Genomic DNA, 61,308 nt, shown 5'->3' with positions numbered 1-61,308 from the left:
GCTTCCCTAGATGATGACTGTAAGGGCTGGCACAGAAGCAAGAATCATAGTTTGAAAAATGCTGCCATGTCTGGGGCACCTCTCAGTGGCATTTGATCAGTAATTGTGCTGGTGATGAGAAAGGTGACTTCCTCTGCACAAGAATTTCCTCTCTCAATGATGGCTTGGGGCCTAGGCTAGCTGTTTGCCAGATGATGGATGGCCGTGAAGGCTGACCAAAAATAGGAATGGAGCCATGCCTGTGCCTGGTCAGGTGTTACTCATTGAACAAGGGAATTGAATAGACCGTCTGAACGCTATCCCACTCAGACATCTGGTGTATTAACTCCTGGACATACTTCAAGAAAGATATTGAAGAGCTGGAGTACATCTGGAAGGCAGGATGGTTATGGTCCTTTGTATCTTTGCAAGGGGTCATGCTTGCTTGGCTGAAAAAACAGAATGTTTAGTCCAAGGTAAAGTCAGGGATGTTGTAGAAGTTCTACTAAAAGGCTAGAAGTACATATATTCTAACTTGCCTTTTTTTAAATGGGAGCAGAGAAATGCTGGAAAACATTCAAACTAACTTCTTGTCTTAAATTCAGAGAAACACATTCATTTATTAAGGGTGAGAACAGCAAGACTTTCCTAGTAAAGTTTCCTTGTTAATTAATTCTTAAGGAGCTTAAGCTTCAGAAGTGGCTTCAGTGTGTAATTCTGAGGACATAATATGAGAGCATGAATGAAGCTAGATAGTTCTTTTCCCTACCCTCAAAGATTCTGAACTTTTTGTTCACTACTTAAAGGTTAAGGTGAAAATAAATGATTTCCAGAAGCCCAGATGTTGAAAAAAGCATTGATTCTCTACTTAATAATTCATTGCCACAAATGAAATGTTTGTATTAGAATGCATAAAAATCAATTTACTTCTTAGTAAAAACCAGTAAAATTTGAAAATATTTGGGATTGCCCTCTATAGCTGAAATTAGTCACCCAGGATTAACTACATTGCAATAACACCATCAAATGACGAAGCATATCAAATGCAAAAGTATATAAAAGGGAGGAACTAATTCACCTAGGACAGCCCAATAAAATACTGTTTCACAATTAAATGACTTAAGCATTACTATACAGATATGTAATGGTTTTAAAACAGTAAATGAGGCATGTTAAGAATTAATCAATTTATTTGATTTTTATTTCAGAACTTTCCTTTAACATAGTTAAGGCGACAATGGAAGCATTAGTTATACATTATTAAAGATAAGATCATCACAATTTTGTGCAATTCTACATTTTGCCCTTCGTAATGCTCATGTGGAATGAAACCAAGATTGCTTAATTGCATTTTTGTAAACAATATTGGACCTAGCAAAGTTATTCTAGAGATACAATAGCGAAGCATTAAAAATACTACAACCAGAAGAAAGGTAAGAGGAACAATATTACTTTCTAGAATATCTAAAATACAGGTACCTGATTATAACATTTTTAAAAATCTGCATTAGTTATCTTAACCATAATGGCTTATAGAAAGAGTAGTTTAACTACCGGAAACTTGATGCCATGAAAGTCAAAACTCTTGAAAGGTTCACATCTGTAAAACCAGTATAAGGCTACAAATACAATTTACAGCTTGAACACAAAACTGTGTCAAACAGTAATATTCCCAGCCATGATACAATACAAAGGCTCTCATGCAGCATATGCTTCTTGGCTCCCAGTAAGGTTTATGTGTCTAATACAGAAGATGCTGAGTAAACTGCCCAAGTGCAACGGAGTTTCCATTATATGAAAGATACAACTGCTTGAATTTTAAACTTCGGGGATAGCATGATCCATTAAGTTTTTCATAACACTTGATGCCATCCTGTAAGAGTGATGTTTATATATTACATATACATTTCAAAGCACCAAAAGACTTTTAACTTAATTCCTAATACCTACTGAGTCACAAGGTAAGGACTAGCTTTACTGTAGAAGCTAAGAAATTAAAACCTCAAGCTTTGGTCAAGCTTCCTTCGGTGGAATTAGTGAACGATTTGTTAAGAAATTTATATTTGTCTCTCATATCCTTGGCATTACATAATAAGCCTGTCTGGTTAGCAGCTGAAGAGTTTCACTTCCTTGATTATCTTTCACTGCAACATTGGACACATAACAGAACTAATGTCTGACTCTGTGTGACCCTGTGGACCACAGCACACCAATACTGTCCCCGGGGTTTTCTTGGCAAAGATACTGGATTCGTTTTGCCATTTCCTTCTCTAGTGGATTAAGGCAATCAGATGTTAAGTGACTTGACCAGGGTCCCACAGCTAGTAAGTATCTGAGGCTCGATTTGAACTAATTCCAGGCCCAGCACTCAATCCATTGAACCATGTAGCTGCCTTGCCCAGTCCTGAGTACTTTTCTTTGCAATTCTAAGAAATGCAATAAAAATGTGACCCTACTTGACATAGTCCTAAAAACAATATAAGAGGTTTTTTTCTTCCACAAGACCTAAATGATTCAGTGATCCAAGCTGTTTGTACATACCTATTGTAAAAAGGGGGGATGGGGGAGTAGATCCAATCTTGGCCATTAACAGCCAACAGTCAGTAAAACTGCTGCCAATACAGCAGTTAGTAAAACTTTTCTAAAGTATTTTTTTTCATAGAACTTGTCTTCAAAAGCAGTTGTTAATATTCCTGATATAACTATCATTTTTTAAAATAAAAAGTGATCCCAAAATTAAGTTACAAATTACAAAGACAGAACTGTCAGGGAAAAATAGGGCAACCAATGCTTTGAAGCTATTCTTAGATGCTGAATGGGCTCCGATCCCACATAATCTCCCCTTTGTTTCTCCCCACTACTGACCACCCCACCCCTTCCCATGGCCCTATAACACAATTTCTTGAGTAGAGTTCAGCTCTTCTAGCATTTCACTTATCCTCAAAGTCACAAGAAGTGAAGGATCTACACCATACATTAGAGCCAATGTTCTTTATCACCAAGTAAGTCCAGGATACATGAGCAAAAGGTCACACTGCCCAGGAGCAGCAGAAATAAGCAAAGCCTCCTTTTAATATCTTCCTTTGCTCCCCCCTTTTTTTCTACCTGATTGTCCACAAGGGCTAAAAGGAAGACAGCTCTTTCCTCCAGTTAGCATTTTATTCCCTCCCAGCAAACCTCAAACCAAATCTAGCTTTTAATTGCTTAGCTCATCAATGGCATATATATATATAATATGGCCACAGGCTATCATTATCTAATGGGGGATTGGGATGAAGAGAAGGATCACATAAGAGGGAAAGGAAGGCAACAAGAACAAAGAATTCTTATACAGATAACCCCATCTTCAATAATTTCTTAAAGAGAATAATGGGAGGTTTTAACAGCTACAGAAGCTAGGATCAATTCTGACCCTTAAAATGCATGAAATTATAACATATTGCTTGAATTAATTTATAAGAACTATAAGAAAATTTTAAAGTTGAAGAATGCGCTACTTGCCTTTTGATTATGTGTTCAAAGATGAAAGCAGGCATGATTGTAATGGTAACTACAGACCCAGATGTTGAAAGTATGTCTGCAACTTGAGAGTCCTATTAAAATAACACAAAAGGAAATAAATTGAATTGAGGATCCACTGAATGGAAATCATAATTGGCTACAAAGTTCTCTTCCTTCTCTTCATGGGAATGACATGTCCCTTAAAAATCTGAGGCTCCAATGTCAATTTTCATCACCATTCCCCGGCATCTGGCAGAGGGTCTTACATGTATGTGCTTAATAATGTTTGTTAAACTGAATTAATTTTGATTATAAAGTATCTGATCCTTTGCATTTGATTCTTATACAATAAGATCACAACTTGGTTGCATTTGACAAAACTATTAAGATCATTATTACCAAAGCCCCTCTTCTAAGGCATTTAGACATTTTAGCATACACTGAAGACTAGAAACTTCAGAGTTTCTAAATTTAAAATTAGCTTTTCAAAATTAACTATCACTGTTAATAATCATTCAACAATCATTGCTTATATAAATTTCCTATCTAACATGAAAAGTAAAAATTATAAAACCAATTGCCTGATACAGGGCTTCTGACCAAAATAAAGCAAAAAACATATGATAGCTAAACTACATTGGCCTGTTCTCCAGAACCAATAACAGCTATTCATTCAGAAGTACATAAAATTTTTTTGAAATCTATAAAATAAAAACTAGTAAAGAAAAGGCATATCACATTACCTTCAGGCCAATTACATTCTGACCGTTGATTTCACAAATGTTGTGCTCAGTAAGAAGACCATTTCTTGCTGCAGAACTGTCTTTCACTATAGAGGTTATCTTTCCATTTTTAAAAATGAATCCAACATGTCTGGTACTATCCTTATGCATGGTAATAGTTCGTTCAAATGGTCTGGGAAAACATTTTCAGGGGAAAAGTCTTATTAGTATATATTTAATCTTGAGACAAATTTCTGGGCTACAGCACTGCCTAATAATTACCATCTAAAATGAACCATCAACTTTTAATATCTAAATGTGTTCAACTTAACAGCTACATTTCACAGTTTCACTAAGAATGCTGGCTCTAACAAAGTCATTTAAAAAGCACACCACTGTAATGCATTTTTGAAACTAAAGGTGGGAAAATCTGAGAGAAGCAGGTACTTTGCCAATAAGCTTTTCTCCCTCAGAATCCATTCTATGCTCTGAACAAAAGTACTGACCCTTTTAATAAAGTGATCCTATTTAGAACTTTAGCAGTTCTTGAAAAAATGAGTACTAGAGGGTAGCTACTACTTAAAAAGGGGGAAGGAAACACTAAGTGCCTACTATGTGCCAGGCACTGTGCTAAATACTCTACAAATATTTCATTTGATCCTTACATCAACCCTGGGAGGGAGATGCTATTCACATTTCACAGCTGAGGAAACTCAGGCAGACAGCAGTCGAAGGACTTGGCCAGGGTCACAGCTACCAAGTTGTCTATAGCTGGATTTTAATTTAGCTATTCCTGACTCCCAGCCCAGCATCTACTGTGTCAGCTAGCTGCCTCTATATTCTTTCTAACTAATTCTTAAGCGGAGATGAGAATTATTCCTCAAAAGTATTTTAAAGTAGTGTTAACTTTAATGTCCTGGATGCTTTCTCTCTTCCAACCTCCTCAGAAAAGTTTTTATAGCAACAAAATCTCTCAGCAAAGTAAGGTATATACCTAGAATGGCGGCAATAAGGCAAGCGAGCTTCTGTTACTTTTTGAAGGCCCTTCCTTAAAAAGATCGCAGCTGCCCAGCACTGCAGGTAAAGGGTGAACATTTCTCTTCATCTGCTCAGAAAAGACATCTCGGGATATATGGTCTCCCACCAAAGGCAACAGTTGTTTAAAATGTCGATTCAAGTGACTTCTAGGGAGGGACAGTTCCCAGAGCATCTTTTACAAGTTGCCCTAATATCACAGCCTGCTTAAGATCACTGGACTCAATGCCAGAAAACCTGAATCTGAACCCTACGTGCAGGCACTGACTAACGAAAACTCTCATAGCAAAGTTAAACATAAATGGGATACTAAAAAATAATTTAAAATATGACTGAAAATTTATGTGACAGCACAATCAGATTAATTCAGAAATCACTAATTTAAAATCTGGGAAAATTTACATGCAGCCTGGATTCACCAGCCTGCCTTAGATAAAACAAAAGAAGCACAAAATGATGGCTGCAGAATTTAGAGCTGGGAGGGGCCTCAGGAAACCAAGTAGATAAATCACCTCATTCTGCGGCCTAGGAAATGGCAGTTCAGAAAGGTTAAACGACTCAAACTCAACACAACCCAAACTGAACCCACCCCTCTTCTAAACTTCTCTACGTCAAAGGCACCACCATTTTTCCAGACTCCCAGGCTGGTAATGTGGGCACTACCCACACTTTCACTCCTCACTTTCTCATCCCACGTTTCCAGTTAGCTGCCAAAGCTTGCTATTTCTACCTTCACATCACTCTCTCATCTAATCCTTCCCTCTAATCACACAGCCACCAGCTTAGTTCAGGCCCTTATCACGCATCACCCAGAGTGCATCACCGTTCCCACTTGGTCTCCCTGCCTCAAAATTCTTCCTCCATTTTAATCTATCCTATACACTTGCTGCCACTGATTTTACTGAAGTGCATAACACACCACCCTCCTACTCAGTAAATTCCAATGGCTTCTATTGCCTCTAGAATACAATATAAACTTTTTTTTTTTAGCCTCAACCTATCTTTCTAGACTCATCCTGCATTCTGCAATCCAGCCAACTGGCTTCTGGTTCCTTACATACATGTAGTCTTTTTGCACTAGATGAATCTGATGCCTGGAATACACTCCCTCCTCACCTCCGGCTCAGATAATCCTCTTCAAGATGATGCACAAGCACCATCTTCTCCAGGAAGGCTTTCCTGATTCCCTAAACTCCTAGTGAGTGCCCTCCTGACACCACTTGGTGTTTATCCTTATTATATTAATTTTGTCCCCACAGTCTCTCAAATTAGAAGGGAGGCTCCTTCTAAGTGGGTATTGTTTCATTCATTGTATATCTTGTGTCCCCAGCACCCACTGGCATCTAGTAAATCCTTAATTAATATTTACTGATTAAGGTTGTAAAGCCACTAGTCAAATTGAGGTCACATGACCTCATACCCAAGGCTCTCTTTCACCACAGCCTGTAACTGGATCATTTCTTCTTTTCTTTTTTTTTTTTTATTTTGCAGGGGGGAAGGCAAGGCAATTGGAGTTAAGTGACTTGCCCAAGGTCACACAGCTAGTATGTCATGTGTCTGAGGCCAAATTTGAACTCAGGTCCTCCTGACTCCAGGGCCAGTGCTCTAATCACTGTGCCACCTAGCTGCCCCTAAAGGCAACTCATTTTTTTTTGGAGGGGGGAAGGCAGGGCAATTGGAGTTGACTTGTCCAAGGTCACACGGTTAGTAAATGTGTCAAGTGTCTGAGGCCAAATTTGAACTCAGGTCCTCCTGACTCCAGGGCCAGTGCTCTAATCACTGTGCCACCTAGCTGCCCTGAATCTTTTCTTGGTACAAATCAGAAGCACATAAGTAACAAGAGGAATGAAGAAAACTACATTACATCCTATAGAGAGTACAAGATAGGGGGGGCCATGGCTAGATAGCAGTTCTAAAAAAAGAACTGGGGTTTTTTGTGGACTTCAAGAACAGTAAGTGTGACATGGCAGCCAAAAAAAGCTATTAAGACCTTAGTGTAATAAGGGAGGTATAGCTTCCAGGAACAGGGAAGCCACAGTCCCATTGTATTAGTTCTCATCTATACAGATGTAGAGTTTGTGATGTCAGTTTAAGAAGGGCGCTGAGAAGCTGGAAAATAAAGAGGTAAGCAAAAATCATGAAGGGCCTCAGAGAGTCCATGTCATGAGAATCAGTCAGAAGAACTGAGCATGGTGAGCCTGACCCTAAAGCTTCGAATCATGAGAAATGGGTAGAAGTTGCCAAAAGGCAAATTTAAACCAAATGTCAAAACTCCTTTCAGATGGGTTGGGCCACTTGGCTGCTGAGGTCCCTTTCCCCAACTCTTAAATTCTCTGATTCTGTGGAATCTGAGACTTGAGGAACTAACTTTAGGCCACCGGAGGCAGAATAAAAACTAAAACTACTCTGAAGTAGAAACTGTCAGAGAGATAGTTATGATTCTCAGCTAGAAAAACCATTAGTATGTGGGGTTTCAGTTGGGTTAGGACAGGCAAAGGGATTTGCATCTGCCAGGAATCTCACTCAACACCTTTCCGGGCCTTAGGTTCCCCATCTATACAATGAACAATAATGTTTCTATACCTTATGTAACAGGGTTGTTGTGAGGCTCAAATTAAATAATGTATGTAAAAGCAATTTACAAATTATAAGGGATTATCTAATGTCAGTTAAGAATTACTATTAAAGTTCAATAGAGTAACAGACTTTGAATCTAAGGGTCAGAGCATACATAAACATCAAGATAAGTCTAAACTTCTCTCTCTCTGCCTTCCCTTCCAACACCCTACTCTTCACCCACACTTTTACTTCCAATCCCTTGATCCCTCAGTTCTCACTTAGGCCACTCTCTTCTCTTGTTCTCCCCATACCCTTGGTGAACAAATTCAATTCTACACTATCCTCCTCTCTTGAATCTCTTGCCCCCTTAACATACTATTGAGTATACCCAGGGCAAGCCTCATTCATTGCCTTCACTCCTACACATGTACTGCTGAATAACGTAGAGAAAAATCACACAATCATTCTGCTTGGATGTTATACAACCTCGACTGGGCTCTCACTGCTGTTAAGCAATCCTACTAAACCTCTCACTCTCCACAGAAGCTCTTTCCAAACCTTTTCATCCCTCCTCTAGCCTCCCAAGGCTCCCCCTCCCTGCCTTCTCAGCAGAGCACCTTGCCTCATATTTTACAGAAAAAAAAATTGAGGCCATTCACTATGAATTCCCTCTTCTCCTCTCTTCCTTATCGCCTATCATTCAGTGTCTTCTGCTACTGTTTCCTCCTTCACCTATTTCATATGACAAAGTGGCCTTAGTCCTTACCAAGGCTAATCTCTCTTCTTGTTCAAGAGACTCCATTCCATTCCAACTCCTCCCACAAACTGCCCCTCCATCATCCCCACTCTTTTACTTATTTTCAATCTCTCCCTCTCTATTGGCTTATTTCCTACCATTGACAAACATGCCCATGTCTCTCCCATCCAAAAAAACCCCATCACTTGATCCTTCCATCCCTGTTAACTATCCTCCTACTTCTCTTCTGTCCTTTGCACCTAAACTCCTCAAAAAGGTTGTCTACGGTGCCTCCACTTTCTTTCCTCTCACTCTCTTCTTAACTTCTTACAAGCTGGCTTATCTTATTATTCCACACAAAGTGCTCTCTCCAAAATTCCTGATGATCTCTTAGCTGTCAAATCCAATGACCTTTTCTCAGTCCTCATTCTCCTCAACCTCTCTGAAGCCTTTTGACTCTACTGATCACTTTCTCCTCCCTGATACTCTTCTCTCTAGGTTTTTGGGACATCACCCTCTCCTGGTTCTCATCCTGACTGCTCCTTCTGTTTCTGCTGGATCTTTCCTCTTCCAGATCACACCAAGTGTAGGTGTCTCTCAGGGTTCTGTCCTGGGCTCTCCTCTTCTCCCTCTCTACTATTTGTATTGGTCATCTCATCAGCTACCAAGGATTCAATCACCATCTCGATGCTGTTGAGTCTCAAATGTACTATCCTGCTCCAACCCCTCTGCTGCCCTCCCATCTCGCATCTCCAGCTGCTTTTCAGCTATCTTGAACTGGATGTCCTATAGGCAACTTCAACTCAACATGTCCAGAATTAGCCTCATTATATTTCACACCAAACCCTCCCCTCTTTCCAAACTTCCCTATTACTGTAAAGGCGTCACTGTCCTCCCTGTCACTAGGCTCACAACCTAGGTGTGTTAACCCTGACTCCTCACTGTCTCTCATCCTTCCTCTCCCATATCCAATCTGTTGCCAAGACTTGTTGATTTTATCTTTGCAGCATCTCTCAAATACATCCCCTTCTCTCTGACATTGCCACTACCCTGGAATGGGCCCTTACCACCTCACACCTCATTACAATACCCTGTTGGTTGGTGTGCCTGCCACAAGCTTTTCCCTACTCCATCCATCTTCCATTAAGCCACCAACCAAAGTGATTTTCCTAAAAGACAGGTCCAAACATGTCACATTCTCCCCTATACCCCCCCTTCCCGGCCCCTGCCAACTCCAGTGGCTACCACCTCAAGGATCAAATATAAAATCTTCTGTTTGGCATTCAAAGCCATTCACAAACCAACACACACACTTTTCCAACTTTCTTACACCTTACACGCTCCTCCCACTCCCCAAATTCCACATACTCTTCCATCTGCAGTTCTGGTCATTTTCACTGGCTGTCCCCCAAGCCTAGAATGCTCTCTCCTCTATTCTACATCCTGGCTTACTTCGATTCCCAGCTAAAATCCTACCATCTACAGGAAACCTTCCCCAATTCCTCCCAATTCCATTGCCTTTTATTTTAATTATCTCCTATTTATCTTGTATATTTTTGTTTGCATGTTGTCTTCCCCCATTAGATTGTAAGTTCCTTGAGGGCTGGGACTGTCTTTTGCCTCTTTTTGTAGCCCTAGTGTTTAGCACAGTGGCTGGCACACAGCAGGTGCTTAATAAATGCCTACTGACTAGCTGACTAAAAACAGATTCCATAATGACCCCTGCAAGTAAAAGTTATCCAGTTCTGAGTTATGTATATCTCACAGTAAAAAACTCTACTTCTCAAAAAGAAAAATCCAGAATGACCATAACTTCCAACTAGTTCCTATTAACAATTTTATTACAGTCACATCTTTAAATCATCTCTAGGTCCAAAGTAGAATGGCACTGTAAGAGGCACTAAGTTCCAATCCGACCTCAGACCTTTAGGAGCTGTGTGACCCGGGCAAATCTCCTTCTGCTTCAGTATCCTCAGCTGTTAAATGGGCGCAATACCAACACCTGCCTCACAGGACTGTTGTGAGAATCCAATGTGGTAACTGACGCAAGCACTCAGCACAGTCCCTGGCGCTAAATACTCATCTCTTCCTTCTCCCTCCCCTTCCTTCCTTATTACATTGTACAAAATTGCTATATGTCACAGACTGAAAACGGATTTTGTTCCACCTGCCATTTTTTTATTTAGTAGCAGCACAGACTTAGCAGAACAATACCACTAAGAGAAAAAGCAACATGAAATGAAAAACTTGTAGGAAATCCTGCAAAGAAATTCACTAAACTGTCTAGAGCCGACAATGACATTAATTGTTGAAAGGAAGTCACGCTCACAAAATCCTGAAGGGATAAGGGAAAGGATTTAGCATTTAAATATAGATTTCTAACTTATGATTTCTACTCTCTTACCTGTCCCGAATAGTCATGGTAATCTTCTCTCCAAAAGCCTGTTTGAGAACTTTATGTGCTTTATCAGAGCTCCACCCTGCACAATTTTCACCATTAATTTGAAGAACTTGGTCCCCAAATCTCAGACCAACCAGAGACGCTGGAGAATTGGCCTGGACTAGCTGAACAAATACACCCTAAATGCATGAAAAAGAAAGAAATGCTAGAAATACTTTATAAACAATTATTAAGCAACATGGCAAATTATTCTCAGAAAAGAAAAAAAAACAACTTGTAAGTAACTGAAGGATACAAAACCAGCAAGTAGAATTCTGAGAACTAGGTCATAAGACTCGTCCTCAAAACATGACTTGATCATGCTCTGAACTTCTATCTATAGATCCCAACTAGGGGGAAGAGAATATAAATTCAAATTTTTATGAGGCTGAAAGGTTGTATTTTGCAGACCAAACAGGTATTAACAATTTGTGTGTTCATTTTCTTTATCTGAAAAGGAAAAAAAAAAATTCAACTTGAATTTGGCAATTTCCTTTGCAATTTAGGGCTTAGCCTCCTACATCTGAGGTATGTAGCTAGTCATCTCCCGACTTCTCGAAATATACCTAATCAAGTAAGATTAGGGTTATAAAGGATTCAAAAATGAACTAAAGTCTCTTTCCCAGTTCTTGCCCAGAGAATGTAATCCATTCTTTCTTACCAAGATCAAATAAGTATGAGTGTCTTAATTATAGTAACAATAAAAGCCTACAAAAGAGAAGGGAGCGCGCGCGTGTGTTGTGATTCCCAAGAATCAGTGCTGCCATGGTTCATCAGTGAACCTGAGGTTAGTTATAAGTGATGACTTTTTTTTTCAGCCAAGAAAGTCAGGAAGGCAGTCTACTAAGGTATAGAGGGGTCGTAAAAGAAGAACACATACCAATGAAATCCCAGATCCTCAAAACTGAATAGTTGTTGATATTTATGTAGCCCTTTAAGGCCTACACCATCAAGGAGTATACAGTTTTATCTCCATTTTATCTGAGAAAACCAACACTCAAAGAAATTAAGGACTTTGCCCAAGATTACCTATTGAGGTAGCCACTGACCCAGGATTCAAACCCAGGTATTCTGACTCCCAAGTCTACTGTTTTTCTCCTATTCCAGAAGTTGCTTTACCACCCTAGAAGGTCTGGTTCAAATTCCACCTCTGTTCCATATAAGCTTAAGATTATAAATTCCAGAAAAAGTACATTCCTGCTCTGGTATAGCATTTTCTTACCTCAAGATTCCTTATATCACTAAAATCACAGGTCCAGTCCCTATATCTAGCTCTACCATAGCCTGCAACCAGAATTTGTGATGCATGGCCAGAAATAAACACAACACCAAATAATGCTAAATGTGTTGTTTGAATATGAACATTTTAGTTTTAGCATAATTTTAAAATGGCTTTCAGAATGGTTAGACCAATTCACAGCTCCACCAAACAGTGCATTAACGTGCCCACGTCTTCCCATAACCGTTCCAAAACTGACTATTCCCATGTTTTATCATTTTTGTCCATTTGTTTGGTATGAGGTGAAACTTCAGGGATGTTTTGATTTACATTTGTTTGTTTATTTGAAGCATTTTTTTCACATAGGTGTTAATTATTTGCATTTCATCTGGGAAAGCTGAGGCTGGTTGGCTTCCCTAATTCAGGGGTTCCAAGTTACAGTACAGCAGATTGCATGTCAACCCTAAATTTGGCACCAATATGATGAGCCTTCAGGAGCAGAGGGTCACCAGGCTGCCTAAGAAGGGATAAAGTGGCCCAAACTGTAAAACCAGAATCAATACTGGGATCAGGACAGTGAGTGGCTGCTGCACTTCCATCCTGGGAAGGGAAGGGGAATGGGAAAAGGGAAGGGAAAGGAAAACTTTCTATATTCTTTGGTGACAACTCTTGGGGACTGGCTTCTAGTATTTGCTATTTCTTTTAGTTACCTCTATATATCTTGGAAAGTAAAACTTCATCACAATTATTTGATACAAAGATTACCCCTCCCCCCCACTTTCCCTATTATTCTAGGTTGAGTTAACTTTGTTCATGCAAAACTTGTTCAATTTCAGTTTCCTTTCTCCTTCCTTCCATATTATGGCTCTCATGGAGATCTAACTCCCTCCTGATGACACAGACTCCCTGGCTACTTTTTCCAGCACTGGCTACTCTTTCACTCACTTCCCTTTACTCACTGGTCAAGGTGAGAGGAAGGTTAGAAGATTCCTTCCCCTCGTTACCATTTCCAGGTTCTCCCCTGCCCCATCACTCAGTAACCTATCTTTCTTTGAGGTTCACTCAGTCCATATCTACCACTCAATCAAAATTTGGGTACCAATTGTCTATGGACCTTCAGGACACTCCCCTTCCTTTCTCAACAACTTCAGTATAGGGTTCTCAATCTTTCTCTTCTCTCTGCTGTCATACTAGGGGCACCCTCAAACACTCTGCCCTCTCAGTTCCTCAACTTACTCATTTGCCATGACCTACTATACTCAGCCACAAAAATGGACATACCATCACCCACAAATCGACTACCTTCCTTGTTCACAAACTCTGAAATTCCTCCATCTGATCATAATCTATTGGCATTTGACCTTTCCCTTTACCTTCTAATAGCAAACCCTGTTTATCAATTCCCTGACCTCCAACCCTCAAGCCCTCATTTCTCTTCTAGGCCATTACCCCTGAACAAGGCACACTCTCCCTTGAACTAGGTGCACTCTCCTCCTTTCCCCAGATGGATTCCTTGGTGAACCAGTTCAACTCCATACTATCCTGTTCTCTGTCATTGATTGTGACCTGCCAAGGCTCAGACTTGGATCACTACCAGCATCTATTGCTTTTGTTTTACATACAGGCTACTGAACAAAGGTGGAGAAAATCATGCAACAGTGTTGACTGCGTCCTTTACTAACTTATATTATATAACCTCAAATGGGCCCTCGTTGTAACTAGACAATCCTTTTACATCTTCCTAATTAACTAACACACTTACGACAGCGACTCTTCAAAACCTTTTCATCCCTCCTCAACCTCCCATTACCCTCTCAGCTGAGAACCTTATTTCAAATTTTACAGAAAACTGAGTCAATTTGCCAAGAGCTCTCTCTTGTCCCCTCTGCCTTATCTCACACCACTCAGATGCCTTCTGCCACCATCTCCTCCTTCACCTGTGTCACCTAAGGTGGCCCTTTTTCTTACAAAGACAACCCAAAAGCCTTCTACATGCACAAGTGATTCCATTCCGTCCCATTTTCTCCAGAAGATTGACACCCCTCTCCCCCCCACAACATCCATACTCTCTCTTATCTTCAATCTCTGTCTATTGACTGCTTCCCTACTGAATATCTGTGTGTGCTCCAGTCTCAAAAAACCTCACTTGATCCATCCATCCATCCCAGATAACTATCATCTTAAAGGCAGCCATCTACAGTAGGTACCTCTGCTTCCTTTTCTCTTACTCTTCTTAACTTCAGTCCGGCTTCTGTCCTTATTTAACCAAAAGATGCCTCTCCAAAGTTATCTCTGCACCTTTGACACTGTCAATCTCACCTCCTCCCTGATACCCTCCTTTTTTTAGGCTTTCAGAACAACACCCACTCCTTCTCCTCCTACCTATATTACTGTTTCTCTTCATTATCATTTGCTAGATCTTCATCCAAATCATGCCCCCTAACCATGAGTGTCTCAGCAGGGCTCTGTCCTGGGACCACTTCTCTTCTCCCTCTATACAATTTCACTTAACGATTTCATCAGCTCCAACAGATTCAATTCTCTATGCCAATGATTCTCAAATCTACTTAACCAACTCTAACCTCTCTGCTGACCCTCTATTCTTACATCTCCAACTGCCTATTAAACATCTCAAACTGGATTTCCCACAGAAATCTTAAATTTAACATATCCAAAACTGAACCATTATTTTTCCTCCAAACCTCCCCGCTTCCAAACTTCACTATTCTGTCAAGAGGACCACCATCCTCCCAGTACCCCATGCTCACAACCTGAGTGTCATCTCTGATACTACTTTGTTGGGCTCCCTGCTTTCTTACCTTGTGGAAACAGCCATAACTACTCTAGCTCTGACACATAATACTTCTTTTGGGATTTTGAGAGTTTTTCATTGCTGGCTTTGTATCCCTAGCATCCAGCACAGAGCCCAATAAATAATAAGTGTTTAATAAATGCCTGGGCAGCTAGATGGTACAGTGGTTAGAGTGCCAGACCTGGAGTCAGGAAGACCTGAGGTCAAATCCAGCCTCAGACATTTCCTAGCTGTATGACCCTGGGCAAGTCGCTTAACCCTATTTGCCTCGGTTTCCTCATCTGCAAAATGAGATAGAGAAGGAAATGGCAAACCACTTCAGTATCTTACCAAGAAAATCTCAAAAGGGGTCACAAAGAGTCAGACATGACTGAAAACAACTAAACAAGCAAAATTAGGCAATAAATGCTTGGTTAGTTGTTGTCCTCTGTTCTCAAAGAGTTTCAAAATGACATCCCTATGTCGCAGTCAAGCTACAATGTGTCTGATTATGGCTGATAAGACCAATATAGGCTCAAAAGACTCTACCATAGGTCAGGCACAAAGAGTCCATATAACATTCAGAGTAGAGATGTCTCTAAATCTATGCATCTCACGTTTCTTTTGAGCTATTGCAATTCTCCCTTGCTTATGCACCTTCTTACATATGAGCACGCCATGTTAGGTGATTCTGTGCCAGTTTCCCATGTCTCACCATCAATTCCAAAGTTCTTCAGAGAGACCTTGAGAGTGTCCTTGTATTGCTTCTTCTGACTTCTGTGTGCGCACCTGCCTCGTGTGAGTTCTCCATAAAATAGTCTTTTAGGCAAACATACATTTGACATTCAAACAACATAGCCAGCCCATCAGGGCTGACAGGTTACTATGACCAAAAATATCATCCCCTAGTTACCAGCCTACTGAATGATACTTACCTAGGAAGGTTCTCAGAAATTAAACAGTATGTCACTGGGACTATAGTCAAAGCCTGTGTTCACTAGCCCAAACTTTAAGAGAAGCACAGGTAACCTCCATGTCAAAATGAGGGAGAAAAATAAGTATGGAAGATTTTACACTTTAAAGAAGAAAAAAAAATTAAACACTCACATTGTCTATTGACTTAAGTCGAAGGCCAATTTTTCCCTGTTGATCTTTACACAAAATGACTTCCCGGATTCCTTGTTTAATTTCTGCTCTTCGAATTCCAGCATCATTACCAGTTATAGGAGCCACCATATAATTCACAGCAGAAGGCCTGGCCACCAGTTGCTGCTAAAAGCATCTAATGTTACTGTATTTAGAAAAACTTTTTTATACATATTTAAAAGAAAAATTCATAGTCATCTGCATACACTCTTAAAGACAGCATTTTTAGACTATACCTTTCTCATAGTGGAACCTTGTTCCCATAATTATCCCCTCCACCTCTAACATTTTAATATCTCTCTCATAGCTATTTCCGTTGTACTTTTTGTATTTTACATATGTAGCCAATCTACCTCCAATATCTCTTGGTAGAACTAATGGGTTACACAAACCAGATGCACAAGTTAAAAAAAATAAAAAGGCTTGTGAACAAGAAAAGCTGCTGATGCTTCAATTTTTTCCAATATTCTCTGCATATTTCTATTTATTATTAGACTCTAAAAGCCCATAATCATATGTAAAAAAGAAGTGCACTCTTGGCCTATCCCAAAATAACCTGCTACACCTACGGCAAACCATAGTCCTAGCTATTTTTTTTTCACAGAAGGGTAATAAAATCACTCTGCGTAAAAAAAGTGATTATAAAAAAGACTGATTCTATAATGAAAGCAGCAGCGCAGCTACTCATTTTGTTCAATTCAACAAACGTTTATTAAGCACCTCTGAGCAAAACACCATGGGAGACATTAAGAGATACACAAAATTTAAACAAGGCACAATCTCCACCCTGATGTAACTTACATTCTATGGGGGAGATAAGTAAAACATAAATACGCAATATTATGAAAGATTGTGTTATATAATAAACGCAAAACAGACATGATGAAAAATGCTACGTGAAGTCGGCAGAAAGAAAGATCAGGTCATATTGGCAAGTAATCAGTGAAGGCTTCATGTAGGAAATACCATCTGAGTTGGCCTTAGAGAAAACGGAAGTCATAGTGTGGATAAAGAGTAGTGTTTGGTATAGGATGAGAAAGGGGAGAAGTGGAAAGCCAACAGAATATGATCAAATAAGGGAATTTCAGAATTCTTGAACAGGGAAGTGATATATTTGTCAGTGACGGCAAGATCAAAAGTACAAGATTTAAGGTGAAGACAAGTTTGTTGCCTGCTTGATGGAAAGAATTTGCATTTTTCTTAGCTCTTAGAAATCTGCATAAGATACTAGGAGATTAAATAAATATTTCAAACATCTGACCCATAAGTTAAATGAATAATTCTAGTCTAGCTATGTTCACTGATACTTTAATTAAGCAGCGCTCTTCTGGTACTGATTTGTCTGATAGCCTAATAAGGAGGGAATTATAAATTCCACTTGGGCAAGATCATGTGGTCATTAGTCTCCTAAACATTGAAATATGTGGAGAGGGTTAGGGGGAAATGTAGAAAGAATTATACAAAATGAAGCAATATTATATATAACTTAAGATACAGTATTTTATATAAATAAAATTAATTTCCCAAAATAGTTCCAATGTACTTTTCCTCCACATACCATAAAAAACACAGACATTTTACACTGGTGATAAGCAAATACTAAATTGTAATAAATTACAATTGGAACGTAGTATAGATATTAGTGCACCGGCTAAATTGTGAACAAAAGGACATAGATCCAGTCCTAGATCTCAAAACTTCCTTTGGACCTGAGGTCCAAGTTCAGCTCTAATGATACCATAGATTCTAAAACTATCAAAGTGTATACATTCATTACATAAAGGTACAGTTATATATTAACAATATGTTAAGTACGATTTATGAAATTCTAAACTACTTCCACTTTACATACCCCCTGAGATGTTCCAGGAACCAGAGCCATGTTGGTATGTATTTCTTCTTCATTTAAACTTAGGCCCATGTACTGAGAGAGCTCAGGATATAGTTTAGGATACAGACCTAAGAAAAAGAAACTAGGTAACTTAAAGTAGAAAATTACAGGAATAGAAAGAGAAGTTACAGTTTATGTTGAAATCAATACTATTAGCTTCTACCTTACTCAACAGTGTTCAGCTATAAACAAGATAAACAAAGCAGTCATTTGTTAAGGCAGCTTCCCTATGCTTCCTACCAAATAGTGTCAGAGACAGGAGATTTTAATAAAAGTTAACTCGAATTTGGGGAAAAAAGCAACACAAAAGATAAAGGGATGAGATGTGTGCTATAGGAAATGAAAGAAATAGCACCACTGCTCCAGATTTAAGAGCAGAGTTTTTCCTTGATATTTACCAAAGTCTCTCACAACCTTACTTCCTATGATTAACAGCTTTTGCAATTACTTTAAATAAATCAATCTATTGGTCGAGATTTGTACTTCCACTCCTTGTGAGTAACTCACTGGTATAGAAACTCCCCCCCACCAATGCAGATCTGCAACTCCATGTTCAGTGGACCAACAACTTCAAAAAACTCTAATATATACACAGATTGCTTATTTTTATATTACAATGAAGTTCAACAAGGTAGGTTAAACTGAGTCTGCATTCTGCTCAACATGTTTTAATCAATGATTTTTAAAAACTTTATTTTTCCATCAACAAAAATCTGCCTTCTCATCCTTCAATCCCACCCCCCAAAAAAAACCACACACCAAGAATTAAAGAAAAACAAACCCAATTATATATAGTAAATAAAAAATTTCCACATTAGCCATGTCCTCCCAAAAATGTCTTATTCTGTGCTCTGAGTTCTTTACCTCTCCATCAGAAGTTAGCATGTTTAATCATTACTCCTCTGGAATCATGGTCATTCATGGTACTGAGTTCTTAATTCTTTGAAAACTGTTTGCAATTACCATATTGCTACCATTACATAAATTGTTCTCTTGGCTTCATTTACTTCACTAGGTATCCGATCACCCAAATACAAGTCTTCCCAAGTCTCACTAAAATTATCCCCTTTACCATTTCTTACAATACAATAATATTTCAACAATTTATCTATTAAAACTTGTTCACCCATTCCCCAACATACAGGCGCTCCCCTCAGATTCTCAGTCTTTGCTATCTCAAAACAGCTATAAATATTTTTATACAACATTAGAGTTTTGTTTGTTTAGGATTAATCCTTCCCTTATGCCTTCTTCTCATTCCTCCCCCCCCCCGCCTCTTTCCTATTTCCCTACTGAATGAAATGTATCTCTGCATCCAACTCCAAGTACGTGTGTTCTTCCTTTCCTTAACAGATTTGAAAGAGCGTGGGGTTTAAAGTGTAAGGTGTTCCCTCATTCTCTCCTCCTTACGTATTTCTCTCTCCCTCTTTCCATTCTTTTTAAAAGATCATCAAGACATAGACGGCAGCTGAAAAGCAGGGACTAGCGTGAGCTCCCCACCGAGTCCCTCCAAAAACCTATAAAAATAGTTCTGAACCAATTCTAGAACTGCAGAACCCACAAAATAGCAGAGGGAATCAGGGCTCCAGCCCAGGACAGCCTGGATGGTCTCTGGGTAAGGTCTATCCCGCACGGAGCTAGGAGCCGAGCAGAGTCCGGCGTGGGCGGCGCAGACCAACCAGACCAGGAGCCGTGCGGAGGTTGCCCTAGCACCCTGAATCAGTGAGCTGCAGCAGTTACCAGACTTCTCAACCCACAAACACCAAAGACAACAGAGAAGGTTAGTGGGAACCACTGCGGGAGTGGAAGGAGTTCGCGGTTCGGCTACCACCCCAGGGGCAGCGGCAGCTGAGGTGGGGCAGCTACAGAAGTACAGCTGCAGTTGCTTCTGGCCCCAGGTCCACCTGGTGGGAGGAATTAAGTGGAGGATCAGAGCAGGAGTGCAGAGCCTGCTGAAGATCTAAGTCCAGTACAGGTTGGGGGTTCTTGGGGAAGGAGCAGTGCTGGTGTGGCAGAGCTGGCACATCCCCCCAAGCGTGTAACATAGAACTCTTTAGTCTACCAGCAGTCATACCCTGCTGAAAAACTCAAGGGTCAAGTTAGTTGGTTGGGAATATGGCCAGGCAGCAAAAACGCACTCAGAGTCAGTCTCAGACTTTGGAATCTTACTTTGGTGACAAAGAAGACCAAAACATACAGGCAGAAGAAGTCAACAAAGTCAAAGAACCTACAACAAAAGCCTCTAAGAAAAACATGAACTGGTCTCAGGCCATGGAAGAGCTCAAAAAGGATGTGGAAAAGCAAGTTAGAGAAGTAGAGGAAAAATTGGGAAGAGAAATGAGAAGGATGCAAGAAAACCATGAAAAACAAGTCAATGACTTGCTAAAGGAGACCCAAAAAAATAATGAAAAATATACTGAAGAAAACAACACCTTAAAAAATAGACTAACTCAAGTGGCAAAAGAGCTCCAAAAAGCCAATGAGGAGAAGAATGCCTTGAAAGGCAGAATTAGCCAAATGGAAAAGGAGGTCCAAAAGACCACAAAAGACCAAGGAAAAAGGAAGAAAATACTACCTTAAAAATTAGATTGGAGCAAGTGGAAGCTAGTGACTTGATGAGAAATCAAGATATTATAAAACAGAACCAAAGGAATGAAAAAATGGAAGACAATGTGAAATATCTCATTGGAAAAACCACTGACCTGGAAAATAGATCCAGGAGAGATCACTTAAAAATTAGTGAACTACCTGAAAGCCATGATCAAAAAAAGAGCCTAGATATCATCTTTCAAGAAATTATCAAGGAGAACTGCCCTGAGATTCTAGAGCCAGAGGGTAAAATAGAATTTGAAAGAATCCATCGATCGCCTCCTCAAATAGATCCCAAAAAGAAATCTCCTAGGAATATTGTCGCCAAATTCCAGAGCTCCCAGATCAAGGAGAAAATACTGCAAGCAGCCAAAAAGAAACAATTTGAGTATTGTGGAAACACAATCAGAATAACCCAAGATCTAGCAGCTTCTATATTAAGAGATCAAAGGGCATAGTATACGATATTCCGGAGGTCGATGGAGCTAGGATTAAAATCAAGAATCACCTACCCAGCAAAACTGAGTATCATGCTCCAAGGCAAAATATGGATTTTCAAGAAAATAGAGGACTTTGAAGCTTTCTCAGTGAAAAGACCAGAGCTGAATAGAAAATTTGACTTTCAAAGACAAGAATCAAGAGAAGCATGAAAAGGTAATCAAGAAAAAGAACAAGAAAAAGATATTGCAAGGGACTTACTAAAGTTGAACTGTTTTGTTTACATTCCTACATGGAAAGATGATGTGCATGATTCATGCGACTTCAGTATTAGGGTAGCTGAAGGGAATATGCATATATATATATATATATACATATATATATATATATATATATGTTTATGTATATATATGTATATGTGAGTGTGTATGTATGTATATATATAGAGAGAGAGCAAGAGAGAGAGAGGGCGGGCACAGAGTGAGTTGAAGATGAAGGGGAGATAAAAGAAATAAAATCAAATTAAGGGATGAGAGAGGAATATATTGAGAGAGGGAGATAGGGAGAGACAGAATGGGGTAAATTATCTCGCATAAAAGTGGCAAGAAAAAGCAGTTCTGTAGGAAGGGAAGAGAAGGTAGGTGAGGGGGAATGAGTGAATCTTGCTCTCATCAGATTTGACCTGAGGAGGGAATACCATACATACTCGGGTATCTTACTCCACAGGAAAAAAGGAGTAAGAAGAAGATAAAAAAGGGGGGGATGATAGAAGGGAGGGCAGATGCGGGTGGAGGTAATCAAAAACAAACACTTTTGAAAGGGGACAGGGTCAAGGGAGAAAATTCGATAAAGGGGAATAGGTTAGGAAGGAGCAAAATATAGTGAGTCTTTCACAACATGAGTATTGTGGAAGGGTTATACATAATGATACACATGTGACCTATGTTAAGTTGCTTGACTTCTTAGGGAGGGTGGGTGGGAAGGGAAGTGGGGAGAGAATTTGGAACTCAAAGTTTTTAAAAAACAGATGTTCAAAAACAAAAAAAAAGTTTTTGCATGCAACTAGAAAATAAGATACACAGGCAATGGGGCATAGAAATTTATCTTGCCCTACAAGAAAGAAAGGGAAAAGGGGATGGGAGGGGAGTGGGGTGACAGAAGGGAGGGATGACTGGGGAACAGGGCAAACAGAATACATGCCATCTTGGAGTGGGGGGGAGGGTAGAAATGGGGAGAAAATTTGTAATTCAAACTCTTGTGAAAATCAATGCTGAAAACTAAATATATTAAATAAATAAATAAATAAAATTAAAAATTAAAAAAAAAAAAAAGATCATCAAGACATAACAGAACTACTCCCAGGCCTTGTCTACTTAGATTACCTCTGACTACTGGTGATGCTAGCACTCAGAGGGAACATATGTATCATCTCCTTATATTAGCATGAAACTATCCTTGTTTAGTCAAATATCATTGTTTGTTCCTGTTTATCTATTTACCTTTCTCTTAATTCCTGTTTTGGATCTTCAGAAGTTTTTATACAGTTTGGTCTTTACGTCAAGAATGCTTAGAAGTCCTCTATTTCATTAAAAATCCATTCTTTTATACTCAGATGCTGGGTAAGTTATTTTGGCTATAAGACCTTGTCCATTGCCTTCTGGAACATCATATACCAAGTTCTCCCCTCTTTATAGTGGTGGCTGCTAAATCATGTGAGATCTTGACCATGGCTCCTTGGTATTTTAATTCTTTCCTTCTGGCTGTCTGTAGCATTTTTCTTTGACCTGGAAGCTCTGGATTTTGGCTATGATGTGTGAGGGAGCTTTTATTTGGGGATTTCTTCCAAGAGGTTACCAGTGGATTCTTTCTGTTTCCACTATGACCTCTGGTTCTAAGAGATATGAACCAGTTTTCTTGCATATTGCTTGGGCCAGGTTTTGTACTTCTTGTGCCAAACTGTTAATTCACTTTCTAATTCTTTCTTGCACAGCTCTAATTTCATTTTTTCCCTCAAACACCTTCATTTCATTTATAAAAATATCTTTAAATTAAAAAAAAATACCTTGCTTTATCTGTACTAGGAATTCTAGTTTAGCTTTTGTCCAAGTTGTGTTTTTTCCCTAAGGCACTGTTACTATTGTAGATATATTGGAGTTAGCTTCTGTGTTTGTATCTTGAGCATCTCTTCAACCATAGTAGCTCATTATAGTAGGGTTTTTTGTTTGTTTGTCCATTCTTCCCACCTACTTCCCTGCCTCTGGACTTCAAGTTAGGGCTAGGCTCTGCTACGCTTCTGGAAGGAAGGTCTAGGCAAGTTCTATTGCTATTTTCTTGAGGTATTTAGCGTTGTGGTATTCTAGGATCTCAGGAACACTCTAGGAACCTACAAACATTTAATGTTCCCAAAATGATCTGATCCAAGGCAAAGTTTACTTGCTGCATCCCTTGTTCTGAACTCTTCCAAGTTCTTAACCTGGGTTTTGGTTTGGGCAATAGTAGAATGATGATATATTCAGCCCCTTTAAGCCAGCTTGGAAGCTCTGCTGGTTCAAAGTGACTTAAATATAGGTTTCTCTTAGGTCTGGAATGCCAGGCCTGACTACTCTTCTACAGGATGGACCAGATGTTGAAACGGAGATCCTACTCTGCTACCGGAGGTGTGAGCCAAACCACTACTACTTGCTTCTGAATTTCCTTCTTCTTTACACCACCCAGAACCTCCCTACCCTTGACCACTTTTGTGCACAGATCCTCCTATCTCAGGCCACTCTGGATCTGTGACCCAGAACTAAGTAGGTGACAAAGCTGTCAATTGGCACCCATCCCTGTCACAGGCCCTAATATGGGTCTGGGACCTTCCCTTACTCCAGCGTACAATCTTTCCTCGGGTCCTAGAATGCTCTACATATGCTGTGCTCCTGCCCAATCCAGTCTCCAGTAACAGAAGACCTCCCTGTCTGTCTCTCTAGACAAAAGACTCACTGAGATTTCTTTTGGATTTCCCCATCAGGATTCAGCCTAATGCATTTAGTCTGTTTGGAGGAGTTTTGTGGACAGAATTACACTGCTTCCTGCTACTCCGCTATCATAGGTGCCACATACACATCACCAAATTTTTGGATAACATAAAGTAGAAGCAACAGCTAATACAACAGATGAGAGTTTTCAAATCCAAAATTATCTCAACAGTCTCAAACAATAAGCCAAATAAAGGAAGTTGCAACTTAATAGGGATAAATGCAAAATCCTAGATTTTATCTATCAGATATAGATGTACGTACAGAAAGAATATAAAACTGGGGCTGTGTAACTAATACGTATCCATGACATGGCATGAAATCCCAGGTTTCCTGATTTCAAGGCTGGCCATAGGCCAGTGTATTGTGCTTAGCAACGTTCCTGCTACCTCCACCCCCACTTAAGTCTTGAAGTCAGCAACACTGGGATTTCATGTCATGACACTTGACACATAATAGCTACACACCCTCACATATATTTTATGATACCTAGGTGATCACAGGAAAGCCAATTAGCCTCTCAGTGCCTCAAGCAAAAAGACTATAACTGATGAGTTGAAAAGCTGCATTGATGGCAATATGTTCAATACTGGAAGCTACCTACATTGATGAAATCATAGGTTTGGACAAAAAAATACATATAAGATAGAGGAGATATGGGTAGAAATTCATTTTAAAAAGTTAGGATTTTAGTGACTTGCAAATTCAGTATAAGGCAGCAATGTTTATGACATGGCTAGCAAATAAGCTAATGCAATCAGTTTGATATTACAAAAGAGACAATGATAAGCTGGAATATGTCTATGGGAAAGTGAACAGGATGGTGAGAAGACTGGAAACCATGCCACATAAAGAAAAAAGCAATTTCAGATGAGAACTAAGAGAGCTGGAAGATATGAATGATAAACCTCTATCAATAATACATATGAGATATAATGAAGAATAATAGAGGTACTACAGGAACAGAGAAGAGCAAATGCTGACCATAGTTTCAAAAAGAGGGGAAAGAATTCAGTCTAACTACAGGCCAGGAAGCTTGACTTTAATTACTGAAATTCTGAAACAGAAAACATTAAAGAATATCCGGAAAATGAGGCAGTAATTACAAAGAGCAAGCTTGGATTCATCAAGTACAGATCATGCAAGATTAAATTTATTTCTTTTGACAAAGTCAAAATACTCAACTGAGTATCTGAATATTAAACTGGTAGACTGGAAAATGTTATAGGTATAGTCCTATGATTTAAGCAAGGTACTGGAAAGCATGTAATGCTTTATTCTTGCAAAAATTATGTAAAGTGTTGAACTAGATCGGTGATATCAAACTCGAACAGAAATATCCCTGGTAGGCCATATATTGACTTAGAAAACCCCAAACTAACATTATCCAGGTTGTACTGTATTTTTACTTTCGTTAAACATTTCCCAATTACATTTTAATATGGTTCCAGACGCACTCGGAGTTCTGTATGTACAAGTTTCATACATCTGGATTAGAGGATACAATGAGACAGATTGAGAACTGATTAAATAGCTGAATTTAAAAATTAGTTACAATGATTTGATGTCAGTTTGGCAGGAAGTGTGCAGTAGTTGTACTCCAAAAGGCTTTGAGCTTTGTCATGTGTTATTTCACAATTTTATTAATGACTTAGAAAAAAGCAGAGAAAATTCTCATCAAATTTGCAGATGACAAAAGCTGGGACAGACAGCCAACACTGCATGACAAATTAAGGATCCAAAAAGATGACAGGTTAGAATAGAGGGCTAAATCTAATAAGATGATATTTAATAGGAATGCATGGGTTAACACAATCAACATCACAACAACAGAATGGAGGAGGTATGAGTAGGCATCAGTTTTTTTAAAGACTATAAGCTCAACGAGTCAGCAGCCTGTAGAGCAGGAAAAAAAGCCAATGTGACCTTCAGGTGAGAGTTTCCAAGAAAAAGGTGATAGTTTGTTCCACCATACTACTCTGCCATGATCAAACCAAAACTGGAGTTCATGTTCAGGCACTACATTTTAAGAAGGAAACTAAGAAGGTCTAGAGAAGAGCAACCAGAATGGTGAAGGGCCTTGAGACCATCTTAAATAATGAGGATTATTTAAGGAAATAGGGAATGTTTAATCTGAAGAAGAGAGGGCTCAGGGGATCTGAAGAACTGCTGTGAGGAAGAGGGATTAGATTTGTTCTTTCTGGGCCCAGAAGATAGAACAAGAAACAGTGACTAGAACATGCAAAGAGGCAAATTTAAGCCTGATGTTAGGAAAAATTTTCTAAAAAACAACTTTCAAAAGAAGAATGGATTTTTCTGGGAGGTAATGCATTCCTTATCACTGGAGGACTACAAGCAAAGATTGAAAGACTACCATGTGTCAAGGTATGTTGTGGGAGCAGGAGGGCGGAGGGCGGAGGGGGTATGTGGACTAGGTGACCTATACCTAGGGTAGGACTTATGTTCTTATACCTCTAGAATTCTGCAACATAACTGTAATGTCATGTGGAAGAGGGATAAGATTTTGTTTTAGGTGGGCCCAGATTATCTCCAATTTATCATGTATACATTTTGTTTTATACAGAATTGTTTACATGTCACCTTCTCCATTAGACTGTGAGCTCCTTGAGAGCAAGAATCATCTTTTGCCTTTCTCTGTATGCCCAGCATGCTCCCTGGCACATAGTTTAACACATGTTTAACAAATAAATGTGTATTGACCAAGTGACTGACAGGACTATCACAGATGAATGAGAGTTGCATATTTTGGTTCAATTTAAGGAAAAGCAATTAGAGCTGTCCAAAAATGGGATATGCTGCCTCAGAATATACTAACGTTTCCCATCACCAGATGACATAGGATACAGACTACAGCCAGGAATGGCATACTGGGGGATTCATGCTTCCATAGGCTGGGATGCCACCAAGATGATATGCTATGATCTAATTTTCATTAAGTCATAATTCGTATTCATGATTCAACAAAAAAGCATCACCATTAAATGAGATCGAAGTACTTTGTTCCCTTGTGAAATTTCAGTATTTCTTCTTATCATCACCAATATTTCATGGGCTGACATTTTATTTCCAACAAACTTCCTGCAAATTAAGAAATTAAAAACCTGAAATATTTTTATGTTTCTATAGTTCAATAGTTCTGTAAACGAGAGAACAGAGACAAAGCACTTTCCATACAACATCCCTGGAAAGTAGAAAGTTCAAGTAATATTATCACCCTTTTGCAGATGAGAAAACTGGTAAGAGATTTTCCTATGGTCACAAAGCTAGTAAATCTCAGAGCAGGGATTAGAACCCAAGTTCTCAGATTCCAACTTCAATTTTTACTCTACTATGACTTCTAGAAAAACTTAAAACTATAGCTACTTACTTCCATCTTGAGAAATGGGAGCAGAGGCATCTGACAAAATTGCTGTACTGGCAGGGTTTGCAGAAAAGGCTGTTTGAGCCTGAACGAAGGAAAAAAATAGAAATGCACATTATAAATGGAAAGTCTTACAACTACTTCAGGAAAGCATTCTTTTAAGCATATAAGCAGTAATATCACATATCTTTCAAAGAAAATCTTCAGACTAAGTTCATGAAAACAGTAAGTACACTTAACTTATAACTTGGTCATAACTTTTAATGAAACTAAAACACATTTTCATATCCTAAACAAAAAAGGGTAAGGGACTAGTCTGGTGTAAAAAAGATTAAGTACATAATCAGAAGCATTATATAACATTTCCTATCCATTTATTTCACTATAAATTTAGCACTCAGTGAAATGATCCTTAAACTCCATTTTAAAGTCCACAGAGCAACAAAGTAGATTTTAAAGACCACACCAGGCCATTTTAGTGAGAGCTCTGTGGTCACTCAGCTTCATTTACTAAAGCATTTATGTAAATTTCTATGCTTGTAGGCAGGCCCCATAAATCACCTGTGGGCCACATTTTGGACAGCCCTGCTTTGTATGATCAGCACTTAGTACAACCTGAATATCTGATTGCTCCTTCTCAATTTCCTGTTCTGGATCTTCATCCAGCTCATGCTTGCTAATGATAACTGCCCCACAGGGCTCTGTGTTCTGGACCTCATTCTCTTCTCTCCATATGCTATTCACTTCCTCAGGTGATCTCATCAACTATTATGGATTCACTCATCATTGCCATGCTGATGATTCTCAAATCCACTTATCCAGCCCCAACCTCTCTGCTGACCTCCTAACATCTTGTGGTTATCGTTCAGTAGTGTCTGACTCTTCATGACCCCATAGAGACAGCATGACCAAGGGGTTTTCCTGGCAAAGACACTGGAGTGATTTGCTATTTCCTTCTCCAGTGGATTAAGACAGGTTAGATGAGTTGCCCAAGGGTTACATAGCTGCTGCCTGAGACCAAATCTGAACTCAGGTCTTCCTGACTCCAGACCTGGCACTCTACCCACTGAGCCATCCAGCAGCCTCATCTTAACATCTCCAACTAACTGGACATCACACAACACAACATCCCATAGATATCTTGAACCAACGCATCCAAAGCTGAACTCATTATTTTTTCCCCCAAATTCTGCCTTCTCCTAACTTCCCTATTTCCATGTCAGGTAGCACCATCCTTCCACTCCTCCAGGCTCACAACCTAGGTGGTAGCATTCTTGACTCCTCACCTTCTCTCAGCCCCTGTATCCAATTTGTTGCCAAGGCCTCATGATTTTACTTTATCACATTTCTCACAAATGCTCCCTTCTCTACAAGCCCTTATCACTTCAAGCCTGGATTACTTCAATAGCCTACCAGTGGGTCTCCCCACCACAGTTCTTACCCCACCCAGTTCACCCTATACGCAGCCATTAAAGTAATCTTCCTAAAATGCGGGTCTACAAAACCATGCATACCCTTTGACCAAGCAATACCACTACTAGGTCTATAACCCAAAAGAGATAAAAAAACAAAAAGGAAAAGCACCTATATGTACAAAAATATTTATAACAGCTCTTTTCTGGGGGCAAAGAATTTGAAATTGAGGGATGCTCATCAATTGGGGAATGGCTGAACAAGTTGTGGTATCTGATTATGATGGAATCCTATTGTATTATAAGAAATGATGAGCAGGATGCTCTCAGAAAAACCTGGAAAGGCTTGAATGGGCTAATAAAAAGTGAAATATGTACAAAGTAACAGCAATATTGTAAGATGATCAGCTGTGAATTAGCTATTCTTAGCAATGTAATGATCCAAGACAACTCTGAAGGACTTGTGATGAGAAATGCTATCCAGAGAAAGAAGAGATGGTGTCTGAATACAGATTGAAGGACACTTTTTAAACTTTATTTTTCGTGAGGTTTGGTTTTTTTTTTTGGTCTATGTTTTCTTTCACAACATGACTATTCTGGAAATGTTTTACATGACTACACATGCATAACCTATATAGAACTGCTTGCCTTCTCAATGGGGGTGGAGAGGGGAGTCAGGAGGGAGGAAGGGAGAGAACATGGAACTGACAGAGTTTTAAAAATGAGTGTTAACATTTGTTTTTACATGTAGCTGGGGAAAAATAAAATACTAAATAAGATTCTCTGTGAAAAAATAAAATGAAATGCAATTCTGACCATGTCACCTCTCTACTCAGTAAATTCCAATGGCTTCCTATCACCTCCAGGATCAAATATAAAATCTTTTGGTGCTCAAAACTTCCACCCTACCTTTCCAGTCTTCTTATACCTTATACCTCACCCTACTCCAAAGGATTCTACAATCCACTGACACTGGCCTCCTTTCAGTTCTTTGTATAAGACATTCCATTTCCCAACCCCATGCCTTCTCACTGGCTGTCTCCATAAATTTCCATTTACTCTCCCTCCTATGTCTCCTGGCTTCCTTCAAATTCCAACTAAAATCCCATCTTCTACAGTAAGCCTTTACTGTTCCTTAATTCTAGCACCTTCACTCTGTTGATTATTTCCAATTTATCCTGTTTATAGCTTGTTTGTACACAGTTGCTTGCATTCTTTTCTCCCCCATTAGACTGAACTCCTTGAGAGAAGGAATTGTCTTTGCATCCTTTCTTTGTAACCCCAGTGCGTAGCACAGTGCCTGGGCACATAGTAGGCACTTAACAAATGGTCTAATTTGGCCAAAAGACAGTATCTTTTAAAACTAATTAAATTAACTCCATAGCTGTGAAAGTCTCAAAGCCTTAAAAGGATTGCATCAATGTAAATGCATATATACTAAATATTTAGCCATGATTTAATTGTCTCTAATAGCAAAGTCTCTAAGATTTCACGAAGACCAGTTTCTAAAAAATGTCTTTAGGCTACTGGGTTGCACTGAAGAGGCAGAGCTTTCAGAAAACAGAAAATGCCAGTCACATTCTACTCTGCCATGGTCAGACTACATCTGGAGTTTTTGTTCAGTTCTGGGAACCACATTTTAGGAAGGAAACCAATAGGCTAGAGAATGTATCTAGGACAACCAGAATGGCAATGGATTTTGGGTCCATTTCACTTAAGAAGATATGTCAGTCAATAAAAATTTAAGCACCAGGGGTAGCTAAGTGGTGGAGTGGACAGAGCACCAGCACTGGAGTCAGGAGAACCTGAGTTCAAACCCAGCCTCAGACACTTGATACTTACTAGCTGTGTGACCCTGAGTAAGTCATTAACCCATGCTGCCTCACAAAAAATAAATTTAAGCATTTACATTGCGCCTGGCACTGTACAAAGTACTGAGGATACAAAAAGTTCTACAAGATATTTCCTGCCCTCAAGAAGCTCACAATCTAATGGGAGAAACAACAAGCAAATATGGACTTCATATCAGGAAAAACTTCCTACTATTCCAAAGTAAAAAGGGGTGGCTCAATGTGTGTCTACAAGCAAAAACTAGGGAGCTACCACTTGTCAGGTGTATTATCCTGAAAATTATTTTGCGATGCAAGGGTTGGACTAGATGGCCACTGAGGTCCCTTTGTGTCCTAGAGTAGAAAACTCTACCCAGGGTAAAGCAGAAAACAGCTTCATTGTATTAGAGGGAATAAATGACTTTTAAAAAGACAACAAATAGATGCAAGTAATGCCATAGTTAATATTCTAAATGGAGGCATCAAACTTTCAAAAGCTGTGTCAGAAGAATCAGTTCAGAGAAGCCACGTTTTAATTTGCATCTCAAGCCATCAACTAAACAGCTCTGCAGAGCAATGAGAGGAAACAGGAGGTAAAAATATTGTTTTAGTATTTTTCCTCTAGCATTCCTTCTTATTCCTCATTTATATCATGAATATTTATAGGAACCGCCTTCATCCTCCACTCCCCACCCTTCCAAAAAAAAAATATAAGAAAGCAAAAGAAAAATATACTTAAATATACCTGAATTACTTTATCCACTTTCAGGTCTTCAAGCGATGGATACAAAGACATTTTTGCAGGATTTTTACTAAAAAGAGAAGAAAAAATGTTAAATAAAATAACTTGGAAACACCTTTAAAAACAATACAATTGTGGTTATTGTAAAGTCCTGCTTTATAAAAGATACAGTAAAGCCACATGTTCATAAAGTTACCATAATAAAATATTTAATACAACAGTTACATTCAATAGCAGAACAATGGAAGAATATGAACACACAATTCACAACCCGAGCTGCTATTGCTATCTAAAACTAAGTACATGAAGTATCCAAGTACTGTAATACTATTTTAGATATACTATTTATATGTGAGAGACAATGTGGTGTAACAAGTAGACAGTGCTGATATCAGGAAGAGCTCAGTTCAAGTCCTGCTTCTAGCACATTCTGGCTATGTGACCCTGAGGGAATTACTTAAATTTCTCAGTGCTCCTAAGGAATTCTCTAATAGTATAAATTGCATTATGGTTGTTAACTTGCATGGTAGAGGGAGTTTCTCAAGCCACCATCTTGGCTCCACCCCCTTAGAGGGAGTTTCTAACACCAATGAAACCAAAGGTCAGGATCAACTTTTCCACTCCCTCCCAAACTCATGCAATTATGTCATACTGTCTTGGATTCAGAATGATTAGACTGTTACCACTTGCACAGGGAACCATAGAGATTGTCTGACTAGGGCCCATAAAGATTAAGGGAATAGTCCATAGTCTGTGGCTCACCAACATATTCTGTGACCTTAAGCAAGTAAATCTCACAATCTGGGCCAGTTGCCTTATCTGCAAAATAAAGGGGCTGGAGTAGACAGATGGTCTATAAGGTTTCTTTCATCACTAACATTCTAATCCAAAATAGTTTCAAAAACACGCCACAAATGCCAATGTAAATACAAATTACCTGAAAATATATTAAGGAACATAAAATAAAAGGAGATCATGTACATCCAAATTTATTTAATCCATATTTAACTGAAAAAAGTTATTTTTGCCAATCTGTCCAATACTATGTAGAACACTAAATAGGAAAGCAGAATAGCAACTTGTTCCAAGGCTGTTTCTATTTGAACTCCATAAAAGACCTGTGGAAGAAATCAAAACCACGTAGAAATAAGCTAGGGTACATGCTACGTCTTATCGAAAACATTCTAATACTTTTATTCGATTTCAAAGAGGAAGTATTTTATCCACTTGTGAGAATCGGCAGAATAAATACAAAAGATTAGCAAGACATCTTTCCATCCAAACCCAATCAAAAATGATGAAGATGAGAATAATTGGGCCAGCTACATGGTGCAGTAGATCGAACACTGACCATGAAGTCAGGAGGGCTTGAATTCAAATTTGGTTTCAAACTGTGTGACCCTGGGCAAGTCACTTAACTCAACTTTTTCCAAAAAGAAAAAGCCCAAAGATAATAATTACAGCAGCTGACACACACAAAGGCCTTATGCTGGCAGATATACATACAGCTGAATCCACAAAAAGACTACCCCCTTTCTTATTTACTACTACTAGCACCACCCAAGGTAAAAAAATTTCATAAATTAATAACACCAGAGAATTTATTTAGGCTCCAGTTCTAGGAAAGCATCATGAAGTTTTGCTCAAACACCCTGTCACATCACCCACTCCAAAAAGGCAAGAAGCAGCAAACATGGCTTCTGCCAAGGAAAAAAGAAAGGAGTATGACATGGAAGGTAAGCTCTACCCAATGCTCCAGGCCACAGGGACTAGAGTAGAACAAAGCATTAAGACTGAGGCAACATGAGGTAGAAACCTAGACTAAGTCTAGTTCTTCCTCCCTGAACGTTACTCAGGGCAGAGATCTAACCCCCAGCTAGCCATACCATATTCTCCAACACCAGGAGACAAAAGGCACCCAGCAACTCACTGTGCAGCAGTGGATGACAAAGGTAAGGAACACTCCCAAACCTTATTAAGGGGCAGGGAATATTAGGAAAAAGCTCCAAGATGAAAATTTTGATCAAGAAAACCTTCACAAAAGCCTAGCCTGCAAGCAGATAAACCAAAGAAAACACAAAAAATTTAAAAACCCCAAAGTACCTCGAATAAATATGATAAAGGAAAACGAATATCCAAGTCTCAGCTCCAGCACCATGTCCTACAAGAAACCTTTCTTGATCCACAACTGCTAGTGCTTTGTCTCTTAACTACATTGTATTTACTTTGTATATACTTACATAGGCATGTTTTGTTCCCCATTAAAATGTAAGGCTCTTGGGAATAGACTTATTTTTGTCTTATTTCCAGCATAAAGCAGAGTAAGTGCCAGACACATAAGAGGTATTTGATAAAGTCTTGTTGATTGACTAAATATTACTCCTTAATAAATTCTTGTTGATTGACTAAATATGACTCATTAAAAGACTATCTTCTGGACTCTGAGAGATCACTGAAAGACTGCACGAAACTCCAAATGGGTCCAAAACAGAATTAAACTCTTAGAACAAATCAGGAATCAATTTAGGCAAGAACACTTTGTCAGTGAAGTACCATTGTGATTGCCATTTTGCAGATAAGACAACTGAAGCTCAGAGCAGCCCAAACGGCAGCAACCAAAGCTGCTACGATGCAGACCAGCTAATTAGAGCAGTGATTATAATTAACAAACACCTACCAACTGCTGACTTTCAGACCATTTTGGCTACTGCCCTGGGTCCTCTTCTCCCTCCATACTACTTCACTTGGTGATCTCATCAGCTCACATGGAGTTAATTATATAACCTTCCTCAAATCTACCTATTCCTTTATGTGTTGTCTCACTTCTCATGATCCATACTGTCCTTGCAGTTTTCTTGGTAAAGTTACTGGAGCAGTTTGCTATTTCCTTTTCCACTGGATCAAAGCAAACAAAGGCTAAGTGACTTGCCCAGGACCACACAGCTATTTAAGTGTCTGAGTCCACATCTGAATTCAGGTCTTCCTGACTCCAGGTCCAGTGCTCTTATCTACTAAGCCATCCAGCTGACAAATCTAACTATCCTGCCCTAATATCTCTGTTGACCTCCAATCTCACATCTCCAACTGTCTTTCAATCATCTCTAGATATCCAATAGAAAGCTTAAAGAACATGTTGAGACGTTCTTTTTTTAATTTTTTTTTCCTTTTGGGGGGTGGGGGAGAAGGCAGGGCAATTGGGGTTAAGTGACTTGCCCAAGGTCACACAGCTAGTAAGTGTGTCAGGTGTCTGAGGCCGAATTTGAACTCAGGTCCTCCTGATTCCAGGGCTGGTGCTCTATTCACTGCGCCACCTACCTGCCCCAACTCAACATGTTCAAATGGAATTCATTATCTTTCGTCCTAAAATCTCCCCACTGCTACCTTCCCAATAGCACAGTGTCATGCCTGAAGTCAGGAAGACTCATGTTCATAAGTTCAAATCTGGCCTCAGACACTTACTAGTGCAAAGTCACTTAACCCAGTTTGCCTCAGTTTCCTCATCTGCAAAATGAGCTGGAGAAGGAAACAGCAAAACACTCCAGTCTCTCTGCCAAGAAAACCCCAAATGGGGTCACAGAGTCAGACACGACTAAAATGACTTAACAAAAACTACCACACCACACCATCTTTCCATCCCTCAAGCTCACAAATGTAGGAGTCACCCTGGATCCCTCACTCTCTCTCACTCCTCATATCCAAACTGTTGCCAAGGTAGGCTGATTTCACCTTTGCAACATCTCTCTTATACACACAGACACTGCCACCTCTCTGGTACAGGCCCTCATCACCTCATGCTGAGACTAATGCATTAGCCAGCTGGTTGTTCTGCCTGCCTCAAGACCCTCCCCATTTTAATCCATCCTCCAGTCATTAAAGTGATCTGCCTAAAGCATGGGTCAGACCATGTCATCCCCCTCCTTAAAAAATTCCAGTGGCTCCCTTTGGCCTCTTAGGATTAAATACAAAAACCTGTTTGGTTTTCAAAGCCCTTCATAACATAGTGGTCTAACCTTCCCAATCTTCTTACACCTTACTCCTGGGCACATACTTCTCAAATCTAGTAACAGGACTCCTTGTTGTTCAAAGAACAAAGCACTCAATCTCTTGGCTCTGGGCCTTTTTTCTGTCTCCCATGCCAGTAAAGCTCTCCCTCCTTAACTCCACCTACTGGCTTCCCTGGCTTTAAGCCCCAACTAAAATCCCTACAGGAAGCCAAAATTTTCCAACCCCCCCCCCATCCTAATGCCTTCCTTCTCTTAATTATTTTGTTTATCCTCTCTATAGCTTATTGGTACATAGTTGTTTGCTTGTCTCTCCCCCGTTAGACTGTGAACTCCCTGAGAACAAGGACTGCTATTTGTCTCTCTATCCCCAGAACTTAGCACACACTAGGCACTTAATGTTTACTGACACTGATTTATACAGAAGCTCAGACGAGAAGCAGCATGCAAACTAGTCCAAAGGGGTGCTAATTCCAAACTGGCCACACCCTTTACATCTTTAGGTCTCTGTTTTCTTATTTGTAAAATGAAGATATTTCTACTTATACTACCTACAACACCTGGTTTTTGTAAGGAAAGCATTTGTAAACTATCAAGTGCATTATAAATGAAAGCTTGTGTTATAATATGTGGTTGTCTCTAATCCTTCCATTCATTCAATCAACCAAAGAAGAATTATTACATGTCTACTATGTAGGTCTTTTTTTTTTTGTCCAAACCTTGATTTCGTTGGTATAAGCAGCCTGGGTGAGACATTTACACTATCAACCCAAATGAGCACCTGGGCTTCGACTAATCTTAGAGAGTTAAGGGTACTCAGAAGTTAAGTAACTTGACCAGGGTTACATTAAGTGCTGCAGATTCAAATTTAAATATAAGATACAATACAGAGTCTCTGAACTATCCAAGTAACTCTTCATTTTCCATCAGTGTCTCTGCTTGGTTGACGCCACAAAACAACAAGTGCCCAGCCAGGCACCCCTCCCCCCTTTTCAGCTTCCTTTTATAGTCTTCCCCCATTAGACTGTAAGATTATAAATTCCTGAGTGCAGGGACTGTCTTTTTCTTTTTTGTATCCCCAGGGCTTAGCACAGTGCCTGGCATAGTTTTTAATGTTGTTGTTGTTCATGCTTCAAAGAGGACCAATGACATCCTGGAGTGATGTCTGGACTTGCCCATGAATTGGATTTAAGTGAGGTAGAGGTATACAAAGTCATTAGATTCACTCTCTCTTCCAGTCACTGAAGACCAGTGGCAAGACAAAAGTCAGGACTACTGGCAATGGGGATGCGGTGGATGCCCTTGACCAAGCTCTAAAGGCTCCACTTCACCTGCATCAGCTGCCTTCATGGCCTTGGAATAAGTTGTTCTCATCTGCCCCTTCCACAGAGGAAGTCTTCACATGCTTGGGCTAGGTTTTTCCACAACCCACTGAGGCCTGTCAGTTACTCTCCACCTGGTTAAGCCAGTGTGCTGAGACCCTTTTACCAGGCTGTGGCTGATGTGCACACTCTACAGCTTCTTGGACCCACGGGTGAGAGCTGGGTGAAGTGGAATACCAAAGGTGGATGAGCAGCCCTGAAAAGGACTCAGCAAGCCCTCACAACAGAGGTGTCAGTTTAACACCCCACACACCCCTGGCACACAGTAGGCACTTAATAAATGTTTATTGAATTGAATCTGCCCTTAAGGGTAAAGCAGTTAGCCCAAACAATCCTAATACAAATAAAAATGATATATAATATATAAGTATGACAAGAAAATTTCTGGCTCATACTTCTTGTTCCCCTCTGACTAAAGACTGTAATGGGAAAGAAACTCTGGCTCAAAACTTCTTCCCTCTACTATGCTAAGAGGGCACTTCCCCAGCTTTATTTTGAGCTTCCGGTCATTGTTCCTGTTAGCTAGAAAGGTCACAACACCTGAGAATCAAAGCTGGGAAACAAGCTCTGTGTCCTTATTTTCCCCTTTCTGTTATTTGTTTCCAGATGAATTCCCTTATCTTTTCCTTCTGCTTTCAGTGAAATTCCACTTTTCTGTGTTACCTGTACATTATCTCATGTGGGACCTCTTCTTTCCAGTGTTGTCATAATCACCCTAGCTTAGGCCTACACTGTTGCAAAAGGGTATTCAACTAGTCTTCCTACTTCCAATCTAGCTTCTCTCCATTTCTTCCTTCACATGGCCAAACTAATCTTCCTTAAAAACATCTCTGATCACATGACTCCTTAACCTAAAAACTCTTCAATGGCTCCCTATTGACCATATAAAGTATAAACTATTGATTTTGGCATTCAAAGCCCTCCAGATTCTTGTTCCAACCTGCCTTTCCAGCTCATTTCATATCTCAGTCTGTTCTTATCCTGTGTGGTTTGGCAAATGGTACAATACTATATCCTCTATCTTTACTAGTATTTGATCATGATACCTCTTCCTATCTTGAATGGACTTTCCCCTCCATTTGTCTATTAAAATTCTTCCCTTTCCTTCTAAGTCCAACTTGATGATGTCTTCTCCACAAAGTTTTTTCTGGTGCCCACCCCCCTTCTCCCTACTTACATAAATTTTTCATTGTACTTTGCCTGAACCTGTCCTTTACATGTTCTCCCTTGTATGTTTTTTGCATACTTTTCTCTTCCCTACTCAGCAATTATATTATGAAGGACCTTTCTCATATTTATTTCTATATTACCATCACCTAAGAGTGTCTTTCATGTAACAGGCACATAATGTTGAAATGAAATGAAAACCAATGTTTAATCTTAATTCCAAAGAACTGATGATGAAGCATGCTCTCATCCTGGTGAAGAAGTAGCAGACTAGGGTGAGTACTGCAACATAGACACTGTATTGGTTTGTTTTACTTGACTGTTTCTATGTGATGATCGGGTGGGGAGCTATACATGGAGGAATTCATGGAAAGCAGCTGTGGTAAAATGAGCAAAAAGAATCAATTTTAAAAATTCAAAACATTTTCAAAGTGATTAAATGGACCTCACTACCTACCAATCCTAGAGATCTTTCTCAGATAGTTTCCCTTTTGTGACATGTCCTCCCTTTAGCATTTAAATGACCCACCGCTATTCTTAATATTTATGTTCTAGGTTTTGATTCCTCTGACACTCACTTAAACCAGATTTTAGCTTTCCAAAAGTGCCTAGCACAGATAACAGACCCACTCCTTTCTTGGGATTTTCTCTCCCTACTTACCTAGAATTAAATTGGTTTACCCCTGACAACTAGCAAATGATCCATTTGACTAAAGTCGACCATCAGAAAAAGTATTTCCAGAAATACCCAATAAATCTTAAATGTTACCATATGTTCACATAATAAAAACATCATTATGAGAGCTTTGCCTGAACTTGGAACAAAAGATATTCTAAAGGAAGATACTAAGGGGGAGGATAAGAGGGGATGATGACTTTCCTTCTTGGAACAAGTGACTAAAAAGAACAGGATCACATTGCTGGAAATAACCTCAGAAATCATCTACTTCAATCCTTTCCTTTTACAAATGAGGGAAAGTGAAGCACAGGCAGGTTAATTGGCTTGCCCCCAGTCACACAAGTACTAGGTGACAAATATCTGGAGACACATCTTCTGACCCCAAAGCTAAGGGTTCTCCTACTGTACTCAAAAAACATTTTCCTATTCATTTGTCTATTACTCAGCAAAAATAAATGCTGCCTAAAGGGCAATAGAAAACTATCATATACATACATATATAATTGAATTAATGTTCCTCAAAGGTAAATTTTTAAAAGACCAACAAGTTAAATGTTCCATGTATTTGAATTAGACTGTGGAAAGACAGAACGGTATAGTAAAAACAGTGCTAGACTTTGAGTTAGGAAGGCCTAGGTTCGAATCTTGCCTCTAACACTTATTAGCTCTGTGATCAGAGCAAATCACTTCATCTCTTGGGGCCTCCATTTCCTCAACTGCATTCCTATTAGTGATCTTGGCTAAGTCAAAAGACTTACCCTCTCTGTATCTGTCTCATCTGTAAAAGGAAGGGGTTGTATCAGGATGACCTCTAAAGTTCAAGCTCAAGATCTCTGATAATTCATTTTGGACTCTTGTTCCAAGAGGTAAGTTCATACCTTCATGACTCAATAGTATTGCCTTTTAGCATGTCTTCTTTTTCAACCTAGCACACAATTGATATTTACATTTTTCTTACATGGATAAATGTTAACATTTAAGATGGACAAAACATTAAAACTTTAGTGAGAATGTAAAGAGCTTTGCAAACCCTAGAGCACAAGAGAAATGGCAGCTATTATTTTTACAGATAAGGAAACTGAGGCCCAGAGAAGTTAAATGACTTTCTTATAGTTACACAGTGCCACAGGATAAAGATATAGATTTCACCTACCTAATTTTGTCAAATTCTAGTGGATAAGTCAACTCTAAGGAGATAATTTGTTAACCAAGTACAAGTAACAGTCTACTATTATTAGATTCTTCCCATTTTGGTCAGGAGTATGGTATCCTATCCTTCCTAGCAATATCTTAAAAAAAATATCAGAAATCAATTTTGCCACCATTTAGTTTAGTTTACAATTTTATGATTACTGAATAATCTTTTTGAAAAGTTTGATGAATTTTTTATACTGCTTACTTCATAGTATTCAGTTCAAATGTCTTGTAGAACTGCCAAGCTCTATCAGAATTCGTTGGTGAAAACCGATGAACTATGAAGCTACAATTTTTACATTTTCACATTTATATTCCCAAGCTAGGATTGGAAAAAAATGAAATGACTAGTCAAGACTAAGATCTTCTTTACATCATCTGCGGCATTGGTAACTAAGGTGGGACCAATGAAGGGAGGTCTGGTTTTATCTTCGCTTACAAGTAGGCCCCAAACCCCTAGCTATTAGGTGTTAAGCCAATGCGGGAGTGAAGCCCCCAGGGTCCTAAGGGGAATTGCTAAGACCAGAGCCAATAGTAAGAGCTTAAGTTCTGGTCCCTCAGATGACCGTTTAATGACTGCTAAAGAGTGCATAAAAAGAGAGGACAGAGCTACTTGCTTAGGGCTCTCACTCTTGGTGGTGTGCTTATGTGGAGACTGGGCAGCTGTAGTTAAAAGCCCCCCAGCTTGTAAACCCAGACGTTTGGACTTTGTTAAACCCTGGTAACTATGCATTGAGATTTGAATCAGACAAGGTTTGTCTGTTGATGGTTGTAATTTGCTTGTATTTGCTCTCAAGTTCAGGGTGTTGGCTTTTTCCCCTGAGCTAAGTGAATGATATTTGTATGCTGGATTAAAGTAAGCTTATTAACCCCTTAATGTTGCTTTCCTTAGTTAAGCAGATCAAAAGAACCTGGGCTTGCAGGGTTCTTGTGGGGCTTGTGTTCGTTTTTCACCCCCACAACAGCTGCTAGCCGAAATGTTGAAACATCTGCACATAGTATAAAAGGAAACACAAAAACCAGGGAGTAGGGCTCACAGGGAGATACCACCCGATCTTTATAAAACACACTTGAGGCAGAACTGCAACCTATAAAAAGTCAAATCAACAAACATTGTATCAGGTGCCCGCTATGCTTCAGAAATTGTGTTAATAACTGTCATGGGTGGTCATTCATTTAAAATTTTTCCCTTTAAGTCACTTTTTTTTCCCTCAAGTTGAGGCTGGCAGCAAAAATTAATACACATTAGAATTTGGCACAAAATATACTCTGGAAACAAAGACTTTAGAAATAACTTGGGAAATTCCTGTCAAAACTTTGTTATTTAAGTTTAAATGAAAACTCCATGTGGAAAGAGTCCCCTATACAATTCAATAAACATTTCTTAAGCTCCTAGGCACCTCGCTATCTACTGAACAGTGTAAACAATGCTTACTTATACAAGTAAAATGCAGTCACGTTCCCTTTTTATTAGAAAGGGATTGAAACTCCAGCTCTCGGTCACTAGATCTCCGAGGGTCCTTCGTTTTTTGCACCCACACCCAACAGTGTTTTCCACTGGATCCACCTTCTCCAGAATTAAAGGTTTCTGCAGTGCTTGTGTAATCTCCACGTCCGGGGAGGAAGGCTGCAGAGCCAAAGCTGCGCCCACTAAACAAATAAGTCCCCCCCCCTCCCCGAGACGCCCAAATCACTCCAAGCCTGCGACGCCCCCGAAAGCAGGAGGGGGAGAACCGAGCCGCGGAAACTCGCAAGCGCTTTTCTTTGGGGTGTTTCCCCCCTTCTTTGTGAACTTCCCGCCGAGCCTCCTGCAGATAACGGGGGTTTGGGAGGAGGCGCCCCGAGGTCTGCGCCCCTCCCCGCCCCGAGAGTGCGGTCCGTCCAGTCCGAGCGTCCGGGCGCAGCCCACGCCCTTCCCCCACCCCGACCTTGGCCCAGAAAGGGGAGCTGGGGCTTTCCGAGCCCCCTCCCCAAACCGCGAGCCCCCAGGGCCTCCTGAGCCCGGGGAGGGGGCCGATTCTGACCAGCTGTCGGCTGCTCCTTGGGGGAAGAAACCCCAGCGCAGCCTCCACCCCCACCCCGGGGGTTCACGGACCGAGCCCCAAGGGACGCGTCCTTCGGGTTTTCGCTCTCCCCCGCTAAACCCACCTAGCCCGGGATTGGGGGGGACTGCCATTCCGCCCCCCAAAGCTGCTGCTCACCTGAGCCTCGCTGGCGGTTTCCTCCAACTGGCCTCGACTGCCTGCCCCAGCAACGGTTTTCCGATCCTCTGGGAAGGGAGAAGTCCGGGAATCAAGCGATCAGTCAGCGGGAGAGTTACGTCACACTCGCTAAGCCCCGCCCCCCGCCTGCGCAGACGTCTCTCCAACATCCAGGTCAGGTGACGTTCTCCTCTCTCACTTTACCCCGCCCTTAGGGTTGCCAAGACAACCTTGGGACTGGGCTGAGCCAGAGAGGCTGAGAGAAGAGGAAGGGGATGTGGTTTGGGATAGGGCAGTTGCTCCATCTGCTCACAGCTCTGGCTCTCATCCTTCCGCCCCCAGAGGACAGGGGAAACCATCAGCAACCTACTCTGAGCAATGACTCACAGCTTTCCCGGTCACAAATTTTGTCTGTAGTCATGCCCACATACCTTTCTCCATCCTTACTTTAGCACAGTGCCCGGCACATAACAGGCGCTTAATAAATGTTGATTGATTGATTGAGTTTCATACCCAGTACTTTCCCTCCTCCGCTCCGACCACTGACCTCCCTGGCTTCCTTTGAGTCCGGACTAAACTCCCACGTAGTACAGGAAGCCTTCCCTAACTCCTCCTTAATTCCAGCACTTTCCTTCTTTTAAATTGGAATGTTCTTCCTTCTCTGTTCTGACTACTGATCTCTCTGACTTCCTTTAAATGACAACGAAAATCCCATTTTCAACAGGAAGCATTCCTTAACCCCTCATTATTCCAGGCTTTCCTCCTTTTAATTATTTCCTATTTACCCTGTATGTAGTTTACTTTGTGTGTAATTATTTGAATGTTGTCTCTCCCATTAAACTATAAGCTTCTTGAGGGTGAGGACTGTCTTTTGCCTCTTTTGCATACTCAACACAGTGCCTGGCACACAGTAAACGCTTAATAAAAGTGTACTGAATTGGATTGAATTAATATATGTTTATTGAATTGAATCTTCACATCTCCCTTCCCCCACTTACCTTTCTTATCACCTGGATCCTCAGAGCTCCATCTGTAAAAGGGGATTCTCTGGGCAAGTGCCTCCATGTCTGAATACTAATCATTAATCAACTGCTAAATGTAAATTACAGCTACATATTAAGCAATGAAATTTCTATCTATAATTCTATTATAATTATAAATAAAATATGAATGTAGCAAAGGAGTTGACCGAGGAGCCCCTGGTCAATTGACTTCTCCTTCTGCTCCCCATCTACTTGAAGAGATTTTAGAAAGTAAGGAAGAAGTGATGGTTTTGAAGAAATGAAAGGATACAGCCTTGTCAGACACTGGATGGTCCCATTTGCTGGTTGTAATGGTGTGCCCCCTTCAGACTCTGAGGAGTCCATTTGTACAGGAAAGGATTGGGAAACTTAAAGACTTAAGGGGCCCAGAAGAGCAACTCATCCAAAAAGTGATGCTATGTTCCTTGAGGAACAACTCAAAGAAATTCTGAGAAGATACCGGAAATACTGGAAGATATTGAGAAGATACTGTAGCACCAGAAGTATTGTTTGCCTTGGCCACTTGGGTTCCCTATTTGTGTTCCATTCTATTTGTAAAGTTTATGCATCGATGTTGTATATATTTGTGGGTGAGTATGCCCCAGGCTTATGGAGGACATGTTTTGTTGCCACTGTATTTAACTGTGCAATCTGGGGTAATATTTTTATTATCTGCTAATTCTGTCGTCTAGTTGGCTATTAAGAAGAAAACATCAGGAGAGGCTCACAAGGCATAAAGTTACTAGTGTGGACCCTTAAAATGTCTGGTACTTGAACTCAGCTTCTGAATGCTATTTGAGGGAGCAGACCAGAGGAAGTAGATAAATTTTGCATATCTTGTGAATTTGTACAAACCCACTGAGAAGATTCTTTTTTATTTCTACCACCACTGAAAATGCTTAAAACACAAAAAGACTCACAAGTACACATTTACAAATACAGAAACAGAAAACAATAACCTTTCTCTTACATTACTCTCTCTTCCAAAAGGCAAAGACAACTTTGTGAAACTGCTGAAACACATCATCTATTTGCATCCCAGACCCGTGCCATCTAAGCAGCTTACAACAGACCTCCTGGCCACCCAAGGCATGGCTTGGGCTTTCTTAGACCTTTCAATAGTAGTAACCTCTTGGTAGTGGTCCTTCTCTTCTGAGATATAGTGATTCTATGGTAATCACCTCCCAGTGGTCAGCTAGCACTCAACCCAATAATTCTCAGCATTTTACTTCATGAATTTATAATGAGGGCCAGAAATATACATTTCTCAGGTTCACAGAATTGTATTCTGTGCTCAGGGGAGAAAACAAAAAGTGGAAGGTAGTTAAGGACTCAGGCTCGCATAGGCAAACACCATGCTGTTGTTGCCATATGATTGTAGCCACCATTGCCATTGGGCTGGGAGGAAGACAGAAATACCTTCTTCACCTTCTTCTTGCTGGCAATCTAAGGGAGAGCAAGCACCAGAAGATTCCCATATCCCATAAAAGACTCCTCTTAAAATCCACCAAGTGTACAGCTTCTCCTGACCCTGACCATCACTGGTGATGAATCAAGTGTTGCTACAGTTTCTCAATTATGCTTATGTCCTTCAGAAATAGACTAGAGCACATGGCTCACAGGAAAGAAACAGAGCACCTGCCTAGCTCCACAGGCAGTATCCTAGTCTAACAGATCGAAGGGTTTCCCTCTTCATACCTATTACACGAATAATTATCACAAACATTTGTAATGTTTAGGGGCCTTTGAACATGCCCATTTGTCCAACATGGAGCTCATGGGGTACCCTGCTACATGAGTGTGGTAGCCTCCTCTGATTGGTGCTCTCTCTCTCTGTCTCTCTCTTTCTCCCTCCCCCATCTTTTGTCTGTGCTCCTAGCTGCTACTCCCAGCCTGGATGCTTGCTTTTTTACTCTGGCTCTAAGACATGAATCTAGGGGTGTTTGTTTCTGGTCTGTGTTGCTTGTCTCCAGTTTCAGGTGCTAGAAGTGATTCCCATAGGACCAGGAGTTCAAGCCATAACAACCTTGGAGCCAGGATTGCAGGTGGGATGGTGCAACCATACACCACACATGCCCCTCCAACAGGGGGAAGTCGTGAAAAGCCAGGGTACCTGAGACTGGAGCCCAAGGGAAGAGTTTGGACTCTGACCTGAGACTCTTATCTAGGGGAACTAATCTAAACTATAAACCTAATCCCCTTCCCCTCCCCAGAGACTGAGGTAGTATGGAGGGGGAGGAGGAATTATGCATCCCACATGTTGCAGGGAGGCAGGGAGTATGTATATTAGTGAAGTAAATATTCCTCTTTATAAAAGCTCCACAGTGTTACACATTTATTCACAGTTTTGAGAATTAAGATTTTCATTTTTTATTTGCAAAGTACCCAAAACACTAATACCATAACACAATTATAGCTGTTATTCTATAGGTTTCTGTCTTCATTTTACCATAAACCACTAAAAAGTTAATTATTTGCAGGTCATTTGATCTGTAAGACTGTATAACTCCTAACTTCTTTTAATCCCAGCCACATGACAAACCAACCACATTTTCTCCATATGATAACAATCTGTCTTAAAAAGATTATTTTTTTTTCTATGTGCAATTTTGTACACAGTTATGAACAATTCCTTGTAGGACAGCAAAACCACTACTCCTCAGCTGACTAGCATGCAACACACTTACTTCCGCATATATAAGTTGTCTCACTTTAGATGATAAGTAATTTACTGAAAAGTTGCATACAAAGCATTTTTTTTAAAAACTGAGTGATAGTCTAAATGGACAAGTAGCAATTTTTTAAAAAGAAATTCTGAGATAAATAATTTTGTGAAATCAAGGAAGGGTATGTGAAAAACCACATTTGGATTACTCTATTGGTAAAAGTATAGGCAAGATTTTCCCCCAAAAATGTTGCCTTGGGAAAATTGAGGTGTAGCCTTCTATAATCAGTCATTTTTAAAAAATCGTTTTTCTTTTTTTAAATTTATGTTTTCTTTTAGTTTACAACACTCAGTTCCACAAGTTTTTGAGCTCCAAATTTTATCCCCCTTCCTCTCCTCCCCCCTCCCCCAAGACAGCATGTAATCCGATATAGGTTCTACATATACCTTCACATTAAACTTATTTTCACAATAGTCAAGTTGTAAAGAAGAATTATAAGCAATGGAATGAGCCATGCGAAAGAAGAAACAAAACCAAAAAAAAAAAAGAGAGAGAGAGAGGGAGCAAATAGTTTGCCTCAATCTGCATTCAGACTCCATAGTTCTTTCTCTGGATGTGGATAGCTTTTTCCATCATGAGTCTTTTGGAGTTGTCTTAGAACCTTGCATTGCTCAGAGTGTCTCTGATAAAGGCCTCATCTCTAAAATATACAGGGAACTGAGTCAAATTTATAAGAATACAAGTCATTCCCCAATTGATAAATAGTCAAAGGATATGAACAGGCAGTTTTCAGAGGAAGAAATTAAAGATATCTATAGTCATATGAAAAAAATGCTCTAAATCGCTACTGATTAGAGAAATGCAAATCAAAACAGCTCTTAGGTACCACATCTCTCTTGTCAGATTGGCTAACATGACAAAATAGGAAAATGACAAGTGCTGGAGAAGATATGGGAAAATAGCAACACTGTTACATTGTTGTTGGAGTTGTGAACAGATCCAGCCATTCTGGAGAGCAATTTGGACCTATGCCCAAAGGGCTATAAAAATGTGCATACCCTTTGACCCAGCAATACCACTTCTAGGGCTGTATCCCAAAGAGATCATACAAGTGGGAAAAGGACCCATATGTACAAAAATATTTATAGCAGATCTTTTTGTGGTGGCAAAGAATTGGAAATCAAGGGGATGCCCATCAATTGGGGAATGGCTTAACAAGTTGTGGTATATGAATGTAATGGAATAGTATTGTGCTATAAGAAATGAGGTGCAAACAGACTTCATAATAAGCTGGAAAGACCTACATGATCTGATGCTGAGTGAGGAGTGCAGAACCAGGAGAACATTATACACAATTACAGACACATGTGTGTGTGATGACTAACTATAATCAGTTATTTTAAAACATATGTCATTTGTATATGTATGCATATACACATATATACATGCATATACACAAATATATACATATATAAGGAGTAGCATTTTAGAGTTGTGACTTATATTCAGAAACTGACCATAATTTTATAAAAACGATAACTTATTTTATGATCTTTTTACTAGATTGTTTGGGCTACCTTTGGAGTGACATTGCTATCCCTACTGAAGATACTTTCTTACTATTAGGTATGCCTATGTGTTTATGCATGTGTGTATGTCTGTATGTGTAATACTAGATCATATATTTGTTTATGTTTCAATACTTCATTAGGTTGAGCTCCCTTTGAAGTAGATATTCCTTCCTACAGTGCATCCAACATTGTTATTTCACATTTAAGAAGAAAATCAAGCTGGAATTAATATAGATCTGCATTTTCATGAAGAATTATCTTTTTCTATCAAGTCTCTGAAAATACCTGTGTTATTTAGTGTTTGTTAAATTCATTATAAGAATAAATTACAAAAAAAGAAAAAACACATGCTATGGGTGCCAATGAAGTAGTCAAATTAACAGTTCTCCCTCTCTCTTCACTGGTTCACCTTTTCCAATTATACGTTTCTTTTATGCTACTCCTGGCAAACAAGTCATTAGTGCTTTTTCTTCTGCCCTTCCTAGTTCAAAGATCATCTTCCTCAACATAGAAAACAGAAGTAAAATAAGATTTTGAACAGTCCTGCTTTCTCTCTGTCATTAGTTATCATTGCCCTTACCCACCCTGAACAGTAGATCTATTCCTCCAATAAACCCTCTTTTCTGCAATATAGTTTACGAAACCTGTTTCTGTTGTCTGAATTCCTATTAAACCTTATCTCATTCTAAGCTTTTGTGCTACTTACATTATTCTTACATAATTTGGCTATACTAATTTTGATCATTCTCCATTATCTGCCCTTGATTCCATCTTCTGCACTTGCCTTTAAAAATCTAAGTTGTCTTTTTGACAGCTTTCCTGTTCTTCCTCTTCAGAATTGTTTCCTTTTTTGTCTTGAAAATTCATGCTTACTATTTTCAATTTTTTGTTTTTTTGTGTTTTTTTTCCTTTTGTTATATTTCTTCTTTCACAACATGACTAATAGGGGAGAAAAACTTGGAACCCAAAATCTTTCAAAAAATGAATGTTGAAAACTGTCCTTACATGTAATTGGAAAAAATAAAATACTATTAAATAAAAAAGAAAGAAAATTAATGCTTGCTGATGGACAAAAAGTAAAATAAAAGTTACATTTTAAGAAGAGCTTCTATTACGAAAGATTTACCCAAAATCATGTGCTTTTATCAGGTTGGGGCTGCACCTGCCTCTTTACTAGGTAATAATGTCCTCGGCAATCTCTATGAACCAACATAAATGTTCATTAAGAACATTAGCTTAGGCCAGCATCTCATATCATATTCTACAATATGGTACTTGGCCTGTAAATAAAAAGTCATATCATAAAGAATGTCCACTGACAATAATACTCATTCTGTGTTGCAGCTAAAAATTGATCACCAAACCTGAACAAGATAAGGTTTTTGCTATTAGCACCACCCCAGATTCAAAATTTTTATGTGGACCTTCTAATGAGCTCTGACTCTTTCAAAATTTTTATGTGGACCTTCTAATGAGCTCTGACTCTTTCAAGGTCCCCTGGAGTCCAGATTTATAGCACTACCTTGAAATTGAGGTCTTCCTGCCATATAAATCACAGTACTAGTAGAAGTCCAGATTTGCTCCTATACACCATGGTTCTGTCTGAGGTTAAGTAACTTGCCCAAGGTCACACAGATAGTAAGTGTGTCAAGTGTCTGAAGCTGGATTTGAACTCAGGTCCTCCTGACTCCAAGGCTGGTGCTCTACTCACTGCGCCACCCAGCTGCCCCCCTTGCTGTTTCTTGACTCCATCTCCTACTTGGTTCTGGAACTCCTCTGCTCGGTCCAGAAATTCCTTTTCACCTATAGATGCTACCATCCATTTCTATGGCCACATGTTTCCTAGATATATAGGCTTCCCCTCTAGGGGAAGTCCAAATCTCTGTGTATTTCCTTCTCTGTCTGTCAGTTTTGGCTCTTTCTTTTTCCCCTTTTCAAAGATCTAGACCAAAGGTATATCTCAGTTGCTATGATGCTGGCCTTTATTCAATCAGTAATCCTAATTGTGGTAGAGGATGGCTAACTAGCTCTCAGGGTAAGATTTCACACCCCATCAAAGAAGCATCTTCAATGCTAGAACAAGGTCTCATAGTTGGTGTTAATAGGGATGTTTATACCTTGTATCCCTACACACATAAGCTAGGGATGTTATTTTTATGTTCATTGAACCAAAGAGTTAAATTTAATTTTCAAAGTCTTCAACGAATCATGCAAACATTACAGAAAAGTCACCGTAACTCTTTGTACTTTTGTTTCTTAGCCCGTAAAGTGAAACTAATTAGGTGTCTTGCCAAGATGATTAAATCAATATTCATAAAGCACTATTTTATTGTTGAGGCAGCGTGAGCTCATTTACCGTCATTATCGCTAACATATAATATTAACAATTGGATAGAGATAGGGATTGCCCTGGGATTTCACTGGTATAGGGTACTCCCAAGTGAGGAAAATCTGTCCACCAATGAAGGTTAGCAGCTTTCTGTAATTTGTAGGCTTAGAGAGTCACCTAGAGCATCAAGAGAGTAAGGGACTTGTACAGGGTTAGTTAGTATGTGTCAGAGGGGAAACTTGAACTCAGATCTTTCTGGCTTCAAGGGTCTCTCAATCCACTATGCTATCTTACATTTTTCAATTCCATTTTATTTTAGATCCCAAATTTTCTCCCTCTCACCTTATGTAAACGATAGCTACTATTATTAACATCGCATTGGCTAGATGGCTAGGTGGCACAGTGGATAAAATGTTGGTCCTGGAGTCAGGAAGACGAGTTCCAATCCGGCCTCTGACACTTACTAGCTTTGTGATTTTGGGCACATCATTTAACCTCTACTTGCCTCAGTTTTCTCATCTGTAAAATGACAATAATAATAGCATCTGTCTCTCAAAGCTGTTGTGAGGGGGGCAGCTAGGTGGTGCAATGAGTAGAGTACCGGCCCTGGAGTCAGGAGGACCTGAGTTCTAATTCAGCCTCAGACATTCAACACACTTACTACTAGCTGTGTGACCTTGGGTGAGTCACTTAACCCCAATTGCCCTGCCTTCCCCCTCCAAAAAAAAAGTTGTTGTGAGGATCAAATGAGATACCATTATAAAGCACATTGCCTGTCACGTAGTAGGTGCTATGTACATCTTCTCTTTCCTTAATGTATTCCCCTTCTCTCCCTCAACCTTTAAGAAAGCAAAAATAAAATAAAATAAAATATGTTATAAGTATGTATTCATGAAGCAAAACAAATTCTGGTATTAGGAACACTTCAGCCTGCTCTCTGAGAACATCACTTCTCTATTTCAAGACAGATAACAGGTTTCATTATGAGTCCTCTGGAACTGGGGTTGGTTCCTTTGTGTTGATCAGTATCATTTCAAAGTTGTTTCAAAGTCTTTACAGTATTATCGTGATTGTACGAATGCCCCTGCTCACTTCACTTTATAATGTTCATACGAGTTATCTCAGGCCAAGATTTTCTAAAACCATCCCTTTCGCCGTTCCTTACAATACAATAGCATTATATTGCATGCATATACCATGACTTGTTCAGCCATTCTCCAAATAACGGATACCTCCTCGCTTTCCATACATACAACCAATAGCAAAAGCATTTAAGACATGAAAGACTTGTAGATAAGAAATAAATCATATAGTCATTCTTCACTCTCCCCACATCCAAACGAGTGCAGGAAAACTATAACCCCATTTGTTCTATATCTCCAAAGAGCTTCCCAGAAGCTTGGGAGAGGAACAGTTATTTCAGAACTCACAGCTATGGTGGTATACAATTAGGTGCTGTACTATCTGCCTCTTATGGTTTTTGTGGAGATGGGGGGAAGCTGGAGAATCACTGAAGTCTCTTGCCTTAGAATTGTAGTGAAAAGGATACAGCTGGGAGTCTTCTGTCGTAAAATTTGATTCTCTGATCATTGCCCAGGACTCTGCAGGTACTGTGGCCAGGTATATCTCCACCTCTCCATCTTTTATTTCCTTTTATCTATTTGCAGGACCTTACCTGAAGCCTTTTCAGCATGGAAGAACTCAGGTCCATGCTGGTACAGCCTTCAGAACCCATGCTCACTTTCTTGCCATGATGATATAATTAAAGATCAAAGGAAAGTCATGTCTTTTAACTTGATTGTTTTACAGACTCTCCTAATCAACCATCTACACTAGTTCTGCCCTTTGGGGTCAAGAAGAATAAGTCTAATCCCTCTTCCACATGATAGATTTTTAATTATCCAAAAATGGTGCTTATGCTCCCATGAAGTCTTATATACACCAAATATTCTCAGTTCTTTCAACCAAACCTCTCCAGACATTTATAAATACTCTGGATCCGGAGTAATATTCTAGGAGAAACTTCCCTAGGACTTCCTTTCCAATGAAGTTTGGGATTGAGATAGAATATTTTGACAGAAGAGATCCTCTGGGCCATATTTCGCAGAACACTCTATGTCTAGTCAAAGAATGATGACATTAGCAGGTGGGTAATATGAGAAAAGGGGGTAGATTTATTGAATTCACCAGCAAGGGAAACCCACACCTATGGGCAGAGATTCCCTTAAGGAACAAAAGGACAAAACTCATATAGGATTCAATTTAGGCAGGAAGTAAATTGGGTATGGGTACCTCAGAATTGGACAGGGCTTCCCAGGTAGTAATAGGGGATATGCTATCCCTAGATTGGACAGATTCTTGCTGGAGCTAGAGCCTGGAAAGCCTCTTCTTCAGGTTAGCTATCTCTCATAACCCCACCGTAATGAATACGATTGTCCTTGCTATTCCAGCAGTAAGCAAGGTGGTAGAGAGGGTGGGGATTGCAATACAAACAAGGCAATATAGAGGAACTGCAGATAATATGGAGTTGCTTTAGCAACAGGGCAGGGTGGTCAATACTGTAAAATTCTACTAAAAGGTCAAAGAGGACAATTAGCACCCTAAATGTAGTAGAATAAACACAATGGGCATGCAATAATTTTTTGAAATAAAAATAATGATAGGAATTCACCAAATAAATTGTTACATGGTTTAGAATTACATGGAATTTCAGTCTAAAATTTAATTAATGTAAATATGCTCAATCTTTTGTAAGAAACATCATATATTTTCATCCTTAAGAAGTCATTTAAATTAACCTCATCATCTGTTTTCCCTTTCTTATGTGTTTGTCTCTACCAAAAATAAAAAAGGAACTTCTTAAAGCTTGAGGAAAAATACAGTTAAATGTCTTCCTCTGTCAGATAAAAAGGTCAAAGTCTAGGTGAGTCAGCTGTTCTAGTGGTCACAAGCTCTCTTTAAAAAGTTTGGCTTATATTAAACCTACAGCTCTATTTTTTCCATTGTGAGAAAGTTACACATTGCATCAATCATTACAGTGATGCCATGAGGAGGGGAGGTGCAGGAGGGAGAGCTGGAAGTTACTAATGGTTTAACTCTATAACTAATTGACACAGCTTTCCAGTTGTTTGTTAAATTTTAAAAGAAGGGATATTTTAATGTATTTATTCATACTTACTTATCTCTTCAACCAAATGACTACATCCTACTCTTTTGTATAAATTTGAATAAAAATTTGAATCCCCAGTAACTTTTGATGTCATCTTAAGTTTTTCTACCTCTCAGAATGGCCACATTTTAATAATTTCCAATATTTTCATCACATTCAACCAAACATTATATTTCACAATATGTCAAGAACAGAAAATAGTGATGATGACTTGGGCTTTGGTGTCTACCCGTGAGACCAGGAGCATACTAACACTATGCTCTCCTTGGTATCCTTTCTCTACTTTTCTCTACTGAACCAGACAAGTTTTCTGGTTCATTTATTTTGAATAGTTGCTAAAGCACTCAATTGCCATACTTATCAGTAACTGCTAGTCCAGTGTAATTGGGTCTAGATGAGAAATCTTGCAGATACTTCTTCCAACAATACCAATATCAGTCCAGAAAGTTTGTGTTGGAGAAGAGATTTAAGGGAAGGGATCAACCCACATGTTAAAGGCATCCAGATGCAGTTGGATATGCAGAAGGAGGCTCTATGTAGCATCATAAAGGTCTTATAAGAAATCCTCTGAGCTTGAGAAGTACATTAAAAAAGAAGGAAAAGGTGGCGGAGCCAAGATGGTGGCTGGAAAGCAGGGACTAGTGTGAGCTCCCTGCCAAGTCCCTCCAAAAACCTATAAAAAATGGCTCTGAACCAATTCTAGAACTGCAGAACCCACAAAATAGCAGAGGGAATCAGGGCTCCAGCCCAGAACAGCCTGGATGGTTGCGGGGTGAGGTCTTTCACACCCAGAGCTGGGAGCAGAGCGGAGCCCAATGTGGGTGGCACGGACCAACCAGACCAAGAGCTGGTCGGAGCATGCCCTAGTGCCCTGAATCAGTGAGCTGCAGCAGTTACCAGACTTCTCAACCCACAAACACCAAAGACAACAGAGAAGGTTAGTGGGAAAAGCTGCTGGGGCCAGAGTGAAAGAAGGAGTTCCCAGTTCAGCCACCACCCCAGGGGCAGTGGAGGTGGGGCAGCTACAGAGCTACAGCTGCAGTTGCTTCTGGCCCCAGATCCACCTGGTGGGAGGAATTAAGTGGAGGATCAGAGCAGGAGTGCAGAGCCTGCTGAAGATCTAAGTCCAGTACGGGTTGGGGGTTCTTGGGGAAGGAGGAGTGCTGGTGTGGCAGAGCTGGCACATCCCCCCAAGCTTGGAACATAGTACTCTTTACTCTACAAGGAGTCATACCCCGCTGAAAAACTCAAGGGTCAAGTACGTTGGTTGGGAACATGGCCAGGCAGCGAAAACGCACCCAGATTCAGTCTCAGACTTTGGAATCTTTCTTTGGTGACAAAGAAGACCAAAACATACAGCCAGAAGAAATCAACAAAGTCAAAGAACCTACAACAAAAGCCTCCAAGAAAAACATGAACTGGTCTCAGGCCATGGAAGAGCTCAAAAAGGATGTGGAAAAGCAAGTTAGAGAAGTAGAGGAAAAATTGGGAAGAGAAATGAGAAAGATGTGAGAAAACCATGAAAAACAAGTCAATGACTTGCTAAAGGAGACCCAAAAAAATAATGAAAAATATACTGAAGAAAACAACACCTTAAAAAATAGACTAACTCAAGTGTCAAAGAGCTTCCAAAAAGCCAATGAGGAGAAGAATGCCTTGAAAGGCAGAATTAGCCAAATGGAAAAGGAGGTCCAAAAGACCACTGAAGAAAATACTACCTTAAAAATTAGACTGGAGCAAGTGGAAGCTAGTGACTTGATGAGAAATCAAGATATTATAAAACAGAACCAAATGAATGAAAAAATGGAAGACAATGTGAAATATCTCATTGGAAAAACCACTGACCTGGAAAATAGATCCAGGAGAGATAATTTAAAAATTATTGGACTACCTGAAAGCCATGAGCAAAAAAAGAGCCTAGATATCATCTTTCAAGAAATTATCAAGGAGAACTGCCCTGATATTCTAGAACCACAGGGCAAAATAGAAATTGAAAGAATCCATCGATCACCTCCTCAAACAGATCCCAAAAAGAAATCTCCTAGGAATATTGTCGCCAAATTCCAGAGCTCCCAGATCAAGGAGAAAATACTGCAAGCAGCCAGAAAGAAACAATTTGAGTATTGTGGAAACACAATCAGAATAATCCAAGATCTAGCAGCTTCTACATTAAGAGATCGCAAGGCTTGGAATACGTTATTCTGGAGGTCAGTGGAACTAGTATTAAAACCAAGAATCACCTACCCAGCAAAACTGAGTATCATGCTCCAAGGCAAAATATGGATTTTCAATAAAATAGAGGACTTTCAAGCTTTCTCAGTGAAAAGACCAGAGCTGAATAGAAAATTTGACTTTCAAACACAACAATAAAGAGAAGCATGAAAAGGTAAACAAGAAAGAGAAATCATAAGGGACTTACTAAAGTTGGACTGTTTTATTTACATTCCTACATGGAAAGATGATGTGTATGATTCATGAGACCTCAGTATTAGGATAGCTGAAGGGAATATGTGTATATATACATATATATGTTTGTGTATACATGTATATGTATGTGTGTGTGTATATGTATGTGTGTGTATATATATATAGATAGATAGATAGATAGATAGATAGATAGAGAAAGAGAGCGGGCACCGGGTGAGTTGAAGATGAAGGGAAGATATTTAAAAGAAATAAAATCAAATTAAAGGATGAGAGAGGAATATATTGAGAGAGGGAGAAAGGGAGAGATAGAAGGGGTAAATTATCTTGCATAAAAATGGCAAGAAAAAGCAGTTCTGTAGGAAGAGAAGAGAAGGCAGGTGAGGGGGAATGAGTGAATCTTGCTCTCATCAGATTTGACCTGAGGAGGGAATACCATACATACCCAATTGGGTATCTTACCCCACAGGAAAGAAGGAGGAAGAAGATAAAAAAGGGGGGATGATAGAAGGGAAGGCAGATAGGGGTGGAGGTAATCAAAAACAAACACTTTTGAAAGGGGACAGGGTCAAGGGAGAAAATTCAATAAAGGGGCATAGGTTAGGAAGGTGCAAAATATAGTTAGTCTTTCACAGCATGAGTATTGTGGAAGGGTTATACATAATGATACGCATGTGGCCTATGTTGAATTGCTTGACTTCTTAGGGAGGGTGGGTGGGAAGGGAAGAGGGGAGAGCATTTGGAAGTCAAAGTTTTAAAAACAAATGTTGAAAAACAAAAAAAAAAGTTTTTGCATGCAACTAGAAAATAAGATACACAGGCAATGGGGCGTAGAAATTTATCTTGCCCTACCAGAAAGGAAGGGAAAAGGGGATGGGAGGGGAGTGGGGTGACAGAAGGGAGGGCTGACTGGGGAACAGGGCAACCAGAATACATGCCATCTTGGAGTGTGGGGGAGGGTAGAAATGGGGAGAAAATTTGTAATTCAAACTCTTGTGAAAATCAATGCTGAAAACTATTAAAGAAAAAAAAGAAGGAAAAGCACTAATTGTGCAAAATTATGACTTAAAATTCAATGCTTTATGACAGATATGAATAGAAAAATCTTTGGATCTAGGAGTTTTAAAGAGCTCCAAAGTCTCTCCAAGTTCTAGTCTACATGGATATTCTTGTTTTTTTTTCCTCAAAGGAAGTCAGAATCTACAATGAAGGAATCGTTTCCTCAAGGGAAGTTGCGTGCATTTTTCTTAATAACTCTATATTACTGTATACATGCTACACATCCCATACAGTAACCAATATAAATATATAAGAAAAATATGTATGTTTTAATGAGGAAGCATGACAGAAATCAAAACTTGGTAGTTGTGTGATAAAATGTAGAAGTTCACAATTAAAAAGAAGGGAAAATGAGCATTCTTGCTCATTTAGAAAATTTCCAACTGAGGATTGTTGTCTTTAGGGAATGTATAGTTGGTTTTACATTTTTCTTTGGAGGTACTGAATCATGGCTGATGAAATACTTTTGGCTGTAAACTACCTGCTCCATCTGCTGAAAGAGCCCAGCATAGCTGGGCACTGATTTTTTTTTACACTGGTGCTTTGTGTTATTGAGGACTTTAATTATCTTTCTTTTTTCCAATGTAATAGAATTTGTTTCAGTTATTTTCCTTCTTTAGTCAGCCAAATTCTTCTTTTCTCCACAATGTCAATGTGTCATCATGACAAGGAGGTGAACCTGGGTTCTGAAGGCTCTGAGGGTATGAACCTGAGTTCTTCCAAGCTAGAAAAGCTTCAGGTAAGGTCCTGGAAATAAATTCTTCGTCTGTTATGCTGGAGTTAGTCTAACTACATTCAAGAAAGCTAAGCACCAGAGCACTGACCACCAAATGATGACTTTTGGGAGGTACAAAGGAAGTCACTGCAATCCATTAAACTGCCCACTCAGGCATAGAGTGGTTGTTAGCTGCATTTATGGACTCCTGTGAAATCATAGATCTTTTGATATATTGCATTATAAGATTTTTATCTTAGTTCCAGAAAGTGACTATACATGGGTGAGCCTAATCAATGGCCAAGGTGCCTTGCAACCCTGATTCAGTGACTATAACATCCCCAGGTATGGAAGAGAGAAGAGTTTTTTTCTGCTCCTTTTCCTTAGGGTGGATCTGTATGATGAAAATCATGAGATCCAAAAAGCATTTGGTTTGGTGTATTTGCTCATATGGACCCAGAGTATTTTGGCCAATTGTGAAAAAATGTTGATAAGATGACTGAATAGCAGAACAAATCTCCCATACCCCAAAGAGAAACCTCAACTTGCCATTTCAATGGTCACAGGACTTTAACTTCTTTTTCCCTGGACATAGCTTTATAGCTGAAAGGAGACAAAAATTAGCTGGCTACCTTTGGGAATTGTCCTTTTAGAGCCTTGCTAATTGACTGTAGACAAAAGTGGAAAGTACTTAAAGTTTATTCATAGAATTCCTTCTTTTCCATTTTTAATAAGGTAGATAATACATAAAAGGAAGCTAAAAAGGGGGCAGAGGAGGACAAGGTACCTGTATCAGGAGTAGGGCAGAAAAAGTCCAGAGAGGCAAGAGATGAGACCTGAGAGGAATAGCTGGCCTGGGCATTTTCCTTAAATTGGAGGTTCTGGCAGGAAGCAACCAATCAGAGGAAGGGAGGTACCACAGTGGTGGAGTGTACTTTCAGTGTAAGAAGTCCAGGGGTGTGGGTGAAGAGGCTGTTGTGGCATGGTGGAGAAAGTGCAGAGTCGGTCCTGAGAGGAATGAAGACGTGGCACTTGTGTGAATGTTTCAAGTGTGTTTCTTGTAAACAACATGCCACTGGATTCTGTTTTCTAATCCATTCTTCCCATCCATTTTATTGGTGAGTTCATCCCATTCACATTTATAGTTGTGATCATTAATCATGTATTTCCCTCTATTTTATTATCTTATGCTTTTCTGTCTCTGTTTTCTGCCCCGTCTTTATAAAGAAGAAAGGTATGGTTAGAGAAGCATGCTCAGAACTCATAGTCTAGGTGTGGTGCAGCCTGCTTTGGCTTTCCTGTTCTTCTCTTTCCTTCACCCAGAGCCCAGTCACACATTCTTATGTTTTCTTTTAAATTCCTCTTTCCAGTTCACTTTTCTTAGAATTTGTTTTTTACTAAGGGCTAATCCCTTCTTTAATCTGCCTTCCCTCTTACTCCCACCATCCCCTTTCCCTCCTGTTTCCCTTTAGAGTGAAATATATTCGTATGAGAATTTCTGACATGAATTACAGCTACAGTATCTATCCCTCAAGTATCTATATGAATAACCTTTTGCCATCAAGCATTTTTTTCTATGATGTTTCAAACACAAGTCACTAAGATGACTACACACTGCTCATTTTGACTTATCGGATTCATATCAAAAAATGTTAATTTTCACAAGCTAAGAAGAAATGTGACTTTAGAGTGAACGCCATGTTCTTTTGACTTGAAGCTACCATCATAGTGGGGGGTACTGATTATCTCAGTCCCTTGCTTGGCAAAGAAATTAATAATAATAGTACTTTAGCATTTATATAGTACTTCAAGGTTTGCAAAACACTTTACAAATATTATCTCATTTGATCCTCACAACACTAGGAGGCTGGTGCTGTTACTATCCCCATTTTACTGATGGTGAAACTAAGTCCAGTGACTTGTCCAGGGTGACACAGGTAGTAAGTGTCTGACACAGGATGTGAACTCAGCTCTTCCTAACTCCAAGTCAACCCTCTATCCACTGAGCCACCTAGAATGTTAGATTTGGGAGTGACTAAAGATAATCTAGTCTAGCCCTTCCATTGTATATAGATGAGAAAGAAGGCCCAAGAGAGGTGAAATGACTTTGTCTAAGTTTACATATCCATAAAGTGATTCCAGATCTACCAGCTCCACGTTACTGATCTCTCCAGGGCACACAATGCCTCTCTTTTGTTGGATCACTGAAAATAAATTGCATTCCATTTTTTATTAATCTGTGGGGTGGAGCATATCAGTCTTAAAGAATTGCTCTAATTGGGCACTAGTCAGGCACAGTTTTTTTCTAAACTCATGATACAGTTAAAAATCATTGTTTCATTCCTTGTTCATGCCTTAATGCTTGTTGGGTGTACATGCAGAGAGTTCTTGATTTTCACAATAACCGTAGAAAGCAGGCTGGATCCTTACCCACTACATGTTTCTCAGATTAAGAAAACTGAGTGCTGAAATGACTCATTTAAGGTCAGTTTGCTACTCTAGGTAGGTCTGGACCTACAGACCAAGTATTCTGTCTCCTAATTTAGTGCTCCCTTAGTCTATAATAATTTTCTTTAGAAATGGCTATTCTTTTCTCCTAAACAATGCACTAAACCCTCATTTAATTTTTTCCTTGTGGGGGGACATAGTTCTGTGCTTTCTTTAGCATGGAGAACTCCCAGTGATGAAACTTTCTCTGCCAACATTGATCAACATCTGTTCTGTAAATTTAGCTTTAGAGAGGTGCCCAGGGCACTGAGAAGTTAAGTGACCTGCAAGGAGTCACACAAAGCCAGTGTGCATGAGAGGCTACACTTGGAGGTTGGCTTGAGAGTGTTGGAGGTTGGCTTCTTTTCCATTATTGCTACCCTGCTAAATTTTTTGGTTGACAGGGTAAACCAGCAAATTCTTTTTTAGTCTTTTTTATTGAACACTTTAAAAACATATTAGCATAGATTTTTCCCTTAGTAAGACTCAATATGAAGAACTTAATTTAATATTTTATAGATATTCCAAAGGATGCATGATCTCTTCAGTGTGGGTTATTGTTGAGTCATGTCCAATTCTTTGTGACCCTATTTGGGGTTTTCTTTGCACAGACACTAGAGAGGTTTGCCATTTCCTTCTCCAGCTCATTTTACAGATGAGGAAACTGAGGCAAACAGAGTTACATGACTTACCCAGACTTACACAGATTCTAAGTGTCTGAGGCTGGATTTGAAGTCAGGTCTTCCTGATTCCAGGCCTGGTGCTCTATCCACTGCACCACCTCACTGCCTTTCAGTGTGGGTACTCTTCCCCAATGAGATAGTAATGCATCCACATTTTCTTGTGCTGTGCAATTCTTGTCCATATGTTCCCATAAATCTATCCCTAGGGTTCTACACTATGTACTAAAGATAGTCTTTTGGTTCTCTGTGACTGACCCATCACATTTCTAGTCATGTATTTCTCTGATGACACATATCCTTTATGCTTCTTCTTTATGCTTCTTCTGCGTAATTTTTAATTCTTCGTGTCCATGCCTACTCATGGTCACCCCATCCTTTAGTTCTTAGGAGACTGTAGTATAGCATGATTCGTGACTATACAATATTACTGGAAGAACACTGATATTAAAAAAGTGGGCCTATATTTCAAAGAGAAGCTTGGGATAATTAAAAGAACTATGTAAGATTACAAAGTCAATTTAGGCTGTTCTCCTTCTCGGCAATTGTGGGTCCCACTCTTTGCCCATTTGTAGTCTTTGTCTCAAATATGTGTACTGATAGAAAGGAGTGTATGGGATGTTCAAGAAGTACTAACACCTCTGGTGTGAGGGCTGCTGATACCTTTTCAGGGGCTGCTAATCCACTTTTTCTTTCTAAGGCACTCAACTCTCACCTGTGGCTCCAAAAAGCTGTAGCATACACAGTGGCTACAGTTCAGTAAACTGTCTTGGTATACGGTCTAAGCCAGGTTGAGGGTAACCAATGGGCCTCAAACCCACATACTCCAAGCATGTGAAGACCTCCCCTCTCCAGCCAAATAGGCAGATGAGAACAATTTGTTCCAATGATTTGTTCCATGAAGGTGGCTGAAGCAGAAGCTGCGGAGCGCTTAAAGCTTGGTCAGACATGAAAAATGCCAAGATCATCCACTGCATCCTAGGCCATGCTGACTTTTGTCTTGCCACTGAACTTTGATGACTCTGGAAAAGAGGGTAAAGCTGATGACTTTGTGTAGCTCTGCCTAACTTAAATCTGTGACATTTAAAAAGTTCAAGAGACATAATTTCTGGTTATTCAGTCATTTTATTAATA

The 61,308-nt window shown here is 39.6% G+C and overlaps 1 protein-coding gene across 2 annotated transcripts; it reads right to left on the bottom strand.

The window, feature by feature from the left end:
- Positions 1-1,151: 1,151 nt before the first annotated feature.
- LOC118842548 (syndecan binding protein) lies at positions 1,152-42,211 on the bottom strand. Of its 2 annotated transcripts, none has more exons than XM_036750015.1 (9): positions 42,053-42,211; positions 31,432-31,498; positions 27,452-27,530; positions 17,981-18,087; positions 16,090-16,251; positions 10,937-11,112; positions 4,224-4,395; positions 3,481-3,572; positions 1,152-1,852 (listed from the first exon to the last, which is right to left on the bottom strand). In XM_036750015.1, exons 2-9 carry the CDS (start codon positions 31,480-31,482, stop codon positions 1,798-1,800), a joined length of 894 nt encoding a protein of 297 aa, XP_036605910.1. In that variant the 5' UTR covers positions 31,483-31,498; positions 42,053-42,211; the 3' UTR covers positions 1,152-1,797. The 2 variants fall into 2 exon arrangements, with proteins under 2 accessions (XP_036605910.1, XP_036605907.1); XM_036750012.1 differs by having other exon boundaries at positions 16,090-16,254; positions 42,053-42,176.
- Between the last annotated feature and the right edge of the window lie 19,097 nt (positions 42,212-61,308).

Source organism: Trichosurus vulpecula, chromosome 1, assembly GCF_011100635.1.
Source record: "Trichosurus vulpecula isolate mTriVul1 chromosome 1, mTriVul1.pri, whole genome shotgun sequence".
Taxonomy (NCBI): Eukaryota; Metazoa; Chordata; class Mammalia; order Diprotodontia; family Phalangeridae; genus Trichosurus; species Trichosurus vulpecula.
The sequence above is the reverse complement of the archived record's forward strand: the minus strand, read 5'-3'. Positions and strand labels throughout refer to the sequence as shown.

Coding starts and splice junctions, on each gene's coding strand:
- LOC118842548 (XM_036750012.1), bottom strand. CDS start 31,482: ATGTCTTTGTATCCATCGCTTGAAGACCTGAAAGTGGATAAAGTAATT. Junction 11,113..16,089: donor GACTTAAGTCAATAGACAAT/GTGAGTGTTTAA, acceptor TCATGCATTTAG/GGTGTATTTGTTCAGCTAGT. Junction 3,573..4,223: donor AGAATGTAATTGGCCTGAAG/GTAATGTGATAT, acceptor TTATTTTAATAG/GACTCTCAAGTTGCAGACAT.